At 39.0% G+C, this 72,089-nt stretch overlaps 1 protein-coding gene and 2 pseudogenes across 2 annotated transcripts; 2 read left to right on the top strand and 1 right to left on the bottom strand.

Moving 5' to 3' along the window:
- Positions 1–7,296: 7,296 nt before the first annotated feature.
- LOC148867242 (CBL-interacting serine/threonine-protein kinase 12 pseudogene) lies at positions 7,297–9,359 on the bottom strand (annotated as a pseudogene). The gene has a single exon (XR_016109169.1). The product of XR_016109169.1 is annotated as a CBL-interacting serine/threonine-protein kinase 12 pseudogene (transcript).
- A 30,099-nt stretch (positions 9,360–39,458) lies between these two features.
- Positions 39,459–40,297, top strand: LOC148867241 (exopolygalacturonase pseudogene; annotated as a pseudogene).
- Positions 40,298–47,277: 6,980 nt separating this feature from the next.
- On the top strand, positions 47,278–52,153 carry LOC148867240 (exopolygalacturonase-like). The gene is made up of 4 exons (XM_088974975.1): positions 47,278–47,469; positions 47,619–47,930; positions 48,049–48,561; positions 51,849–52,153. Exons 1-4 carry the CDS (start codon positions 47,344–47,346, stop codon positions 52,119–52,121), a joined length of 1,224 nt encoding a protein of 407 aa, XP_088831101.1. The 5' UTR covers positions 47,278–47,343; the 3' UTR covers positions 52,122–52,153.
- Positions 52,154–72,089: the final 19,936 nt, after the last annotated feature.

Raw genomic sequence — 72,089 nt, 5'->3', positions numbered from 1 at the left:
ACTTGGAGTTTATCTTCGAAAGTCTAGAAGACAAAAAAAAGGCTCTAGGGACCTTGGTTCTATAGATCTAGCTGGTTACTACTGGATGAATGGTCTGACTCTTTTACATGGGGAATCAAGAAAGTATGGACACAACATGTATGGTTGCAGATTCACATGATACCCAAAGGTATGGTGGAAGATGGTCGCGTTTGTTTCCTAGCCCAATATAAAGGAACAGTGATACCAAATCAAGAGAAGATAAAAACAAGGCATCTGGAAAGTGGGCTTTATGTCAAGAAGAAAATAATCGTAGAAATTTGGCAACCTCTATATGAAGGGAGATTTATCATCTGCAGTGGTAAATTGGTGTGACTTCGGTTCTGTTATGAACAACTACCAAGAACTTGTGCTAACTGCGATCTTGTGGGTCATGTATGGACCGATTGCAAACACCTTGATGCCTCGATGCAAGACTACAAATCACATTTGGAAGGTCATCCCATCAACCACCTTGGAGAATGGTTGAGAGTAGACCACCGACCAGATAAGCCATACAATATACTTGGCTTCACCCCAATGCTTCAACCACCTAGTACCTATAAAATTCGCCACAATGATAGGGCTCCGATGAAGACTCCAAAGATGGAATGGGTGGCCGGAAATGATGCTGCGTTGAACATCCAACTCCCACGCAACTGGTGATTCACAACTTGTTAACTCAGTTCCAGGTAATAGAGTTGACTCATTCTTAGAGAGAGAACAACAACCACCCAACACGTGGGCAACCCTTAGCTCCACGTAAACCAAATGCGAAAGGGAAGTCAGGTATCCCCATGCAATGCCAACACGTGGTAGACAACCCAAATACTTCTCTCATGGCATGTAACCAACATGCATTAGACTCTCCCGTAGCTCATTTTTATTGGGCTCCAAAAAACAGTACCCTAGTTAACCCCAATAACCCACAATTAACTATGTCAGCTCATGTGCAGCCCTTTGGCCAATTCGTGCATGATGGATACAAGAAGTATTACATTACAAAAACTGGGGGAATAGAAGTCCTTGACCTGCGCACCATGAAGTGTAAAAGAGGCAGACCTTTTGGTATCACCATAAATGAGAGCCAACAAAACTTAATTACAGTTCAAAATGGACAGTTACTTAACTACTTCCCGGAGCCTATCCAAGAATTCCAAAAACACCAACAGAAGGGGAGCAGGCACAAATACCAAATGATAAAGAGCAAGGGAAGTTGCATGTAAATGATTTATATGTCCATTGTAAATGATTTATATGTCTATGCTTGCTAGTCATACTAAAGAAGTCGTCCAATACCTACAACCTCCAGCCCTCAAAATCTCACAGAGGTACACCATAATTTACTACATGTTCTGCTACTTTACCCTTTCTTAATTTCACTCATGTGGTTTGTATATAACTGTGTTGCATTCACCATGATAATATTAACTTGGAACATCAGAGGTATGAATAACCCAAAATCAGTGAGGAACCTACAAACTCTTTGCCGTAAAGAAAAACCGATTATCATGTTCCTTAGTGAAACTCACCTCTCCCAATCCAAAACTGCACGCCTAGAGAAAAAACTTCAATACAAAAACTACAATGGTCAAGAAGCCCTCGGTAAGTCAGGAGGATTATGGATAAGTTACTGATAACGGTTCAGGACACCCATCAAAATTATGTAGACCTTACAGTTGGAAATTATCCTATCCATAAACACTGAGATATTATTTTCTTCTATGGACATCCACAAAAACACAAACAAAAGGAGCTATGGGACATCTTAAAGAACAAGATGACTTCCATAGACAGGCCTTGGATACTCATGGGAGATATTAATGATATTTACTTACCCCATGATAAAAAAAAAAACTATCAAGGAAGGCCACCTCAAACTTCAAAATCCATGAAACATTTCATAAATTCTTTTCAACAGGTGGACCTAGACTTTGTGGGACCCCATTCACTTGGGCAAATGGGCAACAAAGGTCGCATAAAATATTAAAAAAGACTTGACAGGGCTTTGGTTACACCCTCCTGGTTGCAAATTTACCCTCAAACAACCCTCTTTCACTTATCCATAATCTCCTCTAGTCATGGTCCCATCAAAATATCCACTCTCCCAGAAAAACTCCAAGAAAATCATAGTTCCACTACTGACCTTTTTGGATAGACCATCTAGACTGTAAATCCATAATTGTAGAAGCTTGGAATGTCCACAACTATCATACAGTTCAACTGCAACTGCAGTCTTGCAAACATTCATTGCAGGCATGGAACAAATCCTCTTTTGGGTATATACAACATTACCTCCAAACTCTTGCTCTCCAAATTGCTGAAATGCAACTCAAACTTCTATCAATCAGGGAAGAAAAACAACTGTAAGACCTAAAAAGACAATATCAATATTGGTTACAGAAGGAAGAACTACTTTGGAAGTTAAAATCCAGACCGGTGATCTTGTTGCCTTTTCAAATAGGGTTAAGTGGCTCAAAGCACACCAACACGCTTTGACGCCAGGTGTCTTGAACGATTCCGTCTCCTTCAATGTTTGTTATTGATGAACACAAAACCACCAATGTCATAGAGGTTGAGCTTTCAGTCTAAATGCCGGAAATCTGAGTGAGGAGTTGAAGAGAGTGGGAATAGTTTCTTACCGGGGCTTATGCATGGAAGGAGGGGTTCTCTCTTCATTTGGGGTTGCTGGGAAGCTGATTCCCGTTAGCCAGAGACAGAGCAGCGATTTGCTTCCTTAAACTTAGAATTTATTTTAAAAATTTGAAGAATAGTGAAAGGTAAGTTTGACGTTTCTTTTTTCCATTAGCACTTAATCATAAACAATAGGGTTAGTTTAAGACAATAGTTAAACAATAAGGTACAGTTTGTCAATTAGCTAAAAAGTAGGGGTTGTTTAAGAAAATTGCACTTATTTTTTTCTATTTAATTTGTTCTAATTGTTTGAACGTAAGTACTATTGGTTTACCATTTTTCTTTGAATTTCTTACACTTTTTATAATTTTTTTAAAATTTCCTGTATTTTTTTTGCATTTCAGTTTTTCTATAATTTCTAGTGTTTTAATAATTTTTTTAAACCTTATACATTTTCTTGTATTTTTTGTTATTTATTTGCAACTTTTTGTGGTTTTCTATAATTTTTGTTGTTTTTATAATTTCTTTGATTTTTCTGAAATTTCTATTTTCCAATGTTTATCTTTTTGAAATTCTGCATTTTTTGTAATTCTTTTTTTACCTTTTTATGTTTTTATGTGGGATGGTGCTTTTATTCAAATTATTATTATTTATATTTTTTCTATAATTTTTTACATAGAATATATTTATCATTTTTAGTCTCTTTATGCATTTATTTATTTTTATTTGAAAAATATAATTTGAAATTTTTTTATCATTTTTATGTTTTCTTATATATATTTATATATGTGTGTGTGTGTGTGTGTGTGTGCCTGTGTGTGAATTTGAAATAGAGAAAAGTAAAAAATAGTCCAATTTGGATTAGGGTGGGTCATATGGGTGGGTTATGACCCTCTAATGTCAACGAATATGGGTAGCAAATGGGTTAGAGGGTCAATATGGGTGGGTTGGTATGCAACCCACACCACACCCCACCCAACCCCACCCAACCCAACCCAACCATTTGCCACCCCTACTTATGTTTACCTCCGTTTCTTATCACACCATTAGATATTGATTGTTTTTCCTAAGAAGTTGTAATGAAGTTTGCCCTTTCCAATGTTGAACAATTAGAATGAACTCCCTACAAAGCACACCCTACATGTACATCTCAGTATGTATTGGGAATATCTCCCATACTTGTCATTCGGGAATATTCTCAATGCACGACGAATAGGGTTTATATTCATACCAGTAAATGCTCAGGCATAGGTGACCATTAAGGCCTTATTTGCAATATCAATAAGTCATTTACCTAGATAAATGCACTTGTTTTACAACTTACCAAGATAGCTATACTTAGCTGAAGAATATTTGTGGTTTGAACTTGGTTATCTTGATTCTTGACATTTCATGAAAGGGACAATTCCCGATAGGTACCCTATATTTTAGGCCGAGCACCAATTTAGTACCTGAACTTTAAAACGCGACAATCTAGTACTTAAACTTTTCTTTTAAGAGAATTTAGTACTTGACGTTAACTCACCATCACTTAGAAGACAAAAAGACCTAAATACCCCTCATCTATTTTGAGTAATGCATGAATTCCCTATTAAAATTACAAAAATGACCCCATTAGCTATTTCGACCAATGCAAGTGGGAACTACTATTCACACTTGTAGTTACTGAGATTGGGTCCAAATCCAAACCATCCAAATGTAAGCAGTAGGTCCCACCCTTGTAGTTACTGAGAGTTGAATTGGGCAAGATTCTTTCCTGAAGGTGATCTAATGTGAGCCCATATTTGAGATTTCAGTTGGGATGACGTTAATGATTTTAATGATTCTATTCGAAACTTCGGAGGTCCAAACTCAAAAACGCGGAGAGGTTTTTGCGGAATCCTATGGATTTCTCATACTAGCCTAAAACCACTTGCCTTTCTTTTGTAGGAGCCTGCTGGTCTTCTTCTTGTCGATGCTGGAGGGATCGTTGTCTTCGGATCCACCGTCGTCACCGATGTAGAAGACCACCATGATGAGAAGCCTCACCATGTTGTTCGTCCATTTCATTCTCTGCAACGGAGATATCCTCTTTCTCCTATCTGCTCCACCGTCTTCCCCCACGAATCCTTGCTCCTCCTCGCTTAATGTCGGTCGCTGCGGCTTCGCTTTGGTGGCATAAGGAGGGTATCCGTGCTGCTTCACAAATTGAGATTGTGAGTAATGATCAGCGTCTTGACCTGCAAATGCCACCATTTGGGGGTGTTGGTGAGGATGGTGCTGTTGCTACGCTTGGTGTAGAGGCATCTCCAGTCCAAGCATCCCAGAAGACAGACTGGAGATCATTCCTCCTGCCATACCATTAACCTCCATTAATGATCAAACCACTCCTACAAAGATAAAACAAAGGAGCTCAAACAACTAACGACAAAAAGCTCTCCCTTTTTTTTTCTTTTTCTTCGTTTCAAAGGATAATCTGAAAAAATAAAACAGAACCCAATAACCAAATCTACCTAAAAGACCCGACAATGGAGGATTGAGAATTTGGGGTATTGAGATATCAGCCAGGACAGCTCAAGTGCATGAAGAACAGCTCCTGGGGGGTTGTTTGTTCTTTAGCTGCACTGCCCAGTATTGCAGACCATCTTTCATTTGGGTTAACTCCTTAGGATTGAATGGTGTTTGAGCTTTTATAAGAGCTTACTTTTGATTCAAACTAATCCCAAAGCCGGATAAAATGCAGAAACAGTGAATCTAGAGAGAGAGAGAAGGTAGAAAACATAGAGGGTGGAGCAGCTGGTTTTAGGAGAGTTACAAATATTCTAGGAAGAGGTACGACTTGCAAGGTTGTGGAGAACCAGAGCATGCTAGGCACAATGGACCAGTTCTCGCCTAAGACAAAGGAGGAGGTCCAGAAGCTTCTCAATTCTAAGCATCTCTTCTTCAGGGAGATGTGCACCTACCACGACAGATATGGCGGTGGTGGTCTAGGAGGTGGAGCTGGCGGTGGCCACCATCTGTCAGATGTGGCAGCGGAATCGGCGAGGGTCCTTCTATTATTAGCAACCCAAAAGGCTTAAGCAGGGGGGAGACCGAGGGGTTAAAGACTCGCCATTGATACATTAGTTGAACAGACTCGTAGTCTCAGTCTCAAGTTAAAGAGACTGAGAAATGGCCGGTGATACAACCATTGATACAACTGCTTAGTGTCAATCTTTAACCTCCTCGTGCTCATTTGAACAACAGTTGTATCAATGGCGTTGGCAAGTGATACAACAATAGTTGTATTAATGAGACGAGTGGATGAACACGATCCTCGCAGTCTCAGGTTAAAGACTTGCCATTGATACAACTGTTGAACAGACTACTTGGCGATGGCCGGTGACTCATAGGAGGGGGTGGGCGTGAGGAAGAGGAAGACAACGAGAAGTTAGGTTCGTGGAAGAGGAAGAGGAAGAGGAAGACAACGAGAAGTTAGGTTCGTGGAAGAGGAAGAGGAAGAGGAGAGGAATTTCATCGACGTTGCCATTGAGTTCAGGTACTAGAGGAAGAGGAAGACTACTTGCACCCGATATCACGTGATTGTTCTAACAGATGATGAATTAACGCCGGGTATTAAATTGTAGCAAAATGAGAGTACTGGATTGTTCTATTTTAAAGTGGAGTACTAAATTGACACTGTCTAAAGTACAAGGTACCTATGGAGAATTTTCCATTCATGAAATAGTTCTCTACCATCAGTACTAATAGGCGACAAGAACGTTCCATCATTAATAAGATTAGGACAGATGTTCTATATACACATGCTTGACAAAAAGGATAAGCTCATGTTTCCTTTACTTAACCATAAATTCTCTTTTATATATTCATTGTCATCTGTGACTGATCATAGCTTCTACCAATTTTGCAGAGTTGATCATCTCTCAGCTCTCATCTCTTTTTGGCTTTTTCATAAAAGAACCCATAACCTAGTTAACCAATTCACCTTAAGGGAATTCTTTGTTTAATCTCCATAAAGTTACAAAAGCTTACTTCCACGAAAGAATCTTTATTCTTTAATTTTACTCCCAATTTCCCCTTTATAATTCTTTAAATTCAAGTATATAATATTATATTTCAACATCTACTTTACTAACTCCACTACCTTGATTGAGTTTATGTTTCAATCATTCAATTTTCAAATATAAGACAAACCCTTCTTTTTCGGCATGGGTCATGGGGACTCTTTTCTGGCCCAAACATCACATCTTTAATCATGGATAAATAGGCCCCACTCAACCAAAAAGCTCCACCCAAGCAAGCTCCCCCAATGAGTCTCTTGTCCATAGAATCAGGAATCAATAATTCATGAATCAACTTCTGTTAATCTAATAAAAAAAATTCAAATGCTGTCATCAAAATTCTAATGCTGGCATCCTACAAATTCAGACGCTGGGTTGAATACTCATTCTCCCGGAGACCAATTTGAATAATCAATCAATCATCTTTCAAACTCCAACCACCAGGTTTCCCGGTTGGCCACCCCATCATGGTCAATAACCAATGGAATCAGTCCATGCAAGCCTGGACCCATCACACGTCATCCATAAATTTGCCACGTGGAAGAAAACGCACCAGATAACAAGTAAACAAAATCAAAGGGCTCCCCCAAGCAAGTATAGAACATGACAAAAACAAAAATTTATTGAGGAAGAAAGTTATATTAGAATCGTATGATTACAGAAGAGAGAAGAGAAGGCTCAAGGCTCAAGCTCAACAAGGGAAAAATGAAGAAACAACAACAAAATGGGTGAAAATAAATTTAAACAAAAACAAAATACTATTCTTTCTCTTTGTTTCGGTTTCTCTATTCGTTTTATGCATCTGGAGGAATATACCGTGAAACAGGAGAATCATCCGGCACAAGGTTCTGCAACCCAGGTCTCAACTCTCTGTTACAGAACTCCTCGTAGTCTCCTCTGTCTCCTGCCTGCTTCTTCACTTCGAGAACCCTCAACGACGGTGTCAATTCGAAAACCTCCGCTGCTATCGTCAATGGCCCCTTGGAACCTTCTCTCGACCCTTCTAAACTAACCTGACAATCTTTCTTTCTCACTGTGAAGCTAACCAACTTAGCAATCTCCTCCAATTTAGATATTATATTCGATGCCGGGGCGCCGGATATGAACCTTGCTTCCGCTCCCCTTTCTTCGAACAAACCGGAGAGGTTGAACCCCGATGAAGAGGAAATGATGTCAAATGCATTCAAGCTCGCCGGTCTCGGTAATCCCGGGACAGGTCGTCTCTGGATCTCCGGCTCGGACTCTGTTTCCGATAACGATTTGTCAGACAAGGATTCAATATCATCGTCATCGACGCTGAAGAAGCGATCATTCTCGATGTAAAATTTAATGTGTTTAAATCCTTTCTTGAACCAGTGATTCTCCATAATCTCCGGAATAGTGATTCTGGTTACGGGGTTTCTGTCAAGGAGACGGGTGAGGAGATGAGTAAGCTCATTGTTGAACCAGCGAGGGCACCGAAACTCGCCTCTGTAAATCTTCTTGTACATAGCCATGATGTTCTGATCGTGGAAGGGAAGACACCCAGCCATCAACACAAATAAAATTACTCCACAAGACCAGATATCGACCTTGGACCCATCGTATCCCTTTCGAGCTAGAACTTCAGGAGCAACGTATGCAGGCGTTCCACAGAAGGTGTGGAACAATCCATCGTGGCTCATCTGATCGGAGACGGCGCTCAGGCCGAAATCAGATACCTTGAGGTCGCCGTTCTCGTCCAATAACAGGTTTTCTGGCTTGAGATCCCGGTGAAAAACCCCTCTGGCGTGACAGAACCCGACAGCGGAGATCAATTGCTGGAAATACTTCCGGGCAACTTCCTCTTTCAATCTCCCCTTCGCGACCTTTTTGAATAGCTCACCTCCCTTAACGAACTCCATGACGAAATAGATCTTCGTCTTGGTCGCCATGACTTCATAAAGCTGAACGATGTAGGGGTGCCTGACACGCCGTAAGATCGAGATCTCCCGCTTGATGTGACCCATCAATCCTCCCTTTAAGATCTTCTCCTTGTCGAGAACTTTGATCGCCACGCTTTGCCCTGTTTTCACGTTCCTAGCATGGTATACTTTGGCGAAGGTTCCATGGCCGAGAAGCTTCCCCACCTCGTATCGGCCGAGCAGGAAAATTTTCCCGTCCTTCTTCTTCTTATCCTCCATCGCCGATTTTCAAACCCTATTCGTTCTGCACCTCTGTAAATCCGCCATCAACATTTATATTTGATCTCTTCTGTTCCTTTGCTTCGCTTCGCTTCTGTTGTTTTTTCGTATGAGGTCGTTGGGCTTCCAGCCTTTAAACTGCAATCAAACGGAGAGCTAACGGCGAAAAAGTGATGGTGATGAAAATTTTAACGGATTTTGGTTGGACACCAGCTCACAACATTCAGCAATTTAGGAATCGGTGATCGTAACGACTCTCTGGCCGTCTCCATTTCTTTTCTGGAGGTTTTTAGGAGTTGAGATCTAGGGAGGATTTATAGGATGACAGTGAATTTCAACCAACGATGTACCACTAAATTCTTACCACGTGGCAATAGTCTTTTTGCTGATCTGTATTCGTGTTCCACGCGCAGCTGCCTTCAGCCCTCCAGCTAGCAGTATTAAACGATGCCGCCATGGCAGATTGGCTACGTGCTTTCCTGATCCATCAGATTCTTGATGTACGGTCCATGATTTGTTTAATTCTCAACTCGGCAGGAAGTAGATGAACTGCACAAGAGCATATACTGATGTTTTTCTTAACGGATAATCTGTTCCATTTGTTTGACGAATATACTTTGCAGTCTTGCACGTACTACCTAAATTAGGTTGAAATTGAACCGCAACCCTTATTCATATGAACTGGATTTCTATTTCAACCGTAACGTTTATGGTTTACAACCCATAAACAGAAAACGAGTCATGGGGTGTTCGTAGATCGGCCTTAGTTCGTTTGCAAGTTGTTTTGTCAACTTAATCAATTTGGTCAAGTTAGAGAATTGGTCGTTCAAGACCGATTGGTTGTTAGTGAAAATTGGTGAATATTTCCCTCATCTAGACATAGGCATCTAAGGTAGGGCAATGTAAAGGATCTGGGATACAGTGTGTCCTCTAATAAAGCATATCGATCTGATTGGCATCCAACTTTTTGGGCTCCATTTTAGTTGTTGAGTAGTTTTTCGTGCTACAGGTAGGCAAGAATTGGGTCCAACCAATAGGATTTTACTTTAATTGGGCACACTAGCTTCTCTTCAACACTTGGGTGTGCCAACTCTTCTATAAGATTAGTTTTTATGAGGTCTAACCTGCTGCCAAGCTTGGAAAGTAATCAGCTCAGGGCACATTCTCTAGCCTTGTATTCCCATTTACTTGGTTAACAACTAGATGTGAATCATTAAAGGCCTCAAAATGTTTTGCCCCAAGGTCTTTGGCTAGGTGAAGGCTAGCAAGTAAGGCTTCATATTCGGCTTCATTGTTTGAGGAAGGAAAACCGAACTGAAGTGTATACTCCAGTTTAGTGTGGTCTAGAGTCAGCGGGATGAGGCCAGCTCCGCTTCCTTTGGTGCTAAAAGCTCCATCTACGTGTAAAGTCCAAGTGGGTCAGAGTTTATTGATTGGGGTGTTGCTACTTCTAGAAGTGCATTCAACCAAGAAATATGTTAGCACCTATCTTTTAATTATAGGCCTCAGCTGGGAGCTGATGTCAAACTCTGATAGCTTGACTGCCCACTTTGTCAGCCAATCCAAGGTCTCTGGTTTCTACAAATGCTCTCAGACTCCTAATGCTTTGATTACCTACAACTACAGATTCATCTACAACTACAAGTTATCTACACTTGCTATTGTTATTCCACTGCTATAATCAGCAATATTATATCATTTGGTGAAGAAACCTAGATGATGCATTAAATTTAAAATAATCAGCATAGCATATTGTTTCTTATCAATTATATTATAAATTATGAAAGATAAAAGGTAAAGTAACCATTAGATTTTGAGTGGTTAGGATTTTGAGTAATAATTATCTCTACCACTAATTAACACTACACATTTTTATGTACAAATTTTTAATATGTTTCAATAATTTATCATAAAAGTCAGACATTCAGTCCAAGTTATCCTTCTCTAATTGGACAATTTCTTCAACTTTGTCTAGAGCATCTATAATTGAAATTGTGCGTGCTTATGGAGGGCCATGACTTCCTTTCATGGTTACACTTCCCACTCTGATACACATTATCCCTTAAAAGCACCCACAAGAAGAAATTACAATCCTCGACATCCTACAAAGTGTAAGGTGACATTTAGATTAAGATTTGTTGAGAAGTCAATTAACATGTTTGGGACCAAAATCAATTAACGACCACCCAAGGTACTTACTTGGGGCTTTACACAAACCCAAAGTTGTTTCCCTAGTGTGTTAGGACATTTGGAGGTAAAGGCTCTACAAACCCCCATTACACATGGGCAAATCCTTGCCTTGTCCTTCCATAAGAAGGAGTTACATCTTCTATCAGAGTTGAATTACAATGCTAATATGTCAGTTAGTAATTTCTCCAAGTATAAGTGAACGGATAAGTTTTTAAGGATATCAAACTTACATAAAATCGACAAGCATGCGAGTTGGGAGTACAGGCAGGGGGTTGCGAGGGGGGATGGGGGGCTTGTTAGACAGTCTTGTATGCCCTTAGCTTCAATCGGATTTGATGTACTTTTGTTATTTAGTGGAAATAAATTAAAGTGCATGTTTGATTCATGTTGTTTGGTATAATTCTGTGTAAAACCCTAAAACTAGACACTTATAGAAACTTGTGTTAGTTTTAAATGTTCACAGCCATTGGATAAGTCTGGGGAGATTTATCCTGCCAAGGCTGATACTGGTGTGCCACCAAGTGTTGGGATGGCTTGTTTCGGCCATCAGGGTAAGACCCAAGGCACATTCAGTATGGGATTGCTTGAACCCTTGAACCGGACCAGATTTCTAGTATTGCCCTAGACCTTGGAGATAGATGGGCAAAACTGGAAAGTTACACCTGACCCCTATACTCGATTATTACACATCACTAGGTGCCGGATCAGGCTGTCTTTGATGTGTCAATCAGTGAGATCCTTAGTGGGGGTCAAAACCTGGACATGTTGGGGCAGTCTGAGAATTCATCTGAGTGAGTGGTCATAGTGACAGGATCAGCCCCTTTGTCGGACAATGGTAATGATCGGGAATGCACTCTCTCTGATGGAAACCAAACTGCCGGCAGTTGATTTCAATCGTTGGAATTTTGTTTTGCAACAATAAGATATATATATATATATATGTACGGTTTCAAAAGATTTGCAAAAGGTTTTTATTCCCGGGATCCATGTGAGTAGAGAGTGCGGCACTGTTCCTTGCAGCCGAGAGAGAGGTCTTCTCTTGTCGGGCAGTGCTTGATCATTAAGGGCTGAGAGGTTAAGTGTAAGACCATTTAGGATAATACCTGATGGGCTAATCTTGCACCTGCCCACAGTCCCTGGGTTTTTATAAGATGGCTTGGCCCAGGGACCACTTAATGTAAGTGTTGGGCCCATAGGGTCCATGTGATGGGCTCAAGGGGGTCACTGAGTCTTTCAGTGAATTCGGCTGGGCCTTATAGTAAAGGTTGGGCCAAACCCATGTGGCTGGTGTGTAGATCAATGCTTGGGTCCCACGCCATACAAAGAAGCCCAACTGGGTAGCAGGTTGGAAACTATTTAAACACTGAACACTTAATGAGCCAAAAGCCCATTTCGAACTGGGCTGATATGATCACCAGTTCATAGGGCGAATCTGAGATTAGTGTTAGTAAAAGGATTGGGTCTTTGACCTTATCCACTCTAAGAGACCAAATTCAAATTAGATTTGAATCTGGTAACCTCCTGATAAGATCAGGAGTTAACTAACTTAATCTGCAGATAGGATTAAGATTAACCTCTATCCAAATACTGATTTGGATTGGGATAACTCCCAAAATATTGGGAGGTTTCTTAATCAAGAAGAAAGAGAAGAAAACCCTAGCAGAAATATCAGATTTCGAACTAGGGGTTGGAGTAAGCAAAAAATACATCCTGCAATCTGAGATTTGATCTCTCACAGACTCCAAAGAGAAGAGACAATTCTGCCCTCTTCGTCCCTGGACTTCTCCTCCTTCAGCTGCCGCCACTACCTGTTGGAAGGTTGGATCTTTGAAGCAACAGGAACTCAAGAAAGCAGTTCTTGACAATAGTCTTGCAAGAAAGACACTAGGATTCGGTGTTCAAGGTTTCCAGAGGGTTCTTGTGAAGAATCCAGTGTGTAGGACGCACCCTGTTGGTTCCGTTCCATCCACAGTTGTGTCATCTTCAGCAGGAGCGGATCTTGGTTACTTCTTTGGGCGTGAACACCAACTTTGGGAGATATTATTTCTCCGGATTAGGTATAATCCTTCCTGTTTCCTTTTAGTTCAGATCTGGTTTGTTTATGGTTCAAGTAGGATCTTTGAATAATGTATTCTAAATTTAGGGAATATGATTCCTAGTTGGAAGAATGTAGGAAATTTTTTTGAAATTCGCCCCCCATTCCGCACCTTTCTTGGCATCCATTAGATGGATCCTACCATTCTTTCAGTGGTATCAGAGCCACAGGTTCGAACCTTGAACCAAAAGAAAATCAGATCTGACCCTGCGCAGATGAACAGAAAATGTTCTGCCAAGATCTGCGTAGATTGCTTTCTTTTTTTTTCAAGAAATGGTTTCTTGTTAAGGGCGTTTGATCTGAAATTAATTTTGTTAAATCCAAAAATTTATTTAGAATTGTTCTTTATTTATTTTTGATTTAATGGACTGTTCGAACCTGGAGATCGCAGTGTAGTTTTGGCGCAGATAGTCTGCGCACCCTTTTTTCTTCCTTTTATTATTATTCGGTCTGTAAATAATTTTTTTTTCTAGACTGAATGTATAGGATTTGATCAAGAATGTAATTAATTAATAGAAATAGGATTTTTGTTTTTTATTTATTTTCTTGATTAAAGAAGAAGGAAGAATATGGCAGCGCTGGAGATTTGCAGATGGAGAAATTGCATACTGCGATTTACAGTTTATGAAACTGTAACTTTTGTGATTAACCTCTGTTTTGCAGGTGGTACGAACAGTCCATATTTTTTATTTGTGATTGTCTAAAATAAAAAATTATTAATTTCAGATCTCTCTTGAATTAATTCTTGAATTGAAAATCAGTTTTGGACCTTTTTGGACTAGATTGGACCAAAATTGTTTGGACCGAATCTGAGATTCGAAGGGGGCTGTTTTTCAGTCCATATTTCTCACACTGATTATTCCAAATCTGATGTTCAATTATAGGGATTAATTCGGCCCACCTGTAAAGCCCAGTTTTAAAGGGTTAAAACTGCAAAAGCCCATTGTTGTGAGAAAAGCTGTATGGGCCAAACTTCTAACTGCGATTCAGCCCAAACACCTAGTAAACATTAATTGTTAATGCTTTAAGTTTTAAATGGGCCATTCGATGGGCTTTACAGCAGTTAACTGATTGGATCAATTCTTCCTTTACATGTGATGTTTGGATGTATGATGTGCTGCGACCATGGGCCATAAGCACTTGGCCCATGTTAACTCGTTAGTGGCTCTTGCGCACACCATGGCTGAATGCACATCATTGCCATGCTGTCCCTTAAGGTCATTGGATGACCCCTCCCTACTTGGTGGGCCCCACAACCCTGAAAAGGGATGCTTACGAAACCCCTAGCCGATTGAGGCCCACCAGAAATCTAGCTTTATGAAAGCCAGTGGGAGCCACTTTGGTTTGACCTTAATTAGAATTATGGCGTAATTTTGTTCCCTCCAAGCAAATATGAGTGCGTGTGATAGGGAGATCCATTTGATGGACTCTCTAAAGGCCTTCCGTCATTAGCACAATGATGGGTCCATCAGTAATGAGGAAATGCACCATAAAATCGGGCTATCCATTTGTTGTTGGATCTGTTAGAGTGTTTCATTAGATGATAGGGGCGTCATAGACCGATGTGGGAGGGGCTTCACCAGAAAATGGGAACTCTCTCATGGTACCTTGGCATAACCTGAATATGATGGGTGTGCACTCACTAGACAGAAAGGTTTACTTGAAAATGGCTCTGAACCTTGTCTGACAAAGGCCAAAGGGAAACTCATCTGATGAGTGGATATGATCCGTCACAAAAAGGTGGTGGGGTTATGCAGCTGAAACAGTTGGCTTCACGCACCCTATGTGATTTCCCACATTTCCAGAGACATTCCGTCGTCTCCGTCACTGAGAAGGGACGGAAAATCTCAGAGATGAATAAATGGGAATGGAACATAGATTAAAAGCCATATCTATGTAGGTAACATGAATCAAACTAAGGTCGTGGACTAACATTTTTGCTATTTTTTCAGAAAATGGCAAACGGTCAATTTGCAAAGCTTCTAGATGATAACAAGCTTAAGGGCCCAAACTATGCCGACTGGTACAAAAATCTTATGCTGGTCCTAACTTCTGAAAAGTTAGATAAGGTGGTGAAAAATCCTACCCTGGAACGTCCGGGTGATAGGGCTTTTGAGGCTCGTAGGAGGGACTACCAAGATTGGGAGGATAAGAACTCCCTAGCCCGCTGCTTTGTCATTGCCTCATTAGACAACTCAATACAGAGGCAATTCGATCAGATCGAACTAGCCAAGGACATATTGGACAGTCTAAGAACAATGTATGAAGAGCAGAACCGTTCTACTCAACAGAAAGTCCTGAAATTGTTCATGATCGCGCAGATGTCCAAGCGGCAGAAAGTTCATGACCATTGTCTTCGGATGATGGGATACATTAATGAACTTGAAGCTCTTGGATCCGGGCTAGATCTTGGCACCCAAGTGGATGCCATCCTGAATTCTTTGCCCTCTTCATTCAATGCGTTCACTATGAACTACAATATGAATAAGCTGAATGTCAGCGTCCAGGAACTCAGCAATATGTTGCAGAGGGCCGAGGATCTTTTAAGGAAGGATGAGCCTATGGTTATGCTTGCTGAAGCTAACAAATCGGGCAAGAAAAAGAGAAAGGCAAAGAAGCCCCAGAAGAAAGCTACCAAACCCAAGAAGCAGAAGAAGAACAAGGCATCGGATGTCTGTCACTTCTGCAAACAGACCGGCCATTGGAAGAGGAACTGTCCTGCCTACCTGGAATCTAAGAAAGGTAACATCGAAACTTGTGTCATAGAAACTAATATGTTAGTTACTTCTGTGTCCTGGTGTGTTGACTCCGGGGCTTCAACTCATGCGTGTAACTCACTGCAGGGGTTCAAGGTTAGCAGAAGATTGAGTGATGGCGAGGTGACACTATTATTGGGAACGACTGCAAGTGTAGCAGCTGCGGCGATAGGAACCATAGAATTAGTTTTTAGAGAAGGAGTCCTTGTACTTAAAGATTGTCTTTATGTACAGAACTTGAGAAAAAATTTAATTTCTGTTTCTAAACTGTGTGCTGATGGATATACTGTTTATTTTAGTAATATGATTACTGTTAAACGAAATAACAAATTCATCGCATGCGGGGAACTGGAGAATGGTCTCTATGTTCTACATCCTTCTCTAGAAACTAACCTAACCGAAACTATGTCGGTCGAAAATCCCAAAAAAAGGAATCGTGATACAATTAATCCCACGTGCCTTTGGCATTACCGACTTGGCCATATCGGTATTGACTAAATCACAAGACTGGTAAAGGATGGTCCTTTGGATTTTCTAACCATAGAAAATCTTCCCACTTGTGAGCCTTGCCTTCAAGGTAAGATGACTAAGCGGCCATTTGACGGTAAGCCTGAAAGATCTGGAGGCAAACTTGACCTAATACATACTGATGTATGTGGTCCCTTGAGTGTTAGGACATGGAATCAACATGTGTACTTCATCACCTTTACAGATGATTTTTCACGATATGGTTACGTGTACCTAACGAGACACAAATCTGAATCCTTTGAAAAGTTTAGAGAGTTCAGACAGGAAGTCGAGAAACAGTTAGGGAGAGAAGTTAAGGCCCTTTGATCGGATCGAGGTGGTGAGTATCTCTTTGACGAATTCAGGGACTACTTAAAGGACAATGGGATAGTGTCACAACTAGCTCCTCCTGCTACACCACAACTCAACGGTGTTTCAGAGAGGAGGAATAGGACCTTGTTGGACATGGTCCAGTCACTTCTCGTACGCTTAGAATTACCCACATCCTTTTGGGGATATGCATTAGAGACTGCTATCTACGTGCTGAATCGGGTTCCAACCAAATCAGTTCCGAAAACTCCATATGAACTATGGACCGGAAGGAAGCCAAGTGTAAGACACTTGAAGATTTGGGGTTGTTCTGCACACATTAGAAGAACAAGTGCGGACAAGTTGGAATCCAAAACCAGTCATTGCCTATTTATAGGCTACCCAAAGGATTCAGTGGGTTATGACCCAAGTGAGCAGAAAGTGTTCTGCAGTTGAAACGCCCAATTCTTAGAATCTGAATACATCATGGACACTCACCGTCAGGAAATAGTTCTTGATGAGGACAGCTCACGAGTAGTGGGAGATGTCCCACAAGTTCTAGGTAATGACCAACCTAGAAGGTCCACTCGGGTATCCAGACCACTAGTTCGATATGGTTATGACCAGGATACCTACCTGGTGGAAGCCTTGACTAGTGAAGAGGATCCCGTGACTTACGCGGAAGCTATGTTAGACATAGATTCCCAGAAGTGGGTGGAGGCCATGAGAGCTGAGATGGACTCGATGGAGACCAATGGAGTCTGGACTCTAGTAGATCCGCCCTCCGGGGTAAAAGCAATTGGTTGGAAATGGATCTACAAGAGGAAGAAGGGCCTCGATGGCAGGATTGAGACCTACAAAGCTTGCTTGGTGGCGAAAGGGTATACTCAGAAAGAAAGCATCGATTATGAGGAAACCTTTTCGCCCGTGGCCATGCTTAAATCCATTAGAATCCTGCTAGCTGTACCAGCATACCATAACTACGAGATTTGGCAAATGGATGTCAAAACCGCGTTCCTAAATGGAGATCTTAGTGAAGATATATACATGCAGCAGCCACAAGGCTTTATTGCTACTGGTCAGGAACACATGGTATGTAAACTCAATAGATCCATATATGGACTTAAGCAGGCTTCTAGGAGTTGGAACATCCGTTTTGATTCTGCTGTCAAAACGTTTGATTTTGAGCAGAATTCGGATGAGCCCTGTGTTTACAGGAAGTCCAGTGGGGATAAGATTACTTTTTTAGTATTGTACGTGGACGATATCCTACTCATTGGGAATGATGTAGGATTGTTGACTTCGGTCAAGGTATGGATGTCACAGTAGTTCTCCATGAAAGATCTTGGAGAAGCTTCATACATACTGGGTCTTCGACTCTATAGAGATAGGTCGAAGCGGATAATTGGATTATCCCAGCCTGCTTACATTGACAAAATTGTCAAAAGGTACAGCATGGAAAACTCCAAAAAAGGAAATGTTCCTTTCAGGCATGGAGTAACTCTCTCCAAGAAGATGTCTCCCAAGACATCAGAGGAGATTGAGGGCATGAGAGACGTTCCTTATGCCTCAGTCGTAGGGAGCATCATGTATGCCATGCTGTGCACTCGCCCAGACATAGCTCAGGCGGTGAGTGTGGTAAGCATATTCCAGGCTAACCCAGGGCAGGAGCATTGGACTACTGTGAAGAACATACTTAAATACCTTCGAAGGACAAAAGAGTTTTGTCTGGTATTCGATGGTAGTTCACTACAAGTTCTAGGGTATACCGATGCCAATTTCTAGTCGAATCCAGATGATAGAAAGTCTACATCTGGGTATGTTTTCACGATAGGATTGTGTGCTATTTGCTGGAAAAGCAGCAAACAGGGGTCCACTGCAGACTCCACATCCGAGGCCGAGTACATTGCCACAAGTGAAGCTGCCAAGGAAGCCGTGTGGATGAAGAAATTCATACACGAATTGGGAGTGATTCCGTCCAGCACATCACCCATCCCGTTGTTGTGTGACAACAATGGAGCGATCGCCCAAGCTAAAGAGCCTCGGGCCCACTCGAAGTCAAAGCACATCGAGAGGAAATACCATGTACTGCGGGAGATCGTTGGTAGAGGGGACGTCCTAATTCAGAAGGTAGCATCAGCGGATAATGTGGCAGACCCATTGACTAAGCCACTGACACAGAAGGTGTTTGAGAAACACGTGGAAAGTATGGGACTCCGGCTTGTACCAGATTGGACCTAAGTGCAAGTGGGAGCTGTTAGACAGTCTTGTATGCCCTTAGCTTCAATCGGATTTGATGTACCTTTGTTATTTAGTGGAAATAAATTAAAGTGCATGTTTGATTCATGTTGTTTGGTATAATTCTGTGTAAAACCCTAAAACTGGACACTTATAGAAACTTGTGTTAGTTTTAAATGTTCACAGCCATTGGATAAGTCTGGGGAGATTTATCCTGCCAAGGCTGATACTGGTGTGCCACCAAGTGTTGGGATGGCTTGTTTCAGCCATCAGGGTAAGATCCAAGGCACATGTAGTATGGGATTACTTGAACCCTTGAACCGGACCAGATTTCTAGTATTGCCCTAGACCTTGGAGATAGATGGGCAAAACTAGAAAGTTACACCTGACCCTAGACTCGATTATTACACATCACTAGGTGCCGGATCGGGCTGTCTTTGATGTGTCAATCAGTGAGATCCTTAGTGGGGGTCAAAACCTGGACATGTTGGGGCAGTCTGAGAATTCATCTGAGTGAGTGGTCATAGTGACAGGATCAGCCCCTTTGTCGGACAATGGTAATGATCGGGAATGCACTCTCTCTGATGGAAACCAAACTGCCGGCAGTTGATTTCAATCGTTGGAATTTTGTTTTGCAACAATAAGATATATATATATATATATGTACGGTTTCAAAAGATTTGCAAAAGGCTTTTATTCCTGGGATCCATGTGAGTAGAGAGTGCGGCACTGTTCCTTGCAGCCGAGAGAGAGGTCTTCTCTTGTCGGGCAGTGCTTGATCATTAAGGGCTGAGAGGTTAAGTGTAAGACCATTTAGGATAATACCTGATGGGCTAATCTTGCACCTGCCCACAGTCCCTGGGTTTTTATAAGATGGCTTGGCCCAGGGACCACTTAATGTAAGTGTTGGGCCCATAGGGTCCATGTGATGGGCTCAAGGGGGTCACTGAGTCTTTCAGTGAATTCGGCTGGGCCTTGTAATAAAGGTTGGGCCGAACCCATGTGGCTGGTGTGTAGATCAATGCTTGGGTCCCACGCCATACAAAGAAGCCCAACTGGGCAGTAGGTTGGAAACTAGTTAAACACTGAACACTTAATGAGCCAAAAGCCCATTTCTAACTGGGCTGATATGATCACCAGTTCATAGGGCGAATATGAGATTAGTGTTAGTAAAAGGATTGGGTCTTTGACCTTATCCACTCTAAGAGACCAAATTCAAATTAGATTTGAATCTGGTAACCTCCTGATAAGATCAGGAGTTAACTAACTTAATCTGCAAATAGGATTAAGATTAACCTCTATCCAAATACTGATTTGGATTGGGATAACTCCCAAAATATTGGGAGGTTTCTTAATCAAGAAGAAAGAGAAGAAAACCCTAGCAAAAATATCAGATTTCGAACTAGGGGTTGGAGTAAGCAAGAAACACATCCTGCAATCTGAGATTTGATCTCTCAAAGACTCCAGAGAGAAGAGACAATTCTGCCCTCTTCGTCCCTGGACTTCTCCTCCTTCAGCTGCCGCCACTACCTGTTGGAAGGTTGGAAGAAAGCAGTTCAGGAAGTGAAGAAAGCAGTTCTTGACAATAGTCTTGCAAGAAAGACACTAGGATTCGGTGCTCAAGGTTTCCAGAGGGTTCTTGTGAAGAATCCAGTGTGTAGGACGCACCCTGCTAGTTCCGTTCCATCCACAGCTGTGTCATCTTCAGCAGGAGCGGATCTTCGTTACTTCTTTGGGCGTGAACACCAACTTTGGGAGATATTATTTCTCTAGATTAGGTATAATCCTTCCTGTTTCCTTTTGGTTCAGATTTGGTTTGTTTATGGTTCAAGTAGGATCATTGAATAATGTATTCTAAATTTAGGGAATATGATTCCTAGTTGGAAGAAGGTAGGAAATTTTTTTGAAATTCGCCCCCCATTCCGCACCTTTCTTGGCATCCATTAGATGGATCCTACCATTCTTTCAGGGCTAAGAGTGCGAGTGTGTGAGCTGGTTAGGCAAGTGGGCGGGGGATGGGTGTGTGAGGATGTGAGCAGGCAAGGCAGGTGGGTGAGGGTTGGGCGTGCAAACGGTCAAGGTGGGTGGGCAGGGGAGCGGGCATGTGAGTATGCGGGCGGGCGGGTTGGGGTTGGGCATGCAAATGGGTGAGTGGGCGAGGTGGGTGGGCTGCTGTAGGGATAGGCGTGCGAGAGGGTCTTTGTGCAACTTTTGTGGAAAATTGGGGAAGTTACATGGCTGAAATGCAGTTTTTGGGAAGTTGGTGTGAAGTCTAGCTAAGAGAGAGGGTGTTTTGTGAAAAACTGAGAACAGGAGGGAGCATCCTATCTGCTAAACCCAGAATGGCGCCCCTCCTACTGTATTAGCATGCTCCCCTCTCATTAGCAAACCTTAGGGAGCCTTCTAACTCATTCTTTTCATCCTTAGCAAATCCTAGCCGCCCTTATCTACTCAATCTCCACCTTCCATCATTTCTAATCTCCACCATTCAATTTAGGGCACTCTCTTTTTAGCTTTTTAACCCTAGGGCATCACCTAACTTCTAATCCTCACCATTCAGCCCCTAGTCATTAGACCTCAGCCCTTCATTCCATTTTCTATATCAGCCATCCACTCTAGGGTGCCACCCACTCCTTTTAGTCTCCACCTTTCAACCCTAGGCGCCTTAGTCTCCACCCTCCATTTCTGGGTGCCCAAATCTCAGCCCTACATAATATTGGGCGCCCTCTCCTACTCTTCTCAGCCTTAGGATCAACCCAGAACCATCCTAACCCTTCATTAGAAACCCTACGGAGCCCATAATTTTGCTAAAACCCAACTGCTGCCCCCCATTTTCTCTCTAATCCCAGTTGTGTCCATCCTTTACTATAAAAAGGACCCAAGGGCTCCTAAGAAGGGGTTGGATTTTGCCCCCAGGTAAAACAGAAGGCTGATCTTGAGAAGTTCAAGGGTAGAGGAAGAGGAGGACGCCCAGGCAAGAGGAGGAATTCCTGCTTGCAGTTCACCTAATCCACTATTGCCACCTCTAGATTTGGATCCCAACCATTAGTCTTAGATTTAATTTCTATTCTTTCATTTTCAGTTCAGTTTTTTCCTTTCTGCAATTTACTTTCATTCAGTTTGATTTTTGTTTTCTTTTCTGCATATTTGGAATTTGGCTAAGTAAGATTGGAGGCCTAGCTCAAGAAGTTCGAGGGTCAAAGGAGAGATCCGGACACTGCTAGCTCTGATCGGATTATAGACTTTTTATTTCATTCCTTTTATTTATTTATTTTATTTATTTATTTTCTGCACTTTTCACTTCCAGCACTGTTCGAATTTTATTTTAATGAATTTCAGTTTAATTAATTAAATTTTGTGTGTCTGCAACTCTCAATTGTGTTATCTTTTCCCATATTTAAGTAAATAATGATTTTTCCCTCACTTCCCTGTGGATATGGTCCATTCTCACCATTTACTACATTTGTAATTGTTTGAGAATCGTAAAAAAATTTATAAATATTAAAATTGGTGTTCCAAAGTGGTTAATGACACGCTTCTGCCAACACCAAGTTTTTTGCACTGTTGCCAGGGAAGCAATGGAAAAATTTTTATTTTCTTTATCTGAATCTGTATCATTATTTTTTTATTTTTGTTTTATTACTTGATCCGTTATCTCATTTTAATTCTTACTTCTCTTTGATTTGTAGGACGAAATAGCGAAAGATTAATTGAATTGTGTTTCAGGTGTAGCCGTCGCATTTTATTTTTGATTTTTTTGATTTTTATTTTTGAACTCTTTTTTTTGTAGAATAGTGATTTTTGAATTTTTAATTAATTATTTTCTTGATCCAATTTATTTTTTTATTATTAATTTTCTTTCATTTTGTTTGTAGATCTATTTTCTTCTTTATTTTTATTTCTTGTTTGAATTTCTGTTTTAGTAGGTTTGTTTTTTTTTTATTTTCAGATAAATTTTTTTTTTTTTTTATTTTATATTTTTTATTGCCGCATAATCATTTTTTTAATTTTTCGGTTTCACCTTTTGAGTAGCTATTTTTTTTCTCTCTTGTTAGAATTTATTTTTGGTAGTCGTTAATTCTTTTTAGCACAATTAATTTTTTATTTTCTGTTTGCAATAATTATTTGTTGCTTTATTTAATTTCCTTTTTTAGTTATTTAATTATATAATTAATTGTTAAATAGGAAATTGTTCAAATTTTCAAATTTGAGTTTAAATTACAAACTTGAATTTAAATTTTAATTTTAATTTGAATCTGAATTTGAATTTAAATTTCAAATCTCGAATTTCAAAAAAATAATAATAATAAAGTAAAATTAAAAAAAGATTAATTAATATTTTAAAAGTTTTGCATTTGCATTCCAACATTTAGGGTGTGATATTCTAGAGCATGCATCATATAGGTTTATTTAATTGCTGAAATTATCATTAATAGTTGTGAATATGTTAGGTTTTCTTTTTATTATTTTAGTTGTTCCTTTTGCTTAATTAGTTTGCTTTGTTATTTTATGTTTAATTGCTGAATTGTATATTAAAAATAATTGTTCATGCATTGTAATTAGTGGCATTTTCTTTGTTTATTTTGCTTATTTTTCGTTAATCCATTTAAGGGCAATCCAACTTAAATAAGATAAGGTGGGGACTTCATCACCCTTCATTGGCCCAAAAATCACCACCCTTCACGTGCGTGCGGTTCACCCTAAACCGTAATTTTAGATTTGGATAGCAATACCCTTTAGGGAGCCTCACATTTGGTTCAAAGGTGTGCTGAATTTTAGGGAAGCTTGTAATTACTTTCCATAACCGGCTGTTGGTGTTTAAGAAAAGAGGTTAAACGGCTATGCCTAAGCGGGTTTTGTGGTCACTTAATTAGGTCCTTGCAAGAGCAAGGGGAGCCTCCCACATCCCCACCTCTTAGCTGGCTAACCAAAGGAAGTGGTGTGATGAGAGTAGAATTTATCATATTTTTATCACCAATTATTCTGTCTTTTATACTGAATTAGCACCTAATTGGACTCATATTTTTGTTCAGGGCATGAAAGAAAGCATCAGGAGCAAACAAAGACAAATTATATGATTTTTTATAGTTTTGGCACCGTTCAGTAATCTAGGTCTAACTCACGTATCCGAAATCCGATTGGGATGATTCAAGACTCACTGGAAAGATAAGAGAAAAAGCCACAACTTTTATATTTTGGGCTTTCACAGATTCGGCATGCATTGAAGTCAAATCTGGGCCTAAAGTCGCGGCAAATTCATAGGAAGGCCCAATCCGCAACTGAAGCCCAACTTGTAGAAAAGCCTGACAGCAGCCCAATTCGAAGAGGAGGTCTAATATGAATCCAAGAACAAGAAACTGGGAAGAGCCCTTCCAGATCTAAATTCTTGATATAATCTTAGAAAGATAAAAGGATTAAGTTCATTAGATAAAGAGATAAGAGTAGGATTAGAATAGGACTTTCTATTCTTGTAAGATAAACTTCAAGAGGAAGTAGGAGACTACACCCTCCCCTTAAGTTATATAAAGGAGGGGAAGGACCAGCTTTAGGCATCACTGAATCACTCAATTTCGGATTTGAATCAAGAAGCAAGGAGCAATCAGTCAATAAAGGTTCAAGAAAGGTTCAAGAATTCAAGAAATCTCAAGAAGAAGGTGGTGGCAAGAGGAGGAGATCTCAGCACCATGGGCGAATTCAAGAGTTCTTTCTTTCCCTTTGTTTGCTTTAATTCTTCTATTATGAATTGATTTGTTTCTTGCTAGGGCTATGGAAAGCCTAATCATGTTAATGAATACATTTTTATCTTCTTGATTTATCCAAGATTGTGATTTCCATATAGTCTATGAATTATTGTGCTTAATGCAATTAAGAGCTTGGCCACCTCTTAATTGATTTGAGTTATGTGAGTGAATCGAGAAAAAAATTCACATAATCGACTAAATAATTCATAGTGTGAATTGAATGGTATATAGAGATATATATACATGATTCATCTGAATTTAATGGTTTTCTTGGACTTAATGCACTCCCATCTTGAGAGCTCTACTCGAGAGATCGAAGGACTACATGATGGGCGTAGGTTTAGTATATCTCGAGAGAGAATATTAAATAAATTTGGGAAAATCTCAGCTTATGGGAATGACAATTAGTCTTGGATAATCAAACCCATCAATATTCATTACATTGGTTAGGTGGACCAAAAGTCCTAGCGATTTCATCATTTGCATATTCGATTAGTGATCACCCTTGTTTTTATTTTCTTTTTCTAGTTTTTATTTTCAATAGTTCTTGTTTAAATCTGAATTTTGATTGTCTAAATAATTAGGGAAGACTGTGGTTCTAATACTTATTTTGTTAAATCCCCATGGGAATGATTTTATTATACTACTTGATAACTAGTGCACTTGCTAGGGTTATATATTTATATCTATCATGGTGTATTTCCAAGTGAATCTAAGAGGATTCACATTGGTTGAACCACTAGTTTAGGAAACTCTAGGTCAGTCCATAGGTCGTGTGTGTGAATTGCTTGCATTTTTTTATATATAAAAATTCAAATTGGAATTTAAATTTCAGGAATTTAAATTTCAAAATCTAAATTTGAATTTAAATTTTAAATTTTAAATTAAAAAAAAAGAGAAAATAAAAATTTTAAAAATTCAAAATTGAGTTTAAATTGTAGAATTTAAATTTCAAATATAAATTTGAAATTAAAATTCAAAATTTAAACTTCAAATTTCAAAAGAAGAAGAAAAAGGGTTGTTAAAAAAAATAAAATAAAATGAATTCAATGGCCGGAGTTTGTGGAATGAGAAACTACTTCCAACCTAAGCCACATATTGATTGGAAGCATGTGTCTCGACAACTGGACATGATTAATGGGATGGCCCAAAGACTTGACCAAGTCCTTGCATATCGTCAACAATTTAGCCCATTCCCAACCTTGTCATCCTGTGCAACATGTTCCATCTGTGCAAGCCCGGCCCATCATGTTAGCCAATGTCCTGCAGTGAGCCCATGTCAACCAGTCATCCCAAAGCAAGTACATGCAGCTAACGAATTTTTTCAACCCAATGTTAACCCATCCTTTAGTCCATATAACCCTGGGTGGGAAAATCAGCCCAATTTCGCTTACTGGGCCCAAGCCCAAGAACCTACCTTTCTAGATATGCACTCTCAACGGTATAAAGCCTAGATTCACAGTGAGTACAGTGATTACCCTGTAACTCAACTAGCTCAGCCATATCAAACCGATTCACTTGATGATAGGTTTCTACAGCTCCAACAGCTGATCTTAGCTCAGTAGCAGTTCATCGATAGATTAGAGAGCCAAGTAATTCAACTCATGGAAGCTAACCTATAGTGGGAAAATGATTCTATGCTTAGTCCTCTGGTTGTAGACCCCGAAAATGAATCCCTAGGTCTTCCACAATACTAAGATCTTATAACCTTTAATGTCCCATACTTAGAAAATGCTGAAGAAATTTCAGTTCTTCAAAGGGAGGGAAAGTGTGAAGACCTATATGAGTCTGGAAGTCCTTCTGCCTATCTGGAACAAGATTGTTGTACAATAAATGTAAGTAGAAACCCCGGAAAAACCAAATCGGTCATAGTGGATGACCCGATGGAGGAAGCTAATGTTTTAACAAAGTCTCCACACCCATTATAGTCTTGGCCTATTGTTGAACCTCTCCTCGAGCTAAAGAGTGAACCACCCATGCCTTCTCTTGAATCTCCTCTGCAACTAGAATTAAAACCCTTGTCGGACTCCCTTAAGTATGTGTTTCTAGGATCCGACCAAACACTACCAATAATTATAGCAGATGATTTAACCCCTATACAAGAAGATAAATTGATTGATATCTTAAGAGAGTATAGGGGTGCCATTGGTTGGTCGGTGGCTGACCTAAAAGGGATTAGTCCGTCCATTTGTATGCACCATATTTATACGGAGGAGGGTGACAAACCATGTAGAGAAATGCAAAGGCGGTTGAACCCAAATATGAGAGAAGTGGTTAAGCAAGAAGTAGTCAAGTGGTTGGATGCAGGTATTATCTACCCAATTTCAGATAGCAGTTAGGTAAATCCTACACAAGTGGTGCCTAAGAAGGTGGACTCACCGTGGTCACCAGTGGTCAAGGTGAAGTGATCCCCACCTGGCTTACCATGGGATGGCAAGTATGCATCAACTTTAGGAAACTCAATGTAGTCATGAAAAAAGACCACTTTCCTCTGCCCTTTATTGACAAGATTTTGAAAAAACTTGCAAGGCATAAATACTTATACTTCTTAGATGGGTATTCTGGGTATAGCCAAGTAGCCATTTACCTTGAAGACCAAGAGAAAACTACTTTCACCTATCCATATGGCACATATTCCTTCTAAAGAATGCCGTTTGGATTATGTAATGTAGCAGCAACCTATTAGAGGTGCATGATGGCAATTTTCTCAAAAATGGTAGGTGACTTTCTAGAAATATTTATGGATGATTTCTCTATCTTCGGGGATTCCTTTGAAACTTGTCTCAAACACTTATGAAAAGTTCTTCAATGATGCATTGAGACAAACTTAGTACTCAGTTGGGAGAAGAGTCATTTCATGGTCCAAGAGGGGATTGTCTTAGGCCACATAGTTTCTAAATGAGGGATCGAGGTAAATAAGGAAAAAGTTGACCTAATCTCTAAACTTCCACCTCCCACCTCTGCCAAGCAAATCCGCTCATTTCTTAGACACGCTGGTTTCTATCGTAGGTTCATTAAGGACATTTCCAATATCTCTAGGCCTCTATGCAATCTTTTGGCAAAGGATGTCCCATTTAATTTCAACGAAGCTTGTCTTAAGGCTTTCGATTATCTGAAAAAGGCACTAACCAAAAACCCAATTCTCCAATGTCCCGACTGGTCGTTGCCCTTTGAAATAATATGTGATGCCTCTAACTACACCATTAGAGCAATTTTGGCACAAAGGGTGAATAAATGTCCTATGGTAGTATATTATGCTAGCCGCACCCTGTCTGAGGCTTAGTTGAATTACACCACTACCAAGAAAGACTTGTTAGATGTAGTGTTTGTTCTAGAAAAGTTTTGCCTGTACCTATTGGGCACCAAAGTGGTTGTCTATTCTAATCACTCGGCGTTAAGACATTTGTTGTCTAAGAAAGAGGCTAAACCTAGGCTCATCAGATGGATCCTTCTTTTGCAAGAATTTGATCTTGAGATTTAGGATAAAAAGGGCTTTGAAAATGTAGTAGCTGATCATTTGTCTCGAATTCAAATTGAAAAGAGTGAGCCCATCCATGACTATTCCTTCGCAGATGAGCACCTCTTATCTATCTCTCATAGTGCTCCCCTGTGGTACGCTCATATTGTCAATTACTTAGTAGTAGGTAAAATTCCTGAGGGGTGGTCTATGAATGAGAAAGACAGATTCTTTTCTCAACTCAAATACTACTTCTAGCAAGATCCCGAGCTATTTCATATCTATTCGGATCAAGTGATCCGGTGTTGTGTCCCTGAGTCTGAACACCAAATCATCCTCAACTTTTGTCACACTCTTGTTTGTGGGGGGCACTTTTTAGGAAAGAAAACTGCGGCCAAAGTTTTGCAGAGTGGTTTTTACTGGGCAATTTTATTTAAGGATGCCCATGTCTTTAGCCAAAATTACCTGAGATGCCAATTTGTCGGGAATATGTCCCAGAGAGACATGATGCCACTTAACCCTATTCTAGCTGTAGAAATCTTTGATGTTTGGGGTATTGATTTCATGGGACCATTTCTGCCATCATCTGGTCATAAATACATCCCAGTGGCCGTTGATTATGTGTTGAAATGGATTGAGATGGCAGTAACCCGGACCAATGACCACAAAGTTGTAATGAAATTTGTTTAAAAGAACATTTTCTCTTGGTTTGGGCATCCGCGAGCAATCATCAGTGATGGAGGATCACACTTTACTAATGCACAATTCCGTGCTTTGCTCTGCAAATATGGAGTCACCCATAAGGTAGCAACCCCCTATCATCCCCAAACAAATGGTCAAGTGGAAGTGTCCAATAGGGAAATTAAAAATGTTTTGCAAAAGTCCATTAGGCCCAACCGAAAAGATTGGTCCGATAGACTGGACAATGCACTTTGGGCCTACCGGATTGCCTACAAATCTCCCGTTGGAATGTCTCCTTATAAGTTGGTTTTTGGTAAAGCATGTCACCTTCCCGTTGAATTAGAACATCGGGCTTATTGGACCATCAAAAAGTTCAATCTAGATTTAGGCCAAGCTAGACCCCACCAAGCCTTGTAATTAAGTGAACTAGAAGAATTGCACAATGAAGCCTACAAAAACTCGCACATTTATAAAACCAAAACAAAAGCCTTCTATGATAAAAACATTTCAAGAAAAACTTTTGAACCAAATAAAACGGTTTGACTTTTTAATTCTATGCTACGTTTGTTCCATGGTAAATTAAGGTTTAGGTGGTACGGGCCATTTATTGTGGAAAAAGTGTTTCCGTATGGTGTAGTTAAAATTGTTAATCCAAAGAATAGAAGCACATTTAAAGTCAATGGTCAAAGACTTAAAACCATATGTGAAAGGAATCTCTGAGAGCGAAAAGGTTGAGAAGATAGGCTTAAGTCTAGAGAGAAGTGAGTGAATGCGTCTAGTTGAAGACGTTAAACTTAGCGCTGGTTGGGAGGTAACCCAACATAGTTTTTAGTTGCTTTTGCTTTTAGGATTTGAGTTTTTTTTCTTCTTTTTGTTTCTTTTTTATTTGAGACCAGGTGACAGACCTTGAACCCCTCAGGAAAATCCTATTGATTGTTCCCTTTGGCCCAAGTCCTTTTTGCATCAGCCTAGTCATGCCATTGGGGACAATGACACTTAAGTTGGGGGGTGAGGAAAGAGAAAAAAATGAAATTTAGAAAAAAAAAATTGAGAAGCTAAGCTTTTAAATATTTAGAATTAAAATTTCACTAGAAAATTTAAAATTTCTTTCCATTAAAAGAGATTCCCAAATAGAAAAAGTTACGAAAACTGATAAAAGAATATTGAATTTTCTAGAAATTGGTAGCAAGTGATAGGAGTAAAAATTGGTCTTATTTGAATATAATCGAAACCATTTAGAAATTGGAAAATACTTCTAAGTTTGCCCCTACCAAGATAAGAAGAGAAAGATGGAGAAATTAGACAAAAATTCTTCAAATTGTTAGAAACAGTGGATTGCTCTAAACAATGTTGCAAAAAAAATAATAATAATAATAAAAGGTCAATGGACACCCTAGACTTAGTAACAGGGTCTCTTCACCTAAGTCAAGTGTTGAGATTCACGTCAAACAGAAAAGGGAATGCCAAAGACACTTACCTAACACTTAGTAACTGGGTCTCTTCACCTAAGGCAAGTGTCGAGATTCGTGTAAAATGGTGGAAGGTAACAATAAAAATAAGTGTGCATATCAAGTTCAGGGGTAAAAATCCACTATCAAAAATAATAAAAAGAATACTTACCTGATTTCAAAAATCTATTTCAGCTTATCAAGACAGTCTGCAAATGGAAGGGTAAATAAGATTTTTAAGCCAAGTTTCTGTAATATAAAAAGTAGGACCGTTTTACCCCTTAAGCCCAATACCAATCTATATAAAGTTTGAGAACTCTAAAATCAGGATACTTGGCTAATTTTGTGAGGGATGATCTTGCAATGAAAATGACCTCTTTACCTAGTGTAATTTTAAGGATGCAATGCTAAGGGACTAGCAATGGTTAAGTTGGGGGGTATGACAACTCTGTATTTTGATGCCTTAAGGGCATCACTTTAAGTGTATTTTCGGCCTTAGAATAGTCAAAGTGTGCCATTTTCCTAGTTAAATTCAATGCTGTGACCTCTGAGGGTCTCTATGCAACTTCTGTGGAAAACTAGGGAAATTACATGGCTAAAATGTAGTTTTTAGGAAGCTGGTGTGAAGTCCAGTTGAGAGAAGGGGTGATTTTGTAAAAAACTGAGAACATGAGGGCGCCTCCTATCTGCTAAACCCAGAATGGCGCCACTCCTACTGTATTAGCATGCTCCACTCTCATTAACAAACCCTAGGGCACCTTCTAGCTCATTCTTTTCATCCTTTTAATCTCCACGTTTCAACCCTAGGCGCCTTAATCTCCACCCTCCATTTGTGGGTGCCCAAATCTCAGCCCTACATAACATTAGGCACCCTCTCCTTCTCTTATCAGTCTTAGGATCAACCTAGAACCATCCTAACCCATCATTAGAAACCTTAGGGCGCCCATATCTTTGCTAAAACCTAGCTGCCACCCCCATCTTTCTCTCTAATCCCAATTGAGTCCATCATTCTCTATAAAAAGGACCCTAGGGTCCTGAGAAGGGGTTGGATTCTGCCCCTAGGTAAGACGGAAGGCTGATATTGAAAAGTTCAAGGGTAGAGGAAGAGGAGGATGCCCAAGCAAGAGGAGGGGTTCCTATTTGCCGCCTAAGCCACTACTACCACCTCTGGATTCAAATCCCAACCATCAGTCTTAGATTTAATTTTTGTTCTTTCATTTTCAGTTCTATTTTTTCCTTTCTGCAATTTTCTTTCATTTAGTTTGATTTTTGTTTTCTCTTCTGCAGATCTGGAATTCGGCCAGGTAATACGGAAAGCCTAGCTTGAGAAGTTCGAGGGTCAAAGGAGAGATCCAGAGACTGCTACCTCTAATCAGATTATAGACTTTTTATTTCATTCCTTTTATTTATTTATTTCTGTTATTTATTTATTTTTTTACACTTTTCACTTCCAGCATGTTCGAATTTTATTTTAATGAATTTTAGTTTAATTAATTAAATTTTGTGTTTCTACAACTCTCAATTGTGTTCTTTTTCCCAGATTTAAGTAAATAATGATTTTTCCCTCACTTCCCTGTGGATACGACCCGTTCTCACCATTTACTGCATTTGTAATTGTTTAAGAATTATAAAAAATTACAAATATTAAAACTGGTGTTCTGAAGTAGTTAACGACACGCAGAGGAAGATCATATTGTTCTAATCCTAAATGGCCAAACTGAAAAGGCGCATTTTAGACCGTAAAGGGTAATCCAGGAATTTTTGAACAATATACCCATCACGTGATGTCACATGTCAACAGTCCATGAAGGATAGTTGACGGTAGGGCAAGTTGGTGACAATTGTCAGAAACAATAAGAGTTGTCCAAGACAAATTATAAACAGTAAGGGTACAACAAGATAGAACCTTAATAAAGTGTAATTGCACTTTAGAAAAGGAAAGAGATGTTGGACCTCACAAGTGATGAGACCAAAAAGAACCCTATTTTTATCCCCTAATATTCACTCTTTTACATTTATTTATCACTTAAATAAACTCATTACTTTTGTGATTCAGGGCAATAAAGAAGGCAATAGGAAGAAAACAGGGCAAATCGGGTGATTTTGCACAGTTTTGGCGATAGCCAGTAATCTAGGCCTAACTTTCAATTTTGGACTCCGAATTAGACAATTAAAAATGCAATAAAAAGATGAAAGGAAGGCCCACAACTTTTATGTTTTGGGTTTTGACAGATTCGGCCCGCATCAAGTACGAAAATGAGCCTAAAGTCGAAGCAAATTCGCAACTAGGCCCATTTCACAACTTAAGCCCAACTCGCAGAAATACCTTGAAGCAGCCCAAGTTTTAAAGCAGCCCAACTCGAATTCAAGAGTCAAGAGTTCAAATCTCGAATATAATCTCCAAAGAGAGAGTCTTATCAGATCTAAAGTCATGAATGTAATCCTAGAGACATAAGAAGACTAAGAATAGATCATTAGATAAGAGATAAGATAGGATTAGTTCAAAGAAGATCAAGACTCCCTAAAGATAAGATGATCTCCTAGGAGTTGGAAAGCAGCCCTCTCCTTTGGCTATATAAAGAGGGGAGCGAACTAGCTCTAGCATCACTCATTCCAAGATCCAAGAGATCATCAACAAAACCAAGAAAGCTCAAGAAAGCAGTTCGGCCATGGAGAAGCAAAGCATGGAGATTGCGCAGATCATGAGTAGCTAAGCTTCTTTTTCTGGTTCAAGGGGGGAGGTTCGATTGTGTCATTGTGAGGTTCTGCAGTTAATTTATTTTCTTGCTTTTTAATTCAAGTATTCATTGATTCTTGAGCATATTTTTAGTGGATGTTAATGTTAATTAGTTTGACAAACTGAATTAATGTTGATTTTCCTACTGCTATCCATGATTTCGGTGATCCGTAATTGTCATGAATAATGGTACAAGTAGCAATTAGGTTGAAATCTTTTTGGGTCAATTGTTCATGACAACCTTTGACCAATGTTTTAACATGGTTCAACCTAAAAGGAATCGATGGAACAAGATTCAATAATTGCAGCTATCTCAATTATCGTTATTTTGGTTTAACTATTTTCACAAATCTTAATGCTATCCCTGGTTAACATAGAACACTATCATACCCAGTTGAGTGGTGATAAGTGTTGATCAAATGCTGGGTTTGGTCAACTGAATTAGGAAAACACAAGGTTTATTATAGCTATCCTAATAAATCTAAGGTTAAATGCTTGAATTGCGAGAATGCTGAAGTGTACTTAGGATCGATGGCCAATCGATTCAATCCGAACCCTTGAACCAGAATTTGGTAAGACTGATTTTCTCTTTTTTAAGTTGCTATTTATTTTCTTTTCTTTTAAATTCAGTATTTAAATTCTCTCACTCAATTACATTACCCATTCAGCTAAGAGATTATTGATTTGCTCCATATGGGATTCTACCTAGAACCACTTTTACTGCAAATATTTTATTGTGGGACTAGTATTAATTTTGAGGGCTTCGACATCCCATCAAAATTTTAGCGACGTTGTCGATGAGCAACTTTAATTTCTTAGCTATTACATTCTCTTTGTTAATCTCTTTTGTTTTATGACTCGTACTTCTCAACGATGTGAAATCGAGTACAACCCCAAAATTGAGAGGACCACCCGTCGTTTAAGGAAGGAGGCTAAGCAAAGGAAGGATCATTCACCAAAGAGTGAACTCAGATTGCGAATTGCCCACTTGTGATTTTCCCATCTTCGAAGAAGGAGAAAGAATGGCTGACAAAGAGAGGACATTGAGGGAGTTGGCTGCACCGATTATGAACCAACAACCCTTATGTATTATGTACCACAACCCTTATGCATCACGTACTCCACTCTTGAGGTAGCTTTTGAATTAAAATCTGGTTTGATACAATTATTGCCTCTATTTCATGGTTTTCCAGGAGAGGACCGTCATAACCATCTGAAGGAATTCCATGTCGTCTGTTCAAGCATGAAACACCATGGTATGACCGAGAATCAGGTAAAACTCATAACCTTTTCATTTACTTTATATGATAAAGCAAAGGATTGGTTATATATTCTTCCACCCGGTTCAATACGCACATGGGATGAGATGAACAAGGTATTTTTAGAAAAATATTTCCCTGCATCTCGGGCTGCAAACATAAGAAAAGAAATATCTAGAGTTTGGCAATTTGGTGGTGAGACGCTATATGAATATTGGGAAAGATTCAAACAACTTTGCTAGCTATCCACACCACCAAATACCCGAACAGCTTTTGATCCAATACTTGTATGAAGGGCTTCAGCCCATGGATAGAAGTATGGTCGATGTAGCCAGTGGAGGAGCCCTAGTGAACAAGACACCCGAAGCGGCCAGGGAATTAATTTCCAACATTGCCAAAAATTCACAACAGTTCGGTGCAAGGATAGATGGCACCACTAGACAGGTTAATGAGGTAAGCCATGTTAATTTAGAAAATAAGATTTCAGATCTAACAGCTTTGGTTAAGCAACTTGTTGTAGGGCAACTACAAACTGCCAGGGTGTGTGGTATATGTTCGACCCCTGGACATCCTATGGACATGTGTCCATCATTACAGGATGGATTGATTCAGCAAGTGAGTGCTGTAGGAGGATTCCCATGCCAGCTCCAATGAAAGTATGATCCCTACTCCAATTACTACAATCAGGGGTGGAGAGATCATCCAAATCTAAGCTACGGGAACCCAGGAGGACAGTAGCACTATCAGCCCCATTTTTTCAATCGACAGCCCTAGTATTCAGCACCCATCACAGCGCAAGGCCAACCCCTGAATTCAGGTACGTCATTAGAAGATTTAGTTAAGGCTCTATCTACTAATACTCAACAATTTCAACAGGAAACAAGAGCCAACATTCAGAATTTGGGGAATCAAATCAGCCAACTTGCCACTACCGTTTGCAAGTTGGAGGCGCAGAGCTCCGAGAAACTACCATCACAAACGGTAGTCAACCCCAAGGAGAATGTAAGTGCAGTGGTGCTGAGAAGAGGGAAGGAACTGCAGCTAGAACCTATTCACCAAGGAAGGTGGATAAAGGATAGGAAGAAGAGGAGGTACAAGACTCAAGAGTTAGAGAGAATGTTTCAGCCATGATCAAGAGGACCTTACCAGAAAAATATGCTGATCCAGGTATGTTCACCCTACCTTGTGTGATTGGCAATAAGCAAATCGAGCATGCCATGCTAGACTTAAGTGCACTTATCAATGTCATGCCATACTCGATTTACTATGCTTTGAGATTAGGTCCTTTAAGGGAAACTAAATCTGTTATCCAATTAGCTGATCGTTCTAACACGTACCCAGATGGGATTATTGAGAATGTAATGGTGCAGGTTAACAATTTAATTTTCCCAGCTGATTTTTACATTTTGAAGATGGAGGAGGACATGATTGAAAGTTCAGCCCCACTTCTATTAGGCAGGTCATTCATGAAAACGGCCAAGATATGAATGAGGAGTTAGAATATTTTTTATGGAGAGACTGTTAAATTTAATATTTTTGAAGCGATGAAGTACCCAATTGAAGACCATTCGATCTATTCGGTTCACACTTTTGACCCAACTATGCAGGAAATTTTTGAAAAAGATATGAATGAGGAGTTAGAATCAAGTGCACAATTAAATACCAAGGCCCCTATTCTAGATTTGAACCCACCCATGATGGATGGAAGGGGAGCACATCGAAAGCTGCAACAACAAAAGTTAAAGTAGCAAAGGAGGACGTCGAGCATAATGACGTTAACCAATTGCGCTTATGGGAGGCAACCCATTGTGTTTAGTTAATTTTGTTATTTTTTAGGTTTTTATTTTTGTGTTTAGCAGGAACCTCACAAGACAAATAGGGAAGTACCCCAAATCCTTCTACTTTATGCATAATCACATACATTGGGGATAATGTATAACTTAAGTGTGGGGGGATTAGGGAAATCTAATGGAAATTTGGATAACCCCAGCATGCTTCAATCATCACTTCTTGACCTTATCTTCTTGAAATTTTTGCTCCCTGGAAACTTATCCTTGAATGATTTCAGCTTATTAGGAATCATGTGCCTAGGCTGAATAGATAAGATAGGATGCAAGCATGACTAGCTGAATCTTTCTTAGCTGCATTTGGTACCTCATGATTTTAATAGATCAATAGGCAAGATGCATAAGGGTTTGATTGATTTTCTCATAATTATCTGTCAAACATGGTTTGATTATTCTAGAACTTGTTGTGTTAGGCATATTGAGACCATGATCAATGAATTCATGGATCAGGCGGCGAGACCCTGTGATTCTTTGAATTAAAAAAAAATTAGAAAATAAAAATCGTAACTAATGTGAGATGGAGCATAAAATGCACTCACATCTAGAAACGAAAGCAAGTGTGAGATGGAGCATAAAATGCACTCACATCTTGAAAAGAAGGCAAGGGTGAGATGGAGCATAAAATGCACTCACCCTAGAACCCCAACCCCATTCTCACCTTCAGATCCTAGGAATTCATACTAAGTGGTGGAGATGTGATACATAGCAAGCTTATGGCTTATTCAGCCAGGGAGTTTTCAGCCGGGAAGGTTTGTCTCCTTGACTGTCAATTTAACCTGGGACCATTAGGAAGGGTGATTTGCGATCACTCTTGGACGAGAAGAAGGGGAGAAAGAGATGGAAGAGGGAAAGTTACCAAGTCTGAACTAAAGCATGCAATGTACCAGGCCTCATGTAGAGAAAAAGAAAGATTGAAAATCAATAGTTGCTTTCTTTTGTGTTACTTGAGTTTTTGCCTTGCCCAAGGACGGGCAAAGTTTAAGTGTGGGGGGATTTGATGAGACCAAAAAGAACCCTATTTTTATCCCCTAATATTCACTCTTTTACATTTATTTAGCACTTAAATGGACTCATTACTCTTGTATTTCGATTCAGGGCAATAAAGAAGGCAATTGGAAGAAAACAGGGCAAATCAGGTGATTTTGCACAGTTTTGGCGATAGTCAGTAATCTGGGCCTAACCCTCAATTCCGGACTCCGGATTAGACAATTAAAGAAGAAATAAAAAGATGAAAGGAAGGCCCACGACTTTTATGTTTTGGGTTTTGACAGATTATGCCCGCATCGAGTACGAAAATGAGCCTGAAGTCGGAGCAAATTTGTAGCCAGGCCCATTTCACAACTTAAGCCCAACTCGCAGAAATACCTTAAAGCAGCCCAAGTTTTAAAGCAGCCCAACTCGAATTCAAGAGTCAAGAGTCCAAATCTCAAATGTAATCTCCAAAGAGAGAGTCTTATCAGATCTAAAGTCATGAATATAATCCTAGAGAGATAAGAAGATTGAGAATAGATCATTAGATAAGAGATAAGATAGGATTAGTTCAAAGAAGATCAAGACTCCCTAAAGATAAGATGATCTCCTAGAAGGAGTTGGAAAGCAGCCCTCTCCTTTGGCTATATAAAGAGGGGAGCGAACCAGCTCTAGCATCACTCATTCCAAGATCCAAGAGATCATCAACAAAACCAAGAAAGCTCAAGAAAGCAGTTCGGCCATGGAGAAGCAAAGCATGGAGATTGCGCAAATCATGAGTAGCAAGGGGGGAGGTTTGATTGTGTCATTGTGAGGTTCTGTAGTTAATTTATTTTCTTGCTTTTTAATTCAAGTATTCATTGATTCTTGAGCATATTTTTAATGGATGTTAATGTTAATTAGTTTGACAAACTGAATTAATGTTGATTTTCCTTCTGCTATCCATGATTTTGGTGATCCATAATTGTCATGAATAATGGTACAAGTAGCAATTAGGTTGAAATCTTTTTGGGTTAATTGTTCGTGACAGCCTTTGACCAATGTTTTAACAAGGTTCAACCTAAAAGAAATCGATGGTACAAGATTCAATAATTGCAGCTATCTCAATTATTGTTATTTTGGTTTAACTGCTTTCAATCTTAATGCTATCCCTGTTTAACATGGAACACTATCGTACCCAGTTGAGTGGTGATAAGTGTTGATCAAATACTGGGTTTGGTCAACTGAATTAGGATAACACAAGGTTTATTATGGCTATCCTAATAAATTTAAGGTTAAATGCTTGAATTGGGAGAATGCTGAAGTGTACTTAGGATCGATGGCCAATCAATTCAATCCGAACCCTTGAACCAGAATTTGGTAAGACTGATTTTCTCTTGTTTAAGTTGCTATTTATTTTCATTTCTTTTAATTTCAGTATTTAAATTCTCTCATTCAATTACATTACTCATTCGGCTAAGAGATTATTGATTTACTCCATGTGGGATTCGACCTAGAACTACTTTTACTGCAAATATTTTATTGTGGGATTAGTATTAATTTTGAGGGCTTCGACATCCTACCAGTAAGAGAGAGTCCTCTCTCTACTTGTCAAAACTAGGGTTCTACATCTAAATTTAATTTTGGGTTTTGGATGAGTTCTGCGGTGGAAGAGCATGGAACTTGGATTCGAATTGGAATCGTTGAAGCTTTTTGAATTGCAGAAGATGAGCTTACTTCAATGTGCTGATCTCTCATACATACTACGTTTAAAATGTTAACTATTTGCGATACAAATTTCAAGGACAACAAAATAGTTCTTCCTTGGTTATGACCTAAGATATTGTTAATGCTTAAAATTCAATCAAATAAGAAAGTGGACATATAAATGATATACAAGTCTACCTGGTCATGATGGATCACATCTAATTAATAAGGGGCACCTGCCGTGTTAATTTAGTTTTCACTCTAGGAACTTTATCAAATGCTTTCTTTAAATCAATTAATAAATAATATACGATGATCTCTCTCATTCTCTTTGAATTCACTCTAGTCTTCCATGGTTGATCTCAATGGTATCAAATAAACTGGTTTTCTAATACTAGTTTTATGCTGTAAATTTGCTCAATTACTTTCTCTAAGTCATATATATCTAGTATCTCAGCTTTCAATATTTTATTAACATGTACCTTCATACACCATCTCTTCAAAACTTCAAGTACTACAATTACCGACTATACTTTCTAAATAATAAACTACCCTTGGCTTTGATTTGTAGATGGTGTGCACAATACTAAAATTTACCTTCATTTCATGAAAAAATAACAGAATTTAAGACTAAACTTTGTCAATAACGGTGTGGTCCATGACATAACCTCATTGAATAGTAAGATGATTCACATCATGGTCTTGGATGGAAACAATTTGACTATTCAACATGTTACCATCACGGCACCGGATACTAATATTAGCACTGATGGCATCCACATTGGAAGAGCAACCGGAGTGAAAATTTTGGATACAACAATTAGCATAGAAGATGATTGTGTATCAGTGAGTGAGGGTAGCAAAGACATAACTGTCAGCAAGGTAACATGTGGACCAGGGCATGGCCTTAGTATTGGTAGCTTGGGAAAATATGACAATGAAGGACCTGTGGTAGGAGTGTATATAAGCGACTGCACTTTGACAGAAACAGATAATGGTGTAAGGATTAAAACATGGCCTGACTCTAAGCCTGGAAGTGCCTCTGATAACTCTTTCGAGAATATAATGATGAACGATGTCGATAATCCAGTTATCATTGATCAAGCATACTGCCCATACGGTGGATGTAGCCAAGTAATTTCTTTATTTACTTATATTTTTACTATACCTATACATAAAACCATCTTAGTATGTAGTATCTTGAACATGAAGATCTAGCTAGTGTAATATATATTAATTGAAGGGATGGAGAGATCCATCATATGGATGGCCGAACCATGCAAGGTGACTGGGCAAAATTTCAAAATTTTTTTTCCCATCCGGGAATCCCATTCCCTGACTTAGAAAAACTGAGTTTTTCAAGGTGTACCTTCATACACCTGCTGTGTTAATTTAGTTTTCACTCTAGGAACTTTATCAAATGCTTTCTTTAAATCAATTAATAAATAATATATGATGATCTCTTTCATTCTCTTTGAACTTTTCTTTTAATTCACTTATAGATATATTGCTTCCATTGTTGATCTCAATGGTATCAAATAAATTGGTTTTCTAAAACTAGTTTTCTGCTGTAAATTTGCTCAATTACTTTCTCCAAGTCATATAAATCTACCATCTTTTCTTTCATTATTTTATTAACATGTACCTTCATTATCATATTTAATTTGTTTTACTTTGTAAAGTTCTAATTGTATGAAGGTACATGTTACTTCTAATACTATTTGTGTTACAAATCCTTTATATACCATCATCATCTATATACTATTTATTTAATAGCATTTTAATATTGTTTTCCGTCTTCCCTTTTCCTCGAGTGTTGGATTTTAATCTCATAAGAGATTAAATCCAATGGGTTTGATTGGTCAATTACATGAGAAATTGCACCTATACACTTGTTTGAAAAAATCAGTTTTTCTCTTACAAAAAAAAAAAAAAAACCCAGTTTTGAACTTGTCCCACATTGGATAATTACAAGGTTTGTTTTCAGTATTTCAATAGGAGCTGATTTACACTCCTTAAAATTAGTAGAGGAGAGTATGGGGATTCGATACCGTGCAACATGCACGCACGCATGTGCGCGCGTGTGCATGGCGCAATGAGGCGCTTTAGAGGCGCACTTTGCTCGCACTTCGCGCGCACTCGCGATGGGTAGCTCTGGTTTTGGTGCATTGATGACCGTTGATGAGATCAACGATCACAATTCGATTGGGTGTGATCAAGAGGCACAATTCAAAGTTAACAATCACCAACTGTTAACAACTTTTTAAACAGTCACAATGTTTGAAATTGTGACTGTTCAATGTGCCTTCTCTAAACCAGCACCTACCTTTTCCTCATACCTCTTCACAAGTTATTTAAGAGGCATGAATCAGACTCCAAAAACACAATTTCAAAATTTACTATCTCTCTCTCTCTCAGTCCGGTCTGCTACAGTCTCACAGAAGGATTCTTTGGAGACTCTTCAACTTTGCTGGTTGCAGATTCTCGCCCAAGGCTCTGTTGTATCCTGGGAACGAATTTGCCTGTAACCCAACAGCAAACTCAGTAAAACTGAGTGGGGGCAAATAACATTCTAAAGACAGTGTCTTCAGACGCGCCTCAGAGCTTCTCCTCCTAAGTTACAGTGACCCCTTCTTCCCCAACAATTTTAGAACGTTATTTTGCAATGGAGGCGGAAGCAAGCATGACTTCGATCAAGATGAACTAAGATCTTGTTCGACTAGACCTGTTCGATGGAGCAAATTTCAGCTGATGACAAGATAAGATGATCTTCTTTCTGACCACACTGAAACTATACTATCTGTTGAACCCAAATCTGCAATCACTTCCTGAACCCACTGACAAAGACTCTGAGAAACTAAAGAATGAAAGAGCAAAATGGGAAGAGGACTCACTTCTGTGCCGAGGACACATACTGAATGCCTTATCAGACTGGCTCTACAACTTCTATAAGGAACTTACATCTCCAAAAGAAATCTGGAAGGCCCTGAAATTCAAATACAAGGTGCAAGAAGCAGGTACGAATAAGTATCTTATTGCAGAATACTTTGACTTCACCATGAACGACCATAAACCTATACTGGAGCAAGTTCATGAACTATAGGTGATAGTCAATAAAATTCGATCACTTAACATCATTCTTCCTGAATCTTTCCAAGTGGGAGCAATCATTGCCAAACTTCCACCCTCTTGGAAGGATTACAGGAAGAAGCTTCTGCACAAGGCTGAAGAACTTACCTTGGAGCAAATTCAGCAACACCTTCGTATTGAAGAAGAGTCTCGAATTAGAGACAGTAGGAACAAAACCCTGACTGGTATGCTGAACTCCAAGGTAAATTTTGTGGAAAACAGATCGAAGAAGACTAACCCTACATTACAAGTAAAGAAGAAGGATGGGAACTTCAAAAAGAGCAACAATAAGAAAGGATCCTGCTATGTTTGTGGAAAGAATGGGCATTATGCTCGAGTCTGCCGATATCGGAAAGGCGGAACCAAGTCTGCAAACATGGTAGAAGACAATCTCGTGTCCATGATTACTGAAGTCAACATGGCAGAATCGTCTTCTGGATGGTGGTTTGATTCAGGCACCACAGTCCATGTTTGTAAGGACAAGTCCTTATTCAAGACATATGAAGAAGTGACTGATGGCCAAGAGGTACAGATGGGAAACCAAACATGTGCCAAAGTTGCTGGAAGAGGCAACGTAGAGTTGAACTTCACTTCCGGAAAGACACTGACTCTCCTGAATGTTCTCCATGTTCCTGACATTATAAAGAACTTTGTCTCAGTAAATCTTGTTTGTAAGAGGGGATTCAAAGTTGTCTTTGAATCCGACAAACTAATCATATCCAAGAATGGGATGTTTGTTGGAAAGGGATATGGTTGTAATGGTATGTTCAAATTAAGTATTAATGAAGGAAAATTTTCTGCTTATATTGTTGATTCTTTCTCTTTATGGCATGATAGATTAGCACACTTGAATTTTAAATCCATAAAGAACATGAGCAAACTAAGTATAATTGCTTACGGTAATGAATCAACTGGAAAATGTGAAATATGTGTAAAATCTAAATTGGCTAAGAAACATTTCCCTAGTGTTGAGAGAAATTCTCAACTTCTAGAACTAATCCATTCTAACATCTGTGAACTCAATGGTGTATTAACTAGAGGAGGCAAGAGATACTTCATAACATTTATACATGACTTTTCTAGATACACCTATGTCTATTATGAGAACTAAGGATGAAGCCTTTGACATGCTTAAACTATATAAGACTGAAGTTGAAAATCAACTAGAAAAGAAAATTAAAATCCTTAGAAATGATAGGGGTGTTGAATACTTTAAAAATGAGTTTAATTCTTTCTGTGAAGAATTTGGAATAATACATCAGTGTTCTGCTCCCTATACCCCTCAGCAGAATGGCCTGGCTGAAAGGAAAAATAGAACACTTACAGAAATGATAAACTACATGTTGTTAAAAGCTAATGCACCCTTAAACCTGTAGGGGAAAACACTCCTAACAGCATACCATTTACATAACAGAATTGTTTATAGAGTTAATAAAAAATGCCCATATGAATTATGGACAAGAAGAAAACCTAATTTAGCATATCTAAAAGTGTGGGGGTGCTTAGCATATTATAGAGTTTCAGATCCTAAAAAAACCAAATTAGGACTCAGAGTTAAGAAAAGTATATTTGTTGGATATGCAGAACATAGCAAGGCCTATAGGCTTCTAGACTTAGAGTCCAACATAATAATTGAAATTAGAGATGTTGAATTCTTTGAAAATAACTGTGTTCTGAACCTGTAGAAAATGAATCCACAAAAAATGACAGAGAAACTCAGATCTCAATACCTGTTGTTAATAACAAAACTGAAAGAAGAAATGACACAACTATAACACCTACAATAGGACTTAGGAGAAGTCAAAGACAAAGAACAGAGAAACACTTAGGTTCAGATTTTATCTCTACTCAGTCAATTGTATTTTTGGTTGAGGCTAATAGAGAAAAGATTTTAAATAAAATACCCATTGTCCTAAACATTGAAAATGATCCAAAAACCTATAGTGAGGCCATGACCTCTAGAGATGCTGCCTTTTGGAAGGAAGCTATAAATGATGAAATGGATTCAATAATGTCAAATAACACATGGGTACTAGTAGATCTGCCTCTAGGATCAAAACCAATAAAATATAAATAGGTGTTTAGAAGAAAATACAACATTGATGGAACTGTGCAAACTTTTAAGGCTAGATTGGTAGCCAAATGATTTAGTCAAAAGGAAGGGATTGATTACTTTGACACCTATGCACCAGTGGCTAGAACAACTTCTATTAGAACACTTATAGCATTAACATCCATTTATCACTTATCTGTTCACCAAATGGATGTTAAAACTGTTTTCTTAAATGGTGATTTAAATGAAGAGGTTTACATGGAACAACCAGAAGGATTTGTTCTTCTTGGAAACGAGAAGAAAGTCAGTAAACTGGTTAAATCACTATATGGATTAAAACAAACACCTAAACAGTGGCATGAAAAATTTGATTCTTGCATTCTAACTTTTGGTTTTAAACATAATAGTGCTGATAGATGCATCTACTCAAAATTCACTGAAAATTATGGAGTAATTGTGTGTTTTTATGTGGATGATATGCTTATTGTGGGTACAAATATGGTTGGCATAAATGAAACTAAAAACTACTTATCCTCTGTTTTCAAGATGAAAGATTTAGGAGAAGTAGATACCATCTTGGGAATAAAAGTTAAAAGGCATAGTAGGGGCTATGCACTAAGCCAATCACATTATATTGAGAAAGTGCTTGAGAAATTTAAGCATTTAGGTTTTAAAGAACATAGCACGCCATATGATTCTAGTATAAAACTAGTAGAAAATACTGGTAGAGCAATTGCACAACTTGAGTATGCTAGTGCAGTAGGGAGCTTGATGTATGCTATGCTTTGTATTAGACTTGATATTGCATTTGCAGTAAGTAAACTCAGTCGGTTTACAAGTAATCCCGGTGCAGAGCACTGGAAGGCAATTGGGAGAGTTCTTGGGTATCTCAAGAGAACCTTGGAACTTGGCTTGTTTTATTGTGATTATCCAGTTGTACTAGAAGGGTACACTGATGCAAGTTGGATTACCGGTAATGGAGATAACAAGTCCACATCTGGATGGATTTTTGTCCTTGGTGGGGGTGAGATCTCTTGGGCATCCAAGAGACAAACTTGTATATCTCACTCGACCATGGAATCCGAATTCATAGCCTTAGTGGCTGCTGGAAAAGAGGCTGAATGGATTAGGAATTTATTATTGGATATAAAACTTTGGCCTAGTCCTATGCCTCCAATTTCTATTTACTGTGATAGTGAGGCAACTCTGTCAATGGTCTACAGTGGTACCTACAATGGTAAATCCAGACATATAAGTCTGAGACATGAATTTGTTAGGCAACTGATTCAAGATGGAGTCATCACTATAACCTATGTGAGGTCAAGTAAAAACTTGGCTGATCCTCTTACCAAGGGTTTAACCAGAGAATTAGTAAGAATGACAACCAAAGAGATGGGATTAAAACCCTTTACTTAATCACCTGTAATGGTAACCCAACTTGAACTGAAAAGCCATCAGTATTGGGTTTAATGGGTAACAACAAGTTAAAACAATGTGACAGTTAGCACTGACATTGAGAAATTTCCCATCACAACATAAACAGTGCTGTCCGTTATGATGAGAGGTTGAGATAAACTCTTAATGAAGTTCTGAAATGTGTCAAATAACGGAGCACATAGTGGAACTTCACCTATGTGAACATAAAAGTGGTACTGCTTCTCATGAGGGTTTGGGTTTGGTCTCGGATTGTTCATGAAACTAGAAAAGAAGCACATGGCCATAACAGTGCTGAGCAAAATTTGAAACTCTTGCAGAGACTGAACATTTTTATGTGTATAGGTGTCACCGGTCTGTTTTGAGAGTAGTTGGTTTAAGGTCTTACCACCAATAACTTTGACAAGGCTCTTTGATAACTATACTAACAAGAGGTTTAAGTTGATAAACACCTTTTGTATGCATAACTGTGTCATAGTAGTTTGGATTGAGAGAGAACTATGTAATTGATCAATCAATGTGGGGGATTGTTGGATTTTAATCTCATAAGAGATTAAATCCAATGGGTTTGATTGGTCAATTACATGAAAAATTGCACCTATACACTTGTTTGAAAAAATCAGTTTTTCTCTTACAAAAAAAAAAAAAAAAAACCCAGTTTTGAACTTGTCCCACATTGGATAATTACAAGGTTTGTTTTCAGTATTTCAATAGGAGCTGATTTACACTCCTTAGAATTAGTAGAGGAGAGTATGGGGATTCGATACCGCACAACACGCATGCACGTGTGTGCGCGCGTGTGTGTGGCACAATGAGGCGCACTTTGCTCGCACTTCACGCGCACTCGCGATGGGCAGCTCTGGTTTTGGTGCATTGATGACCGTTGTCAACGGTCATGATTCGATCGGGTGTGATCAAGAGGCACAATTCAAAGTTAACAGTCACCAACTGTTAACAACTTTTTAAACAGTCACAATGTTTGAAATTGTGATTGTTCAAGGTGCCTTCTCTAAATCAGCACCTACCTTTTCCTCATACCTCTTCACAAGTTATTTAAGGAGCATGAATCAGACTCCAAAAACACAATTTCGAAATTCACTATCTCTTTCTCTCAGTCCGGTCTGCTACAGTCTCACAGAAGGTTTCTTTGGAGACTCTTCAACTTTACTGGTTGCAGATTCTCGCCCAAGGCTCTGTTGTATCCTGAGAACAAATTTGCCTGTAACCCAACAGCAAACTCAGTAAAACTGAGTGGGGGCAAATAACGTTCTAAAGACAGTGTTTTCAGACGCGCCTCAGAGCTTCTCCTCCTAAGTTACAGTGACCCCTTCTTCCCCAACACCGAGAGTGACCATTTTCCCGTTTGGTGCAGCAACATTTAAATTGGGTGTCACTATTTGTCAACCATTTTGTTAACCAAAGTCTTTTTTTTGTTCGACGTTCAAGTTGGTCAAAACAAGGAATATTTCCACTACAATATTTGGAAATTGGGTGTCACTATTTGTTTTAAGTTTGTTCTAGTATGGCCCAAAGGAAGAGTCGATTTCTAATTTTGATTGACAACAGTTTGGCGACTAAGTTCTGGACACATTACAACATAAAATTTACTTGATTTTGAAAACTGTTTATGGATTGTTAGGGTTCCTATTTTAAATCTATGTATATAAGTTACGGAAAAGATAATGATCCATAGAAGAATGGAAGGTGTATATCATGTCTTCCCTTGTTATTTATTAAACTAAACCAATTGCTAAGAGCATAAACATTTGACTCATGACATGTGGTTGGATGTGCAAAACATTTACCACTTCTCACGGTTGTGTAACTTGGAAAAGAGTGGTAGATCTGGGAGATTTCCTTATTATATTAAAGTATACGTTCTCCCAAATATGAAGGGAATTTTAATTCAGCATCACAGCTTAGGAAGGAACCAGAGAACGAGAAGAGAAAAAAATGGATTCCAAATCGAATCTTCAAATGATATTTCTATTATTCTTTTTGGTGTATGTTGCAGAGGCCCAAAATGGTGTCTTCGATATCACCGCATATGGTGGAAAAGACGGTGGAGACATCACCCAGGTTAAGATTTTATCAGAAACATCAATGGTCTAAACCATCTTTATATATCTAAAGATTTATACTGATTTACTCAAAAAATTTCCATTCATTAGGTTGCTTATGAGTTTTCTTTCTATAACACAGTATTTTTTTGTCATGTGTTTGATCAGGCTGTGATGGACGCTTGGAATGCAGCATGTAAAGCAACAGGGGCAGCTACAGTTTTGATTCCAAAAGGGACGTATACAATGGATTTAGTAAATTTGAATGGTCCTTGCAAGAAAGCACAAATGAACTTTCAGCTTGAAGGTATAGTACAGGCTCCTGCTGATCCGGCAGCCATGAACTCCGAAAGTTGGCTTCTTTTTCATCGTGTCGATAACCTGACGGTCTTTGGAGGTGGAACCTTGGATGGTCAAGGACAAAAGGCTTGGGAAAGAAACGAGTGTTCCAAAAATTCAAGCTGCTCTCAAATGCCAGCAGTGAGTTTCTACTACAATTACCGACTATACTTCCTAAATAATAAACTGGCCTTGGCTTTGGTTTGTAGATGGTGTGCACAATAATAAAATTTACCTTCATTTTATGAAAAAATAACAGAATTTAAGACTCAACTTTGTCAACAACGGTATGGTCCATGACATAACCTCATTGAATAGTAAGATGATTCACATCATGATCTTGGGTGGAAACAATTTGACTATTCAACATGTTACCATTACGGCACCGGATACTAGTATTAACACTGATGGCATCCACATTGGAAGAGCAACCGGAGTGAAAATTTTGGATACAAAAATTAGCACAGGCGATGATTGTGTATCAATAAGTGAGGGTAGCAAAGACATAACTGTCAGCAAGGTAATATGTGGACCAGGGCATGGCCTTAGTATTGGTAGCTTGGGAAAATATGACAATGAAGGACCTGTGGTTGGAGTGCATATAAGCGACTGCACTTTGACAGAAACAGATAATGGTGTAAGGATTAAAACATGGCCGGACTCTAAGCCTGGAAGTGCCTCTGATATCTCTTTCCAGAATATAATGATGAACGATGTCGATAATCCAATTATCATTGATCAAGCATACTGCCCATACGGTGGATGTAGCCAGGTAATTTCTTTATTTACTTATATTTTTACTATACTTATGCATATTATATATATGTATATATATATATATATATATTTGTCTAGTGTAATATATATTAATTCAATGGATGGGAGATCTATCATATGGATGGCCGAACTATGCAGGATGGTTGGGTGAAATTTCAAAAATTTCTTTCTCCCATCTGAGAATCTCATTTCCTGATTTAGAAAAAAATGCATTTTTCAAGGTCCGTTCTTAAAACAAACCAGACCAAATCTAAAACCAAAATTACGGAGAGGAATACCTAATATGGAATCCATACAAAAAACTCCTCCCAACATAAGTGTTCATGCCCAAAGAGGGTATCAAATCCTTCCTCCACTAAAGATGACACAGCTTAGGGTGAGGTAGGATCAAAAAGTGGATTCCTCAGCTAGAACCCCAATTCTTCAACAAAAATTGTGTAGGGATGTGAGAACAAATTCAAAATTATTTCTTCTACTAAGAGACAATATCAAAATCCAATCTACAGCACTCCAAGAGGTGGAGATTGAATAGGGTAGGGCGGCAAGAAGAAAGAGAGAGAGAGAACTGGATGTAGAAAAGTCAATCAAACTATGTGCCTTATTCCAGTTCGCCCTCCTCTTTTATATAAACCTTAAAGACTTAATCCCTTAATCCAATTAGGAGTTTCTTGATCCAAATCTTTATTTGGATCTGAACTCTATAAGTGATAAGGCTTATCCCTTATCTTATCTGCAGATCAGAATCAGCTTCTCCTAATCCAATTAAAAGTTTCCTAATCCAAATCTTTATTTTGATATGGAATCTTTAATTGGATAAGAGTTATCGTCATATCTTTTTTTGCTGATCCATACCTAGATTTGCCTCCTTATTTAATTAATCCAATTAACCCAATTCAAAATGGGCTTTAGGACCATTATGCTTTTAGGCTCACTTCCTTTAATACCGGCTAGCTTGGCTCTCTTTGTATGGTGTGGGACCTTATCACTGATCTCCACATAAGCCATTTGCATTCAGCCTACCCTATGTTATAAGGCTTGGCCGAATTCACTGTTGAATACAGTGAACCCCTGAGTCCATCAATACAGGCTCTTAATGGGCCCAACATTTACACTAAATGGTCCTTGGGTCTATCCATCTTATGAAGGCCCAAGGACTGTGAGCAGATGTGAGATTAGTCTATCAGGTTTATTATCCCTAAATGGTCTTACACTTAACTTCTCAGCCTTTAATGATCATACACTACTCGACAAGAGATGACCTTTAATGATCATACACTTAACCTCTTAGCCCATAATATATATGTATATCTCTATATAAATATATTTTGCAAAAAAAAATCTCAACAGTTTAAAATCAACCATTGATAGTTTAGGTTTCCATCAAAGAGAGTGCATTCCCCAGTCAATCACTCTGTCCGATAAAGGGATTGATCCTATAATGATCACCCACTCAGGTGAATTCTCAAACTGTCCCAACATACCTAGGTTTTGACCCCTTCTAAGAATCCCACTGATTGGCATATCAAAGACAGCCCAACTTGACACCTAGTGCAGTATCATAATCGAGTCTAGGGGTCAGGTGTAACATTCAGTTTTGCCCATCTGTTTCCAAGGTCCAGGGCAATACTAGAATTTGGTCCGGTTCAGAGTTTCAAGAAAACTCACACTACATGTACCTCAAGTCTCACCCTGGCAGCTGAGACAAGCGACCTCAACCCACTTGGTGACACATCAGTATCAGCTTTGGCAGGATAAATCTTCCTAGATCTATTCAATGGCTGTGAAGATTTTAAACTAACACGAGTCTCATAAATGTCCAGTTTACAGGTATTACACAAAAACACACCAATATAACATGAATCAAATATGTACTTTATTCATTTACAATAAATGTCATAATGTACATCAAGTTTATTGGAGCTAAGGGCATACACTGTTTAACAGCTCCCACTTGCACTTAGGTCCAATCGGGTACAAGCCGAAGTCCCATACTTTTCATGTGTTTCTCAAACACTTTCTGTGTCAGTGGCTTAGTCAATGGGTTTGCTACATTTTCTGCTAATGCTACATTCTGAATCTAGATGTCCCCTCTACCAACAATCTCCCTCAATATATGGTACTTCCTCTCGATGTGCTTTGATTTCGAGTGGGCTTGTGGCTCATTAGCCTGAGAAATGGCTATAGTGTTGTCACACAACACTGGAATAGGTGATGTGCTAGATGGCACTACTCCCAATTCTTGAATGAACTTCTTCATCGAAACGACTTCCTTGGCAGCTTCACTTGTGGCAATGTACTCTTTTGTCCTTCGAAGGTACTTGAGTATGTTTTTCACAACTATCCAATGCTCCTGAATTGGGTTAGATTGAAACCTACTTACTACACTCTCTGCCTGAGCGATGTCTGGCCGAGTGCACAACATGGTATACATGATGCTCCTTACAACTGAGGCATAGGGAACCTCTCTTATGCCCTCAATCTCCTCAGGAGTCTTGGGAGACATACCCTTAGAGAGAGTGACTCCATGCCTAAAAGGAACATTTTCTTTTGTAGAGTTTTCCATACTGTATCTTTTGACAATCTTGTCAATGTAAGTAGATTGGGATAGTCCTATTATCCTCTTCAATCTATCACTATAGAGTCAAAGACCCAAGATGTAGCAGGCTTCTCCAAGATATTTCATGGAGAATTGTTATGAAAGCCACACTTTCACCATAGTTAACATCCCTACATCATTCCCAATGAATAGGATGTCATCTACATACAGAACAGGGAACGTAACTTTATCTCCCACTGTCTTCCTATAAACATAGGGCTCATTCGGATTTTGCTCAAAGTCAAAATGTTTAACAATAAAGTCAAACCGGATGTTCCAACTCCTAGAAGCTTGATTAAGTCCATATATGGATTGATTAAGTTTATACACCATGTGTTCCTGACCTGCAGCAATGAACCCTTGCGATTGCTGCATGTATATATCTTCAGTAAGATCTCCATTCAAGAATGTGGTTTTGACATCCATTTGCCAAATCTCATAATCATGGTGTGCTGCTACAGCTAATAGAATCTTAATAGATTTAAGCATGGTCACGGGCAAAAAAGTTTTCTCATAGTCGATTCCCTCTTTCTAAGTATACTATTTCGCCATAAGACGAGCCTTGTAGGTCTCAATCTTACCATCATGATCCTTCTTCCTCTCAGTGATCTATTTGCAATAAATTGCTTTCACCCTATGGTATCCTATGTCTAACATTAATATTTCCTTTTGTTTTTCCTGAATAGGCACCATCGCGTGTCAAGCTTAGCAATATCAAAATTTCAGGCATTAAGGGTACTTCATCAACTAAAGTAGCTGTAAAAGTCTTTTGTAGCCCAGCTATGCCTTGTGAGAACGTGGAGATTGGCGATATCAACTTGGCTTTTCGTGGAGGAGCGGCGACTTGTACATGTGCAAATACCAAGCCCACCCTTACCGGCACTCAAGTCCCTCCTATTGTTTGCACTGTTAGTGGAGGAGCGGCGACTTCCAACGTTTATGAAAAATCAGAGTTTTAATGATTTTCTCTTAATAGAAATCTGTTTCAAGAGAAGCCAACTAGAAATTGAATGATTTTCTCTTAATGATTTTGCATTTGCTATTTTGATTTGTTCTTATCCAGTCAATTTGAATAAATTAGTTGAAAAAAAACCATTACAAAAACTCTGTTACAGTGAATCTTGAAATGCATACACAAAAAGGTTTTTGTTTTACATACAAAAAAGCTTGTCAAATTATAGCAATCAAATTCCGTACACATGACAATTTATCATAATAGAACACTTTTTTTATCTAAAAAATTTACTCCGAGTGGAGTGGTGGCGATCCTATTAGCTTCGTTCATGATGCTTCCAAGCACTCCAATTACTACTGCAACTTTTGGCCAGCGAATAGTAAACTTCCATCTGTAGGTAAGATAGAAGAAAGCAATGTTTAATATGAAGAAAACGAGTTTTATGTTTTTAAAACTCGAATCTCTAAAAAGAAAGCACAATTGTTTTTAAACCCTAATATTACAAGAAATCAAGTTTTTAACGACAAACAATTAACGACTAATTCAAAAACTCATCTCTGTAAGAGACTAATAACATCGAAATCCATGGGTCATCGTTATTAAAAACAAATTACACTGAACGTAAACAGAGAACGGTTTGATGAGAGAGTAAAATGGGAACCGGTTGTTGGCCCCATTTAATTTCACACTTTCACTGCCTACCCCTATCTACCCCTTACATCCCGACTCCTGCATCTTGTCACTGCCTACCCCTTCCTACCCTGCATCTTGTCATCGCCTCCCTGCATCTCTCCTGTAACACCTTCATTGATTCATGCACAGTTCACTGGAGCGAACATCTCTCTCCATCTCTCTCTCCATTGGAAGGAAAAGCAAAATCCATTATCGTTGGTTTTATGGACTCTTCCCAAACTGCCCACCCACAAGCCCGACCTCTCCTGGAGCGAATCTGAAACTTCATCCCTCTCCAAAACCGCTGAAACCAATCCTCAGTCCACTCACTGTACGATTAGAACATAGGGATGCTTTGGCCTTCAATGTCACTCCACAAGCACTCTTCCATCTTAGGTTGGAGAGAGATGCTGCCAGGGTTGAGTCCCTGTCCACCATTGCAGCTAGTGCACTGCCCGTGACTAGTAGAAACGCCACTCAGTCGCGTGGGAACGGCTTCCTAGGTTTGATAATGGCATTTCCACCATCTCAGAGGTGATTCACGACAACGATGGTGTTATTGGGTCATGAGGTGATTTCACCGTCTCAGAGATATATCTTACTGGTGAACAAAATAACACCATACTTGCGGGAAGGGTTATAAAGGTGATTTCACCTCTTGACCTCAAACATATATAACCGGTGAAGGAGAGAGAAGACAAGAAAAGTTAGAGAGAGAGAAGGGAAGAAAAAGAACTTGATCTAATTCACGACGATGATAATGCCGATTTCTCATGTGTTTCTTTTGATAATCGGCGTCTTCGTTACGGCTATGATTATCTCGTCCTCCGCCGTTGATTCTTTAAGATGGTGGAAATGCTGGTTGAACCCAGTTTACCATTGCAGCGCTGAGAGGTGCTAGTTCCGATTCGTTGTCGTTTGGTACTTGGTGTAGTCGGAAGTGTGTCGTTAAACATCTCGGAATACCAGTTTAAATATTGTTTCTTAAATAACTACTAACGTAGTAAATGGGTAAGAATGGGTCGTATCCACAGGAAAACGAGAAAAAAATTAATATACACTCAAATCCGGACAAAACAATACAAGAGGGAAGTGCAGAAATATAAAAATTAATTAATTAAACTAAAAATAATATAGAATTCGAATAGTACTAAAAGTTAAAAGTGCATAACATAAATAAATATAGAAATAAATTAACAAAAGAAATGAAATAAAAATCTGTAATCCGATCAGAGGTAGCAGTCTCTGGATCTCTCCTTTGACCATCGAACTTCTCAAGCTAGGCCTTCCGTCTTACTTGGCCGAATTGCAGATCTGTAGAAAATAAAACGAAGATCAAACAGAATGAAAATAAATTGTAAAAAGTAAATAACGAAATTGAAATTGAAAGAACAGAAATTAAAACTAAAATAAAGCAAAAGTGGTTGGGATCCGATTCCAGAGATTGCAGTAGTAGTGTTAGCAAACTGCAAGTAGGAACCGCTCCTCTTGCCTGGGCGTCCTCCTCTTCCTCTACCCTTGAACTTCCCAAGATCAACCTTCCATCTTACCTAGGGACAGAATCCAATCCTTTCTTAGGAACTCTTGTGTCCTTTTTATAGAAAATGGTGGACACAACTGGGATTAGAGAGAAAGAAGGGGGCGGCTAGGGTTTGTTAAGAGTAAAAAGAATGGGTTAAAATGCGCCATAAGGTTTGCTAAGGCGTGGGGAGCATGCTAATACAGTAGGAGGGGCGCTAAACTGGGTTTAACAGTTAGGAGGCGCCCTCCTGTTTTCAATTTTTTACAAAAACACCCATTCTCTTAGTTGGACTTCACACTAGCTTCCCAAAATCTACATTTCAGCCATGAAAACTTCCTAATTTTCCCTAGAATTTGCACAAAGACCCTTAGAGGCCACAACATTGCATTTAAATGGGAAAGAGCCACATCCTGACTATTCTAAGGTGAAAATACCCTTGAATTGTTGCCCTTAAGGCATCAAAATGCAAGGTTATTAGTACCAACCTGGGTGAAGGAGGTACAAATCTACAACACTGATTCTTATGATAGTGAAGAAGCTTACGGCATAATGGCTGAGCAGAGCACCCAAGTTGAAGACTGATCAGAGAAGGGGGAAAGTTGAAGACCGATGGTAGGTATGAACAGACGAGAGTGAAACCAGAAGAAAGAAGAACAGGGAGAGAGAAGGAGAAGGAGAATAAGAAGAAGAAAGGAGAAGAGAGAGAGAGAGAGAGAGAGAGAGAGAGAGGGAGAGTGAAGAGAAGAAGAAGAGAGAAGGAGAAGAGAGAGCGAGCGAGCATGAGAGAAGGAGAAGAAGAAGAAGAAGAGAGAGAGTGAGCGAGTGATGTAATAAATACATCAATAATTTCAATGTATTTATTACATCAATTATCGATGTAAATTTAAATTAAAATGTAATTCCACATTGATTTTCAATGTAAAATTACATGTTTACCAAACGCCAATAAAATCGAATCGGGGTATAAAGTTTACCCCAGTTAGGTTTTCCACCCCTAACGTAAATTAGCTATGCGCGGGGATTATTAGCGCGGGCTGCATTTCATTGTTCCCTCCATGTATCTCTCTAACACCCTCTGATTCCCTACTCAATGGCCTATGCCTTAGAAGCAAGAAAGAATCATCAATTCCCTTTCAAACCCCCTAGCTCTCTCTTCTCTTTCATCCCTCTTCACCGAACCCTGACATCTAAAAGAAACCTCTCTCTGCCTCTCTGTTCTCTCTCATCCTTCCTTCTGTTGAAAACATAGGAAACCCTATCTTCCCTCCACCTTTCCCTTCTCCCTTCCCCCTAGCGTCGCTCTCATCACCGCCATCAGGAATTTTTTGTAAGGTTCGCATAGTTGTCCATCTAAGCAAAAACGATTGAAAGTAAGAAGAGTGTGTTGCTATTATTATCATTTTATCACTGGCATGGACTTTGGAATTGCTAATAGATTTCAGGAAGCAAAGTAAGATTCATGGAGTAAATAGGGGAGGGGCGATCCTACCAATCAAATATGTGGGACTTTGTCGTCATTTCTGAAGCAATATTTTGTCTCTTGGTGACCTCCATTGCAATCGTTCACCATTCACATATCATATTTCATTGGGATATCAAAAAACACCGCTATTAATTGGGCTATTCATTATTGTCCTTTTCTCCTTCATGAAGTTCATCACTCTTCCACCACTTTTTGGCACCAATTCTTGAGAATGGAGAAAACAATTGCAAATGTACTTTTCTCATATTATTGGTATTTCTTTTGTTTACCCCTTGTTTTTTATTATAATAATGAAATTTAATCTATTTTGTAAGAATTCTTCTAATTTAAGGGGCTTTGTAATCATTCCAATTTCGTCATTGGATTTGAGGTTATACCTAACGGGTTGTGTGGCTATCATTCTTATTTTCTTTGTTAGCAATTTTGCAATTTGTTTTGGCATTTTTATTCTATGATAATAGTCTCTCTATAAAATTTGCACGTGTTACTATCAGTGTTTCTTTGAGTAGATACCTCATTTTTGTGCTCTTCAGTCTTTTTGCAGCACTATGAGCTTCAAGCATGCTTCAACTAACCTCTCAGCCAACTTGGGGGTATTTTTGAAATTTTGTAACAGTTTGAGCCTCAAGGATCCAAGACCATAAACCCAATGACACCAAGACCACCCTAATCTCATACCATTTACCCCTTCATCCTATGACCCAAAGTCGAAACCAATTTTGATCATTCGATCGGAGTCATTTTGATCTAGAACCAAATTTCACGTCAAAACAGAAATCTAAGACCATATGTATGTAGATCCCAAAATTCAAATCCAACAACACCATGATCACCCAAATCCAACACCGTTTACTCCATCCCAAGACCCAAAGTCGGAACCAATTCTGATCATCCGATCAGAGTCATTTTGATCATAAACCTCATTTCACATCAAATCCAAAATCTGAGACCATAGGTATGTAGAGCCCAAAATTCCAAATCCGACGACACTAAGATCACCCAAATCTGGCACCGTTTACCCCTTCACCTAAAGACCCAAAGCTGGAACTGATTTCGATCGTCCGATCGGGATCATCTCTAATCCTAAATCCTATCTCCCAGAAAATCTGAAATACAACCCTGTATATGGATAGACTTGATTCGGGCCTCTGTTTAGAATCCACTTCACAATAACTTCAGCCCTAGGGCATTGCACGACCAAAAATTCCTCTTAGCCTCTAGAAATAGCTTAAAAATCTAAGATTTGACTAGCTAGAGCCTCCAATCAATCAAGCCAATCACCTAAACTTAGAATGTCCAATTTAGGTAAATTGGTGAAATCTTCCACTTTTTTGCCTTGATTGATTGCGAAGATCTCTCCCAAAGCTGTCTTGACAGCCCATTCTCTCAATTAATCTCACTCCAAAAACCCTTTAAACCTCAACCATTGATCTTCCTAGTCTCCCAATATCAGCACTTTATTCACTTCTAGAATCCTCCCCAAAAATCTATAAATACCACCCCTTTTTCACATCCTAGACACATAATCTAACCTAGACACAAGCTAGCTTAGGGAGAGAGCTCAACTCCCATAGCCATTATTGGTAACTCTGCATTTTGATGCCTTTAGGGCATCAATTCAGGGGTATTTTCATCCTTAGAAAAGTCAAAGTGTGCCCTTTCCCCAGTTAATTTCAATATTATGACCTCTAAGGGTCTTTGTGCAAATTTTGTGGAAAAATGAGAAAATTACATGACTAAAATGCAGTTTTTGGGAAGCTGGTGTGAAGTCTAGTTGAGAGAGGGGATGTTTTTGTGAAAAACTAAGAATAGGAGGGCGCCTCCTATCTACTAAACCCAGTTTGGCGCCCTTCCTACTGTATTAGCATGCTCCCCATGCCTTAGCAAGCAATAGGATGTCTTTTAACCCATTCTTTTCACTCTTAGCAAACCCTAGCCACCCCTAGGTGTTTAATCTCCACCCTCCACCTCTTTTAATCTTAACCACCCATTCTATGGCACTCTTTTTGTAGCTTTTAAACCCTAGTGCGCCACCTAACTACTAATCCTCACCATTCAGCCCCTAACCACTAAATCTTAGCCCTCTATTCCATCTTATATCTCAACCATCCACTCTAGGGTGCCACTCACCTCTTTTAATTTCCACCTTTGAACCCTAGGCACCTCAATCTCCTCTATTCATTTTTGGACACCTAAATCTCAGCCCTACATAATATCAGGCACCCTCTTCTTTTCTTCTCAGCCCTAGGATCACCTCAGAATTATCTTAACCCTCCATTAGAAACCCTAAGGAACCCATAACTTTGCTAAAACCCAGCTATCACCCCCTCTTTCTCTCTATTCCCAGTTGTGCCCATCATTCTCTATAAAAAGAACCCCAGGGGCCTTGTAGAAGGGATTGGTCAATTCATCCAATTCACAAGGCTAAGGTTTCTTGAGGACTTCAAGGGTTGTAGAAGGGGAGGACGCCCAATTCTTGTCAGGAGGGGTTCCTACAAGCTGTTCAACCAATCTACAACTACTGCCACTTGATCTGATCAACCATTCTTTTCTTTTATTCATTTTCTCTTTTAAATTTAATTCATGTTCATTTCTTTGTTTTGTAGATCTGAAATCGTCTGGTTCAAGGCTAAGGTGTCTCGAGGGGTTCGAGGGCTGAAGAGGGGAAGGACACACAGTTCTTGTCAGGAGGGGTTCCTACAAACTATCTGGCCAATCTACAACAACCGCCAATGAAGCCGAATTTCAAATCACTTATATTTATTTCTTTTGTTAATTTTAGTACTCTATTAAATATTGAATTTTAGTTATTGTCTTGTTTAATTCTGAATCTTTAATTTCAGCATTAATCAATTTTATTTTCTTATTTCCTGTAATTCCCAATTGTATTCTCTTTCCCGATCTAAGTATGTAACGGTTTTTCCCTTGCTTCTTTGTAGATACAACCCGTTCTCACCATTTACTACATTAGTAGTTGTTTGACAAATGGTAAAAATTATAAATGTTTAAGCTGGTGTTAAAGAGTGTTTAACGGCGTGCTTCCAAACACACCAATTATCCATGTCCCAAAGACTCCCCACTCACTCTCCATCATCCCTAGAGTCCCTCCATACCAGTTTGAATCCAAAGAACACCCTTGGGTCATGCCTCAATTCAAGAAAAGAAGTATAAAGCCTTCTTGAAGCAATATCGGTGTAGAAGAAATTTACTAGCATTTAGTGTTGGATTTTAATCTCATAGAGATTAAATCCAATGGATTTGATTGGCCAATTACATTAGAAATTACACCTGCACACTTGCCATAATGCGATCAATGGCCACGATTCAATCGGGCGTGATCAAGAGGCACAATTCAAAGTTAACAGTCATTAATTGTTAACTACCTTTTAAACAGTCGCAATGTTTGAAATTTTGATTGTTCAAGGTGCCTTTCTCTGAACCGGCACCTTCCTCTTCTACGTAACTCTTCAAAAACTACTTACGGAGCGTGAATCAAGCTTTCACACAACATTTTTTTGAAAATCACTTTCTCTCCCTCTCTCTCTCAATCTGGTCTGCTATAGTCTTACAAAAGGTTTATTTAGAGACTCTTCAACTTTGCTAGTTGTAGATTCTCACCCAAGGCTTTGTTGTATCTTGGGAACGGATTTGCCTATAACCCAATAGCAAATTCAGTAAAATTGAGTGGGGTCAAATAACGTTCTAAAGACAGTGTCTTCAGACGCCCCTTAAAGCTTCTTCTCCAAGTTTTAGTGACCCCATTTCCCAACAATTTTAGAATGTTATTCTACAATGGAGGCAGAAGCAAGCATGACTTCGATCAAGATGATGAACCAAGATCTTGTTTGATTGGACCAGTTCGAGGGAGCAAACTTCAGCTAGTGGCAAGACAAGACGATCTTTTTTCTGACCACACTAAAATTATACTATCTCCTAAATCCAAATCTGCAATCACTTCCCGAACCCACTAATAAAGTGATGGGTTTGTCGAAGCCCTCAAAATTAATACTACTCCCACAATAAAATATTTGCAGTAAAAGTGGTTCTAGGTCGAATCCCACAGGGAGCAAATCAATAATCTCTTAGCCGAATGGGTAATGTGATTGAGTGAGAGAATTTAAATACTGAAATTAAAAGAAAAGAAAATAAATAGCAACTTAAACAAACAAGAGAAAATCAGTCTTACCAAATTCTAGTTCAAGGGTTTGGGTTGAATCGATTGAACATCGATCCTAGGTACACTTCACCATTCTCGCAATTCAAGCATTTAACCTTAAATTTATTAGGATAGCCATAATAAATCTTGTGTTTTCCTAATTCAGTTGATCAAACCCAGCATTCGATCAACACTTATCACCACTCAACTGGGTACGATAGCGTTCCATGTTAAACAGTGATAGCATTAAGATTTGTGAAAATAGTTAAACCAAAACAACAATAATTGAGATAGCTACAATTATTGAATCTTATTCCATCGATTCCTTTTAGGTTAAACCATGTAAATACATTGGTCAAAGGCTATCATGAACAATTGACCCAGAAAGATATTAACCTAATTGCTACTTGTACCACTATTCGTGACACTTACAAATCACCGAAATCATGGATAGCAGTAGGAAAATCAACATTAATTCAGTTTGTCAGACTAATTAACATTAACATCCAATAAAAAATATGCTCAAGAATCAATGAATACTTGAATTAAAAAGCAAAAAAATAAATTAATTATAGAACCTCACAATGACACAATCAAACCTCCCCCCTTGAATCAGAAAGAGAAGCTTAGCTACTCATGATCTGTGCAATCTCCATGCCTTTCTTCTCCATAGCCGAATTGCTTTCTTGAGCTTCTTGGCCTCTTAATGATCTCTTGGATCTTGGAATGAGTGATGCTAGAGCTGGTCCACCCCCCTCTTTATATAGCCAAAGGAGAGGGCTGTTTTCCAACTCCTTCTAGGAGATCATCTTTAGGGAGTCTTGATCTTCTTTGAACTAATCCTATCCTATCGCTTATCTAATGATCTAATCTCAATCTTCTTATCTCTCTTGGATTACATTCAAGAATTTAGATCTGATAAGACTCTCTCTTTGGAGATTACATTCGAAATTTGGTCTCTTTACTCTTAAATTCGAGTTAGGCTACTTTAAAACTTGGGCTGCTTCAAGCTACCTCTACGAGTTGGGCTTAAGTTATGAAATGGGCCTGGCTGCGAACTTGCTCCGACTTTGGGCTCGTCTTCGTACTCGATGCGGTCTGAATCTGTTAAAACCCAAAACAAAAAAAGTTGTGGGCATTCCTTTCATCTTTTTAATGCTTCTTGAATTGTCTAATTCGGAGTCCAGAATTGAGAGTTAGGCCCAGATTACTGACTGTCGCCGAAACTGTGCAAAATCACCCGATTTGCCATGTTTTCTTCCAATTGCCTTTTTTATTGCCCTGAATCGAAATACAAGAGTAATGAGTCCATTTAAGTGCTAAATAAATATAAAAGAGTGAATATTAGAGGATAAAAATAGGGTTATTTTGGTCTCATCAAATCCCCCCACACTTAAACTTTGCCCGTCCTCGGGCAAGACAAAAACTCAAGTAACACAAGAGAGACTAACTATTGATTTTCAATCTTTCTTTTTCTCTACAAGAGGCCTGGTTCATTTCATGCTTTAGTTCAGACTTGGTAACCTTCCCTCTTTCATCTCTTTCTCCCCTTCTTCTCATCCAAGAGTGATCGCAAATCACCCATCCTCATGGTCCCAGGTTAAATCGACAGTCAAGGAGGCAAGCTTTCCCGGCTGAAGCATCCTTGGCTGAATGGTTTCTCATTGCTTTAACTAACCAATATGGCCAGATTCACTTACCTTTCTTTGTTTCTTAAGCCAAAACAAGGTGTGCTTATTGCCATAAGCTTGCTATGTAGCACATCTCCACCACTTAATATAAATTCCAAGGATCTGAAGGTGAGAAAAGGGGTAGGGGTTCTAAGGTGAGTGCATTTTATGCTCCATCTCCCCCTTGCTTTCATTTCCTTATGTGAGTCCATTTTATGCTCCATCTCACACTTGCTTTCGTTTCCATATGTGAGTGCATTTTATGCTCTATCTCACATTAGTCACGATTTTTTTTATTTTTTTATTTTGTTTTTGCTCAAGAATCATAGGGTCTCGCCGCCTGATCCATGAATTCATTGATCGTGGTCTCAATATGCCTAACATAGAAAATTCTAGAATAATCAAACCATGTTTGACAGATAATTATGTGAAAATCAATTATGCATCTTGCCTATTGATCGATTAAAATCATGGGTTACCATATGCAGCCAAGAAAGATTCAGTTAGTCATGCTTGCATCCTATCTTATCTATTCAACCTAAGCACATGATTCTTGATAAGTTGAAATCGTTCAAGGATAAGTTTCCAGGGAGCAGAGATTTCAAGAAGGTAAGGTATCCCAATTTTCCATTAGATTTCCCTAATCTCCCCACACTTAAGTAATACATTGTCCCCAATGTATGTGATTATGCATAAAGTAGAAGGATTTGGGGGTACTTCCATGTTTGTCTTGTTGGGTTGCTGTTAAACACACAAAAAAGAAAATCAAAACTTAAACAAAATAACAAAAAATCACAATGGGTTGCCTCCCACAAGCGCAATTGTTTAACGTCATTATGCTCGACATTCTCCTCTGCTTCTTTAATCCAATGAATACCGGGGAATGTCCAACGAGATGTCTACCATGGAGGAGTCAAGACTCTTTATCTCTACTGCACCATAAGGAAATACATTAGTCACAATATAAAAGGGCCCATCCATCTGGAACGCAGCTTACCTGGCATGAGTTGGAGGCGAGAGTTATACAGTAAGACCTTTTGTCCGACTGTAAATTGTTTTCTTAAGAGTACATTGTCATGGAACAATTTGGTCTTTTCTTTGTAGATTCTGGAATTTTCATATGCCTCTAACCTCAATTCTTCCAGCTCTTGCAACTGGAGTTTCCTTTCCTTCCCTGCTTCTTCCATATTCATGTTGCATCGCTTTATTGCCCAATAGGCCCTATGTTCAATTTCGACTGGCAAGTGGCAAGATTTTCCAAAAATTAACCTATAAGGGGACATACCTATTGGGGTCTTGTAAGTTGTTCGATACGCCCAGAGAGCATCATCTAGACGTAAGCTCCAATCCTTCCTTCCCGGATTCACCGTCTTTTCCAGGATGGACTTTACCTCTCTATTGGAAATTTCAACTTGCCCGTTGGTCTAGGGATGATAAGCAGTGGCAATTCGGTGATGTACCCCATATCTTCTCAATAGGGCTTCGACTGTTCTTTTGCAAAAGTGGGTCCCTTGATCGCTTATGATGGCTCGAGGGATGCCAAACCTACTGAAGATGTTAGACTTGATAAATCCTATAACACATTTAGAATCATCAGTTTCAGTGGATTTGGCTTCCACCCATTTTGAGACATAATTGACTGCCAAAAGTATGTAAGAAAAACCACAAGAGGGAGGAAAGGGTCTCATGAAATCAATACCCCAAACATCAAATATTTCACATATAAGAATGGGGGTTTGGGGTATCTCATTCCTGCAAGATAGTATACCTGTTTGTTGACATCTTTCATAGTTTTTACAAAACAAGTATGCATCTCTAAATAGGGTGGCCCAATACAGCCCACTATCCAAGACTTTTTGAGCAGTCCTCTTCGGCCCAAAATGGCCACCACAAGCATAATTATGACAAAACATTAGAATTGACATCTGCTCATCCTCAGGGGCACATCTCCTAATCATTTGATCAGAACGGAATTTCCATAAATAAGGTTCATCCCAAACATAATATTTTGCCTCATACCTGGTTTGGTTCTTCATGGATTTGCTAAGGTCATTATGCAAAACTCCAGTGACCAAGTAGTTTACAATGTCAGCATACCATGGAACCATACCTCTCATGTGAAACACTTGTTCATCAAGAAACAACTCATCGATGGGTGAGGAGTCCTCATCTTTCACCAACCTACTTAGGTGATCCACCACTGAGTTTTCAGCTCCCTTTCGATCCTTGATCTCTAAATCGAACTCTTCGAGCAAGAGTATCCACCTTATCAGTCTCGGTTTTGATTCCTTCTTCGCCGGTAGGTATTTCAAAGCTGCATGGTCAGAAAATACAATCACTTTAGAGCCAAGCAAATATGACCTAAATTTGTCTAAAGAAAACACAATAGCTAATAGATCTTTTCTAGTGGTTGTGTAATTGCTCTGTGCAGCATTCAACGTTTTGGAAGCATAGTAAATGACATGGGTCTTCCCATCTATTCGCTGCCCTAGAACAGCCCCTACTGCATAATTGCTTGCATCAGTCATGATCTCAAAGGGCAAGTTCTAATCGGGTGGTTGAATGATGGGTGCAATGGTTAATAAATTTTTAAGCTTGTTAAATGCTTCCTTGCACTCATCATCAAAATTGAAAGGCACATCTTTTTGCAGCAAACTATACAATGGTAGGGCAATTTTTGAAAAATCTTTAATGAACCTGCGATAGAAACCTGCATGTCCAAGAAAGGAGAGAACCTTCCCTAACATTCGAAGGGTAGGGTAGGCTCACAATCAAATCAATTTTTGCCTTGTTGACCTCTATTCCTCTAGCTGAAATTACATGTTCCAACACAATACCTTCCTTCACCATAAAATGACATTTTTCATAGTTTAAGACAAGATTTGTTTCCACACACCTATTCAGAATTTTACTTAAACTATGTAGGCAGTCATCAAATGAATCACCATAAACAGTAAAATCATCCATGAACACTTCAATGCATTTTTCAATAAAATCAGAAAATATGCTCATCATGCATCTTTAAAAAGTGCCCGGAGCGTTACACAAACCAAAGGGCATTCGTCTATAGGCAAAGGTGTCGAATGGACAAGTGAATGTTGTTTTCTCTTGGTCCTCCTACGCAATAACAATCTGATAATACTCTGAGAACCCATCAAGAAAATAGAAGAAAGCCTTACCTGCCAGCCTCTCTAGCATATGATCAATGAAGGGTAGGGGAAAATGGTCCTTTCGAGTGGCCAAGTTGAGTTTTCGAAAATCTATTACCATTCACCAGCCACTTTGTACCCTCATGGGAATTAGTTCATTATTTTGATTTTTTACTATAGTAATCCCAGTTTTCTTAGGTACAATATGAATAGGACTTACCCATTTGCTATCTGAAATTGGATAAATTATCCATTCATCTAACAGTTTAAGCACTTCTTTCATTACTATCTCTTTCATTACCGGGTTGAGTTTTCTTTGTGGTTCTCTAACCGGTTTGGCATCATCTTCCAAAAGAATCCTATGCATGCAAATCGAGGGGCTGACCCCTTTTATGTCGGCTAGGGTCCTGTCAATCACCTCCTTATGGTCCTTTAGGACTTTAATGAGCCTTTCTTCTTGCTCCCCAGTCAACCCTTTTGCAATGATCACAGGCAGTGTCTCTTTTTCGCCCAAGTAGGCATATTTTAGGTGATCAGGTAGGGTCTTTAGTTCCAGCTCCGGAGCCTACAAAACAGAGGGCAGTAGCCTTGTGTGAGAAACTTTCGATTGTACATCAGAAGTACTTACCTCCTATTCCGGTTCTAGAGTATCATAGGATGTTTCGATCTCCTCCTCCTTGTTCGATTGTGCCTTATACTCTAGCTCATCGTCCATGTCCTCCTCTTCAAAGACTTCCTGCACAATCGAATCGATATTATCAATCGAGCAGATCGAATGACACTCACTAGGATATTTCATTGCATCAAAAATATTAAATTTTACAATATATTCGTCAAAATCGATGGAGAGGGTACCCTCATCCACATCTATTTTGGTCTTGGCCGTTTTCATGAATGGCCTGCCTAATAGAAGTGGGGCTGAACTTGTGGCTGTGTCTTCTTCCATCTTTAGGATGTAAAAATCAGCTAGAAATATCAAATCGTTAACCTGTATTAATACATCCTCAACAATCCCTTCAGGGTATGCATTAGAACGATCAGTTAATTGTATAACAACTTTAGTTTCTTTTAAAGGACCTAGTCTCAATGCATAGTAAATCGAGTATGGCATGACATTAATAGATGCACCTAAGTCCAGCATGGCATGCTCGATTCGTTTATTGCCAACCACACAGGGTAGGGTAAACATACCTAGATCAACACATTTCTTTGGTAGGGTCCTCTTGATCACGGCTAAAACATTCTCTCCCACTCTTACCTTTTCATCAATTTGCAGCATTCTCTTGTTAGTGCATAACTCTTTCAAAAATTTTGCATATTTAGGGATTTGTTTTATTTCATCTAACAAGGGAATGTTGATCTCCACCTTCCTGAAGGTTTCTAACACTTCTTGTTCATATTCCTCTTTCTTTGAACTTGCCAACCTACTAGGAAAAGGTGGTACAATATTAGTAACCTTAGGGAGAGGGGAGTCAGATTTTACCTCAATGGGGCTATTGTTTGACCCTTGTCCTTCCTCTTCCTTGGCTGCCTTCGATGGTGAACTTGGTTGGGACTGCAACTCTCTTCCACTCCTCAACACCACCTCACTTGCATTCTCTTTCAGATTAACCATCGTTTGTGAGGGTAGTTTCCTAGAGTTCTGCACCTCTAACTTGCTGATGGAAGTGGCAAGTTGGATAATTTGGTTCCCCAAATTCTGAATGTTGGTTCTCATTTCCTGTTGAAATTGCTGAGTATTAGTAGCGAGAGCCTTAACTATATCATCTAAGGACATACCTGAATTCGGGGGTTGGCCTTGCACTATGATGGGTGTTGAAAACTGGGGCTGTCGACTGAAATACTAGGGCTGATATTTCTGCTGTCCTCCTTGGTTCCTGTAGCTTAGATTTGGATGATCTCTCCACCCCGGATTGTAGTAATTGGAGTAGGGATCATACTTTCATTGGGGCTGGCCCGGGAATCCTCCTACGACATTTACTTGCTGCATCAATCCATCTTGTAATGATGGACACATGTCCGTAGGATGACCAGGGATCAAACAGATACCACACACCCTGGCTGTTTGTAATTGCCTTGTAGCAAGTTGCTTAACCAAAGCTGTTAAATTTGAAATCTGATTTTCTAAATTTATATGGCTTACCTCATTAACCCGTCTAATGGTACCATCTATCCTTGAACCAAACTGCTGTGAATTTTCGGCCATGTTGGAGATTAACTCCCTGGCCGCTTCAGGTGTCTTGTTTACCAAGGCTCCTCAACTGGCTGCATCGACCATACTTCTATCCGTGGGCTGCAGCCCTTCGTAGAAGTATTGGATTAACAGTTGTTCTGGTATTTGGTGGTGTGGACAGCTAGCAACAAGTTGTTTAAATATTTCCCAATATTCATATAGTGTCTCACCACCAAATTGCTGAACTCCACGTATTTCTTTTCTTATATTTGCAGCTCGGGATGCAAGAAAATATTTGTCCAAGAATATCCTATTCATCTCATCCCATGTGCGTACTGAACTGGGAGGAAGAATATACAACCAATCCTTTGCTTTATCTCTTAAAGTAAATGGAAAGGCTATGAGTTTTACCTGATCCTCGGTCATACCTTGGGGCTTCATGCTTGCACAGATGACATGGAATTCCTTTAGATGCTTATGAGGGTCATTTCCTGGAAAACCATGAAATATAGGCAATAATTGTATCAAACCAGATTTCAATTCAAAAGCTACCTCAAGAGTGGGGTACGTGATGCATAAGGGCTGTTGGTTCATGATCGGTGCAGCCAACTTCCTCAATGTCCTCTCTCTACTTGCCATTCTTTCTCCTTCTTCAAAGATGAGGAAAATCACAAGTGGGCAATTCGCAATCTGAATTCACCCTTTTTGGTGAGTGATCCTTCCTTTGCTTAGCCTCCTACCTTAAACGATGGGTGGTCCTCTCAATTTCGGGGTTGTATTCAAGATCACCTCGTTGAGAAGCACGAGTCATAAAACAAGAAGGTTAACAAAAAGAAGTTAATAGCTAAGAAATTAAAGTTGCTCCCCGGCAACGACACCAAAATTTTGATGAGTTTGTCGAAGCCCTCAAAATTAATACTACTCCCACAATAAAATATTTGCAGTAAAAGTGGTTCTAGGTCGAATCCCACAGGGAGCAAATCAATAATCTCTTAGCCGAATGGGTAATGTGATTGAGTGAGAGAATTTAAATACTGAAATTAAAAGAAAAGAAAATAAATAGCAACTAAAACAATCAAGAGAAAATTAGTCTTACTGAATTCTAGTTCAAGGATTCAGGTTGAATCGATTGGCTATCGATCCTAGGTACACATCAGCATTCTCGCAATTCAAGCATTTAACCTTAAATTTATTAGGATAACCATAATAAACCTTATGTTTTCCTAATTCAGTTGTCCAAACCCAGCATTCGATCAACACTTATCACCACTCAACTGGGTACGATAGCGTTCCATGTTAAATAATGATAGCATTAAGATTTGTGAAAACAGTTAAACCAAAACAACAATAATTGAGATATCTGCAATTATTGAATCTTGTTCCGTCGATTCCTTTTAGGTTAAACCATGTAACTACATTGGTCAAAGGCTGTCACAAACATCTGACCCAGAAAGATATTAACCTAATTGCTACTTGTACCACTATTCATGACAATTACGGATCACCGAAATCATGGATAGCAGTAGGAAAATCAACATTAATTCAGTTTGTCAGACTAATTAACATTAACATCCAATAAAAAATATGCTCAAGAATCAATGAATACTTGAATTTAAAAGCAAGAAAATAAATTAACTACAGAACCTCACAATGACACAATCGAACCTTCCCCCTTGAACCAAAAAAAGAAGCTTAGCTACTCATGATCTGCGCAATCTCCATGCCTTTCTTCTCCATAGCCGAACTGCTTTCTTGAGCTTCTTGGCCTCTTGATGATCTCTTGGATCTTGGAATGAGTGATGCTAGAGCTGGTCTACCCCCCTCTTTATATAGCCAAAGGATAGGGCTGTTTTTCAACTCCTTCTAGGAGATCATCTTATCTTTAGGGAGTCTTGATCTTCTTTGAACTAATCCTATCATATCTCTTATCTAATGATCTAATCTCAATCTTCTTATCTCTCTTGGGTTACATTCAAGAATTTAGATCTGATAAGATTCTCTCTTTAGAGATTACATTCGAGATTTGGACTCTTGACTCTTGAATTCGAGTTGGGCTGCTTTAAAACTTGGGCTGCTTCAAGCTACCTCTGCGAGTTGGGCTTAAGTTGTGAAATGGGTCTGACTACGAACTTGCTCCAACTTCGGGCTCATTTTCGTATTCAATGTGGGCCGAATCTGTCAAAACCTAGAACACAAAAGTTGTGGGCATTCTTTTCTTCTTTTTAATGCTTCTTGAATTGTCCAATTCGGAGTTCAGAATTGAGAGTTATGCCTAGATTACTGACTGTCGCCGAGACTATGCAAAATCACCCGATTTGCCTTGTTTTCTTCCAATTGCCTTCTTTATTGCCCTGAATCGAAATATAAGAGTAATGAGTCCATTTAAGTGCTAAATAAATATAAAGAGTGAATATTAGAGGATAAAAATAGGGTTCTTTTTGGTCTCCTCATAAAGACTTAGAAAAACTGAAGAAGGAAAGAGAAACGAGAAGAGCATTCACTTCTGTGCCGAGGACATATACTAAATGCCTTATTATACTGACTCTACAACTTCTACAAGAAAATTACATATCCAAAAGAAATCTAGGAGGCTCTGGAATTCAAATATAAGGTGCAAGAAGCAGGTACGAATAAGTATCTTATCACAGAATACTTTGACTTCACCATAAACGACCATAAGCCCATACTAAAGCAAGTTCGCAAACTATAGATGATAGTCAATAAAATTCGATCCCTTGACATCATCTTTTCTGAATCTTTCCAAGTGGAAGCGATAATTGCCAAACTTCCACCCTCTTTGAAGGATTACAGAAAAAAGATTCTGTAGAAGGCTAAAGAACTTTCCTTGGAGCAAATTCAGCAACAACTTCGTATTGAAGAAGAGTCTCGGATTAGAGACAGTAGGGATAAGACTCTGGCCGGTATGCTGAACTCTAAGGTTAATTTTGTGAAAAACATATCAAAGAAGACTAACCCTACATTACAAGTAAAGAAGAAGGACAGAAACTTCAAGAAGAGCAATAATAGGAAAGGATCCTGCAATATTTGTGGAAAGAAGGGGCACTATTCCCGAGTCTACCAACATCAGAAAGGTGGAACCTAGTCTGCAAACATGGTGGAAGACAATCTAGTGGCCATGATTACTGAAGTCAACATAGTAGAATCATCTTCTGGATGGTAGTTTGGTTCAAGTGTCACAGTCCATGTTTGCAAGGACAAGTCCTTGTTCAAAACATATGAAGAAGTTATTGATGGCCAAGAGGTATAGATGGAAAACCAAACATGTGCCAAAGTTGCAAGAAAAGGGCATTGAATTGTATTTCACCTCTTGAAAGACACCGACTCTCTTGAATGTTTTCCATTTTCCTGACATTAGAAAGAACTTCATCTTAGTAAATCTTGTCTGTAAAAGGGGATTCAAAGTTGTCTTTGAATCCGATAAACTGATCATATCTAAGAATGGGATGTTTGTTGGAAAGGGATATGGCTGTAATGGTATGTTCAAATTAAGTATTAATGAAGGAAAAATGTTCTACTTATATTGTTGATTCTTTCTTTTTATGGCATGATAGATTAGCACACTTAAATTTTAAATCCATAAAAAACATGAGTAAACTTGATATAATTACTTATAGAAATGAATCAAATGAAAAATGTGAGATGTGTAAAATCTAAAATGACTAAGAAACTTTTCCCAAGTGTTGAGAGAATTTCTCAATTTCTAGAACTAATTCATTCTGACATTGGTGAACTCAATAGTGTATTAACTAGAGGAGGTAAGAGATACTTCATAACTTTTATACATGATTTTTATAGAGACACCTATGTATACATTATGTTAGCTAAGGATGAAGCCTTTGACATGTTTAAATTATATGAAATTGAAGTTGAAAATCAATTAGAAAAGAAAATTAAAATCCTTAGAAGTGATAGAGGTATTGAAAACTTTAAAAATGAGTTTAATTCTTTCTATAAAGAATTTGGAATAATATATCAGAGTTCTGCTCCCTATACCCCTCAACAGAATGACTTGGTTGAAAGGAAAAATAGAATACTTACAGAAATGATAAACTATATATTGATGAAAGCTAATGCACTCTTAAACCTATGGGGGGAAGCACTTCTAACAGCCTGCCATTTACATAACAGAATTGTTTCTAGAGTTAATAACAAATGTCCATATGAATTATGGACAAGAAGAAATCCTAGCTTAGTATACCTAAAAGTGTGGGTTGTTGATAACTTTGTAGTTTGATGCCTTAAGGGCATCATTTCAGGGGTATTTTAGGCCTCAGAATATTCAAATTGTCCCACTTTCCCAATTAAATTCAATATTGTGACCTTTGAGGGTCTTTGTGAAAATATTGGGGAAAACTGGGGAAGTTTCATGGCTGAAATATAGTTTTTGGGAAGCTGGTGTGAAGTCCAGATGAGAGAGGGGGTATTTTTGTGAAAAATTGAGCACAAGAGGATGTTTCCTATCTGGTAAACCTAGAATGGCGGCTCTCCTACTATATTAGCATGCTCCCCTCTCCTTAGCAAATCCTATGGCACCTTCTAATTCATTCCTTTCATCATTGACAAACCCTAGCCGCTCCTAACTGCTAAATCTCCACCTCCCATCCCTTCTAATCTCACCATTCATTTTAGGGCACTCTCTTTTTAGCTTTCTAACCCTAGGGTGCCACCTAACTTCTAATCCTCACCATTCAGCCCCTAGCCACTAGATCTCAGCCCTCTATTCCATTCTCTATCTCAGCCATCCACTCTAGGGTGCCACCCACTCCTTTTAATCCCCACCTTTCAACCCTAGGTGCCTCAATCTCCACCATCCATTTCTGGGTGACTAATTTTCAACCCTACATAATATTGGGTGACCTCTCCTTTTGTTCTCAACCTTAGGATTACCTTAGAACCATCCTAACCCTTCATTAGAAACCCTAGGGCACCTAGATCTTTGCTAAAACCAAGTTGTTGCCCCCCTCTTTCTCTCTAATCCCAATTATGTCCACCCTTCTCTATAAAAAGGACCCCAAGGGCCGTGGACAAATGGTTGGTCAATTCATCTAGTTCACAAGGCTAAGGTTTCTTGAGGAGTTCAAGGGTTGTAGAAGGGAATGATGCCTATCTCTTGTCAGGAGGGGTTC

This window comes from Nelumbo lutea, chromosome 3, assembly GCF_056320005.1.
Source record: "Nelumbo lutea isolate HS-2025 chromosome 3, American lotus-T2T, whole genome shotgun sequence".
Classification (NCBI taxonomy): Eukaryota; Viridiplantae; Streptophyta; class Magnoliopsida; order Proteales; family Nelumbonaceae; genus Nelumbo; species Nelumbo lutea.
This window is presented reverse-complemented; position numbering and strand designations above follow the sequence as displayed.

Bases quoted from the DNA above. Each gene is read 5' to 3' on its own strand.
- LOC148867240 (XM_088974975.1), top strand. From the start codon at position 47,344: ATGGATTCCAAATCGAATCTTCAAATGATATTTCTATTATTCTTTTTG. The intron at 47,470-47,618 runs GTTAAGATTTTA...GTGTTTGATCAG, and splicing joins ACGGTGGAGACATCACCCAG to GCTGTGATGGACGCTTGGAA. The intron at 47,931-48,048 runs GTGAGTTTCTAC...AAAAAATAACAG, and splicing joins GCTGCTCTCAAATGCCAGCA to AATTTAAGACTCAACTTTGT.